At 38.4% G+C, this 61746-nt stretch overlaps 1 protein-coding gene across 1 annotated transcript; it reads left to right on the top strand.

Moving 5' to 3' along the window:
- The first annotated feature begins 1252 nt into the window (after nucleotides 1-1252).
- On the top strand, nucleotides 1253-42211 carry SUCLA2 (succinate-CoA ligase ADP-forming subunit beta). The gene is made up of 11 exons (XM_043478021.1): nucleotides 1253-1401; nucleotides 8856-9036; nucleotides 15687-15786; nucleotides 15969-16131; nucleotides 23590-23718; nucleotides 26293-26431; nucleotides 33827-33988; nucleotides 34075-34217; nucleotides 35715-35835; nucleotides 36331-36419; nucleotides 41277-42211. Exons 1-11 carry the CDS (start codon nucleotides 1312-1314, stop codon nucleotides 41349-41351), a joined length of 1392 nt encoding a protein of 463 aa, XP_043333956.1. The 5' UTR covers nucleotides 1253-1311; the 3' UTR covers nucleotides 41352-42211.
- Nucleotides 42212-61746: the final 19535 nt, after the last annotated feature.

The following is a 61746-nucleotide window of genomic DNA, read 5'->3' as shown; positions in this document are numbered from 1 at the left end:
TATTTTTGGGGGCTCCAAAATCACTGCGGATGGTGACTGCAGCCATGAAATTAAAAGACACTTACTCCTTGGAAGGAAAGTTATGACCAACCTAGATAGCATATTAAAAAGCAGAGACATTACTTTGCCAACAAAGGTCCGTCTGGTCAAGGCTATGGTTTTTCCAGTGGTCATGTATGGATGTGAGAGTTGGACTGTGAAGAAAGCTGAGTGCTGAAAAATTGATCCTTTTGAACTGTGGTGTTGGAGAAGACTCTTGAGAGTCCCTTGGACTGCAAGGAGATCCAACCAGTCCATCCTAAAGGAGATCAGTCCTGGGTATTCATTGGAAGGACTAATGCTGAAGCTGAAACGCCAGTACTTTGGCCACCTCATGAGAAGAGTTGACTCATTGGAAAAGACCCTGATGCTGGGAGGGATTGGGGGCAGGAGGAGAAGGGGACGACAGAGGGTCTGGAACTTCCTGGCTCCTCTTTACCTTTTGGGAGCAGTTCCTCAGAGCTATCTGAGAAGTTATCTCCTGGCTAGGGTCCTCAGTAACTAGTGTTTGATCATCTTCCCTTTGAGGACAGAATCATTCTGTTGTAGGTATTCGGTCAGTTTAGTCGCTCAGCCCTGTTCTACTCTTTGCGACCCCATGGACTGCAGCACGGCCAGGCTCCCAGGTCCATCACCAGCTCCGGAAGTTTACTCAAACTCATGTTCAGCCAGTCGGTGATGCCATCCAACCATCTCATCCTCTGTTATCCCCTTCTCCCACCTTGGATCTTTCCCAGCATCAGGGTCTTTTCCAGTGTCAGTTCTTTGCATCAGGTGGCCAAAGTTTTGGATACTTTGGGATACTGGACAAAGTGTGGGACAACGTATTGGATTTGGGATACTGCTGTATCCCAAAGGCAGTATTTGGCACAAAAACAGGGATGCAAGTTCTTGTTTTCTGAACGAACCCCGTTTTACAGATGAGGCACCTGAGACTCGGAGATGTTAAGATCACACAGGTGGTGGCGTTGGTCATCTCTCCATTACATTTCGCTAGGAAAGCTTCGGGTTTCTGAGCGCCGACCGCAGGTCTGGTGTTCAGGCTGCGGTGTCCAGTTACAAAGGTTAAAGTTTGCTCTCTGTCCGCCTACGCGAGCTTGTCAGCAGTAACGCCTGCTGCCCTAGCCCGGGGCCACCACCGCAGAGTTAATCAGAAGCTCCGCCCCATGGGCGGGGCTAGGGGCGGTGCGCGCGTAGGGAGCCGCCGCGTCTCCGGGCGTCTCGAGGTTCTGCGCCTGCGCGCGGCGCCCGGGGACTTGGTCGGGCTGAGAAATGGCGGCCTCCGTGTTCTACAGCCGGCTCTTGGCTGCCGCCACGCTGAGGAGCCACCGACCCCGGACGGCTCTGCCGGCCGCCGCCCAGGTATTGAGGCCCTGCCCGATCCCGCCTTGAGGGTTGGCAGGAGAAAGGGCGAGGTGGAGGGCTGGCTCCTGTGGGCGAGGTGCGAGGGGGCCCGGGGCCCGGCTCCGGTCACTCCGCAGTCGGTGACATTGGGTGACAGGGGGGGTGCCCCGCCGGAGTGGCGGGCGGCTTGCCCGGGAGTGCTGCCCGCCGGGCCTGCGAACGGGCTCATGTTTGCGCCTTTTTACTGCAGCCTAAAATCTGCGAGGAGCTCCGGCCATCTGGCCAGAGCTGCTCACCTTGTTACTGAGAGGGCGGCGGCGGGGAAGACTCCGAAAGGAGAGGCGGGGGGCAGGACACCTTCTTCTGCTTGCTCCTGTCTCCGGCCCGGTGGGCCGAGGCTTCCGCAGCTCTTTGAGGAGGAGTGCATGCCCTTCAGATACACTTTTGTGTCTCTTGGATGCTTCGCAGAACCAGCACTGCTTGCTGACTGGCCTTTCCTGAGACGAGGCCGGGAAGCTTCCCGTTTACCCCAGGTAGTTGTTTAATAGTGAGAATGAGATGATGTTCACCAACTTATCAATTGGGGAAATAAAATAATCTTTTGGATTACTTTTTTTTTCTCTGCATACACAATAGCATCATAGCCTCAGAGTGTGTGTGTGTGTGTGTGTGTGTGTGTAAGTAAAAGTAACGGAGCAAGGGCTTGTGTGTCCATGGCATAGAAAGCCAAATTCTGACAGGGGTTGTTTGCAGCAAAATAAGGGTTTATTTGCAGGGCGCCAGGCAAGAGAGTGGGAGACAAGTCACAGATCCACTGCAACTTGATCTTTCAGTTAGGAGTTTTTTTTTTTTTTTTTAAAAGAGTTGTATTACAGGGGGAGAACAAAGAAGCTGGGATTAATCATTGGCTTGTGTAATTTCTGTGACATTTCTGATTCTAGTGTCAGGGAGTTGAGTTGTTTATTATTTACGATTCTGTGATAAATCTAAGGCTTGGGGCCTATTAGCTCATCTTGTCATGGAGAAGCAACCTGGGTTTGTTCTTTAATGATGGTATCTGCAGTAGCAGTTTTAGGACATGAATGATGTTATCAACACAGCAGTTTTAGTCATCAGACTCTAGTTGATTAGTGTTCAGATAGCACAGGATTGAGGTAGAGGGGACAAGAATGGGAATAAAGTTTTGGGTAAAGAGATTAATCATAAATTTAGTAAGGGAATTTGGTGGTAGGAGGCATTGGTTTCGTGTTTGTTGAAGCATATGCTGTCTGCCAGGAACTGTGCCAAGGATTTTACATGTAGTCTTTCATTAGGCTTTTGGGCAACACTGTAAGGAAGTCATTAATCTCCATATCACTGATGGAGAAACTCTGGCTAAGAGAACGAGTCATTTGGTCTAGATCACCAAGCAGGTGAGATCAGAACTGGGCCTTCATTCCGGAAGTGTGTAGCTCCAAAGTCTGTGTGTTTGAATCTGCTCTACAGTTTTTTCTAGAGCATGAGAATTAGACAATTCTTCCCAATATATGTTGACATGAACAAACTTGTGGAAGGGTATGATTAGCTTCATAAGTCATTTCCAGAGCTTTTGGTTGTGTTTTGGAAGTAACTTCAGACATGCTGTAAATGAATTTAGACTTTTTTTTTTCTTTTTAAAGCTATTCATTCTTTCAATCTAGTGAATTCTTTGAGTTTGCTTCCTAACAGGAGAAGTGATTTTTTTTTTTTTTTTTTTTTAGCCTTGAACTTCCTTCTTTTGGGTCTTAAAGGGTTTTTAGAAAATGAGACTTTGGTGAACAAATCTGTTTCCCTTCTAATCATCATCTTTATACTTTTGGAAATCCCTTTAAAAGTCTTTATTTCTCCTTATAGAGATGCCTAATATATTGTCTTAAACATCTCTTCCACCCTCACTTTAAGAAATACAGCTTTGGAGTTTGAAATCACCTTAGTCTAACCCCTTGCTTTTATTTTTAATTTAATCTTTAATTTGTATTGGAGTACAGTTGATCAATAATGTTGTGTTTCAGGTACAGTTTAGTGATTCAATTATATATATATTATACTCAATTATATTTATATCTATCAATTATTTACAGAAATATATATGTGTGTGTGGAATACATATATATACATTCATTCTTTTTCAGACTCTTTTTCCCATCTAGATTATTACAGAATATTGAGTAGAGTTTCTTGTGCTATAGAGTAGGTCCTTATTGATTATCTGTTTTATATATAGTAGTGTGTCAGAGAAGGCAGTGGCACCCCACTCCAGTACTCTTGCCTGGAAAATCCCATGGATGGAGGAGCCTGGTAGGCTGCAGTCCATGGGATCGCTAAGAGTTGGACACGACTAAGCGACTTCCCTTTCACTTTTCACTTTCACTCATTGGAGGAGGAAATGGCAACCCACTCCAGTGTTCTTGCCTGGAGAATCCCAGAGACAGGGGAGCCTGGTGGGCTGCCGTCTATGGGGTCACACAGAGTCGGACACGACTGCAGTGACTTAGCAGCAGCAGCAGCAGCAGTGTGTATGTGTTAATCCCAAACTCCTAATTAAGTGTTCCCCACCCTTTCTGGCACCAAGGACCAGTTTTGTGGAAGACAGTTTTTCCACGGGCTGGGGGCGGGGGCGGGGATGGTTTTGGGATTATTCAAGTGTATTATATTTATTGTATACTTTATTTCTATTATTATTACATCAGCTCCACCTCAGATCATCAGGCGTTAGATACTGGAGGTTGGAGACCCTTGTCCTAATTTATCCTTCCTCCCCAAGGTTCCCCTTTGATAACACTGTTTTTGAAGTCTGTGAGTCTGTTTCTGTTTTGTAAATAAGTTCGTTTGTATCTTTTTTTTTTATTCCACATGTAAGTGATATCATATATTTATCTTTCTCTGACTTAGTATGATCTTTAGATCCATCCATGTTCATGCAAATGGCATTATCTCATTCTTTTTATGACTGAGTAGTATTCTGTTGTTTAGATGTCCCACATCTTCTTTATCCAGTCCTCTGACAGTGGACATTTAGGTTGCTTCCATTATCTCGGCTATTGTCAATAATACTATGAAGAATGTTGGGTCTAACCCCTTGCTTTAGTAGATGGGGACATAGAGGTGCAGAGCTTAAGCAGTCTTGTTCAGGGTCACCCATTGAGTGTAGCAGATTCTCTTAAACATTTTGTTTAGTGCTTTGACTCTCTTCTTGTTTCTCTGTATCTTTTGTCCAGTGTATATTTGATAAAAATAGTTCAAGTTATGAGCATATTAAACAATTTTAGATATATTCTTATTTGTTGTGAATCATACTCCCTAGTAACTACACTTCCCCACTTTTGAATAAGTATTACTTAAACTCAGTATGGATTGGAGAGGTGGTGGTGTAGGAGTTTGGCCAGGAGTTGGTGGCTTTTTGGCAGTAGGAATCTTCTAAGTGATACATCAGGAAAGAAAAATGCATCAGTGTGGGGAATCTTTGTGATTATGCAGGGATTTGTATTACCATCATGATTTCTAGCTGATGATATTTCAAGTTACAGCTTCTAGTGGCGCAAGGAAAGGATTATCAAAATATTTCTAATATTTAAAAAAAAACCTTAATGTGGTCTGAAAAGCTATCAGCAACACCTTATGAGTACTACTAATTCTTTTAGACATTTGAAAGAAACCATAGAATTTTGTGTCATAAATTTATCATCAAGCTTTTTTGGAAAAATTTCAAACTGATAGGTATGTTTCAACTATACAGTGAACACCCATATCACCCTCACCTTCATTTAACATTTTGCCACATTTTCTTTATCTTTAAAAATTTACATGTTATTCAGTTTATATAATTTATAATTTATATCATTTAAATATTATATAAATTAAAATATTATGTATAATATATAATTTATGTACATATGCATGTATGTATAGATTACATTCATGTATTTTTGTTGAAGTATTTGAGAATAAGTTTCAGCTATCATGGCACTCCATCCTTAGATATTGCAACATATGTCTCTTAAGAATGAGAGACACAAATAACCACAATATAGTTATCATACTTTAGAAATATAAAATTGTCATAATACTAATATCTAATATATAGGGCAGATTCATATTTCCCCAGTTGTCCCTGAAATGTCCTTTTTAGCTGTTAGATTTTTTTTTTTAAACTGGGATCAAGCCTCTGTAGTATTTTTTCTGGTCTATCTGGATAATTACATTCCACCTGGTGATTATGCCCACTCTTACACGTGTTGCAGCTGTTTATTTACACATCTGTGAACTCTGTGGTTGGGACCAAGTTGATCTCATTCTTTTACTGTTCCTAGTACAGTGTCTGGTATATAGGCATCCAAAAAAATGTTTCAGTGCGTGACTATTTTTACCAAGCTTATGCTAGGTACTCTGCCTTGGCCCCCTTATTTTTTATTATTTTGAGGTATAATTTCTGTACAGCAAAGTACATAATTTATGTACAACTTCAGTTTTTGCTGTTCATTTGCTAAGTTGTATCCGACTCTGTGATCCCATATGGGTAGCTAGATTAATTTGTATGTATGGATCGATCTTTGTAGCTGCTGTTCAAATCGTGTTATATATATGTGTGTTTTTAGCCTTCAGAAGGCACTCTTTATCAGTACTCACCAACAGGTAACCCTCCACTTATTCTGACTTCCATCACTGTATGTTAATTCTGAGTTTGAACTACATTTAAAAAATTGTATAAGTATGTATTGTTGTGTCTGGCTTCTTTCCCTTAAAATTGTACTTGTGAGATGAATCCATTGTTGTGTGAGCAATACGTTTTTCCTTTTTTGCTCTGTACCCTTCTATTGATATAGTACATTTTACCCATTCTTCTATTTTTAAAATGATTTAAATTATTTGTTTTTCTATTTTGGCTGTGCTGGGTCTTCATTGTGGTGCTTAGTTGCCCCAAGGCATGTAGGATCTTATTTCTCCTACCAGAGATTAAAACCATGTTCCTTGCATTGAAGGGTGGATTCTTAACCACTGGACACCAAGGAAGTTCCTACCCCTTCTTCTGTTGATGAGCAGCTGGGTCGTTTCCATTTTTTTGTCTGTTATGAATAAGCCTGCTATATATGCCCTTTGATAGACTAAGCACTCATTTCTCTTGAGGCTTCACCCAAGGGTGGGATTTCACAAGGTAGATGTACACTGAAGTTTAGGAGGTTGTTAGTTTTTAATACTGAAGTGAAACTAAATCAGGGAATTGAGCTAACAAGAGAAATTTTATCCAGCATTTTAGCTTACCAAATGAATCAGAAATAGCTTGCTGTTCTATGTGATTGATTTGTTAGACTATTCGTTCTCAAACTGTAGAGTGCTTAAGAATCAACTGAATAACTTTACAAATGCAGATTTTTTGTGGCACAATTCAGAGATTCTGCTTTTATAGATGAGAGTAGGGCCTTGGAACCTGCATTTTGGAGGCATTCCTAGGGAATCTTGATGCAGGTGGTTCATGAACCCTCTTTAAGAAGCAGACTATTTTCTATGAGATTGTTTTAAATTCATTTCTTATGATACTCTGTGTTTCATGTGAACAATGTTTCAGCATTCTTTGTGGAGATAATAGAAATGTATGGATGGATAACATTTAAATGTGTGATTCCAACAGCACTTAATTTGTTCTGCATATTGCCATATAAAGTTGATAGAACTGAGGAGTCTGGAAAAAGGTTGAGAAGTGTTTCTGTGTGGTGTTAATGATGGTTTAAGACTAGGCTCTAACTTAGGGGGTAGTTTTGGGATCCATAGATGCTCGAGATCTTTCTGATTGCATCCTTCTTTCAGTACTTCTCATTGTTGTGGCCCTGCAACCAGACGCTGACAACTCTCATACTCCTTTGTCTTTCAGCAATGACTTATTTAGTTTGTAGAGGGATATCTTGTTTCTGTTTCCTACTTATTTCTTTTTGAAAAAATAATTCTTAACTCAGCCCCCCCCCCCCCCCCCCGCCCCCGCCCCGGACGGATGTTTTAGTGGAGAAAACTCCTGTAACTGTATAAAATAGCACTTCTTATTTTTTAATTTTCTGTCTTTTTACTCTTATTGCTGTTTGGCATATTTTCTTTCTTTATTGTTTGTGCCTCCCCCAACCCCCAACATACAAATACATACTAAATTGTAAGCTTTAGGTGCAAGGATTTTGTTGGGTTGACCTCTCTATTTCCAGTGTCTAGGTGCTCAGTGAGTTTTTGAGTGAATGAATGTTTTACATAGATTGAAAAAGGGAAGTTGGTGGGCGTTTCTTTCTTAGAAGCTTTCACAGTTTGTTTGTGAAGCACGTACACCTAAAGGGGTTTATAAAAGGAATAGTTCAGAAGGAATGCATTAAAGATGATATTGCAGATTGTGATTTGCCAAGTATTCGATGGAGAGTTTCAGGAAGGAAGTTTATTGAGAAGTGATCTCAGGATCAGTACCTGTGGGAGAGTGAAGGAAGGAGGATTGACTGCAGCTCTAGTGTAGTGCAGTGGGACCTCTGCTCTTCTGTGGGAGGTCTGCAACTAGGATGATCCTGAATTGTCCCAAATTGGGGTGAGGTGCCAGGTATTTGGACTTTCCCGGTGCCTTAGCAATAAAGAACCCATCTGCTAATGCAGGAGACATAAGAGACGTGGATTTGATCCCTAGGTCGGGAAGATCCCCTGGAGAGGGCATGGCAACCCAGTTTTTCCAGTATTCTTGCCTGTAGAATCCCACGGACAGAGGAGCCTGGCGGCCTCAGTTCATAGGGTCACAAAGAGCTGGACACGACTGACTGAGCGACTGAGCATGCACACGCACACCAGGTTTTTACGTCCCTACCCTGACTCTCATTGGTCAGGCATTGGCTACAGAAAGGCTCCAGTGAGGGCACTCAGCTGAGGCCTGTCAGCTGCCAGCCCTCCCAGCAGCTGGGGCTATGAATGCCTTGGTCCTGAGGGGGGATCTGGGCGGCACACCACGCTGTGCAGTGCTGATGAAGTCGGGGTTTGAATTTTGAATGTATGAAAGATTGATGGTACCACATCATACAGGTACCTCATGTCTCGTGTCAGGCAATTTGTTAGGTGCTGGAGGAATGATGGAGAGAAGAAAGATGGGAAGGATTTTTGATTTGGTGGAAATAGGAGATTGGTTTTAGATCTGCAGAATTTGGCTTTGAGGTAGAAATGCTCTGTAGATCATTAGGGATATGGAGGTATAGCTCAAATGAAAGTTAAAGACTAGCGATAATGAGGAAAAAGTTAAAACTATAAGGGTCACTTTTGACGTTTAGCTAGTAGATTAGCTGTTAGTTTTGTGCTGTAATTTACTCTGAATATGATATTTTGATGTTTTACTATGACAATTTTGTTATAGTTTTGAAGAATCAAGTACTCCAAAGTATTTTGAAGTGTTTTTAACAAGAATTTCTGCTAAATCACTCTTTATATAAATATGTCCCCAATTTCTCTAGGTCCTGGGAAGCTCCGGATTGTTTAACAACCATGGAGTCCAAATACAGCATCAACAGCAAAGGAATCTCTCTCTGCATGAATACCTGAGTATGGAATTGTTGCAGGAAGCTGGCGTCTCCATTCCCAAAGGACACGTGGCTAAGTCACCAGATGAAGCTTATGCAATCGCCAAAAAATTAGGTACTAAATTAAGAAATAGGTTCTCAGATAAGATATGAACTTTACTTCTGGCTTAATAACAACTTTTGACTTTTCTTTTATATTTTTTAAAATAAGTTTTATTCATGTAAAAGAGAAGGTAGAACTTAGGATTGTTGACATGCTAAAATTGAGATTTTCTGAGCTCCCATAGTGCCCGTAACTTAAGAATCAAAGTTTCAAGAAGCTGAAGTCCTGTGTTTAGTCTTTTGAGCTGAAGTCCTTTAGGGAAGGAAATCTGGCTCTGTTGATTCTTCAGGGAATGGTGAAAGATGTTAGCTGTTTATGTATTTGTAAAGAGAAGTCTGGGGCTTCCCAGGTGGCATAGTGGTAAAGAATCTGCCTGCCAGTGCAGGAGACCCAAGAGTCTCTGGGTTGAGAAGATCCCCTGGAGTAGGAAAGGCAACCGGCTCCAATATTCTTGCTTGGAAAATTCCCCAGACAGAGGAGCCTGGCGGGCTGCAGTCCATGTGGTCACAGAGAGTCAGATATGACTGAGTGACTGAGAACACAAGGAGAGGTACAGTGTTTCCCCGTCTTTTTTTTGAACATGAAAAATAGAGAATCAGAAGGAGAAAAAAAGAAGTTCAGCATTAGAATGTAAGCTCTATGAGAGTACGGCTTCTTTGTCTTTTATTCACTGATAGACCCCAACCTCTTAGAAGAGGGCTTGACACTTAGGTAATCAATATTAATATAAATGTTAATCTTTTTAAATGAATTAAATAGTTGCCCATGTTTATTAGATTCTTTTACTGATAATAGAAACCTTAATAGCTTTGATTAATTTGAATTTATGTTAATCTCAATTAAAAAATAAATTTGGAGTTTGGAAAGTATGCTTCACTTTATATTTTTAAGGATCTAATAGGAGAACATGTTAATGAGTAATGTACTAGCTATACACTGCATTTTCTTTTTAGCAGTATTTAAAATCACACCAATTTTATGTATTAATAATTATCATAATCTCTCTTGTATGTACATTTGACTAATATGCCTTTAAACGTGCTTTGGTGAAAATTTTGCTTTTATTATTATTTTAGGAAAGATGTGGAACATTTTAAACTGTTGAAAATTGTAAAAGTTTTCGTCTCTATCTGTACTTACTTGTTTCTAGGGTGGGTTTTTGTTTCAAAAGTGAAAGCATGTAGAAGATCAGAAGGTTGTCATATATCATATGATATGTTTTTGAATGGGGGGCACTCTTGATTTCCTTGTCTTGGAAGTATGATTTTTAATTTACAGTTTTGTTTATTCTTAATCAGAAAAACAGTTCTTTTTATTCAGATTACAAGCAAACTTCTTTTTATTCAGTAAAAATCTGATGCAAATTCATACTAATTTTGGTGAAATTTTTGTTAATTAATGGTAACCTGCAGTTTGAACTTGTCCATGGTAAAAGATGTACCTCATTTTAACCTTTAAAACATCATGTATATTAGGGGCTTTTAAGGGTCATGGCTTAAAGAAAACTCATGATTATATTTCTGTAGTATTTCTTGCAAAGGCACTTTTTAATAACTACCTTCTTGAGATTCAGTCTTAGATATATGACCTAAATGTTAATTTCTAAAGACCCAGATAACTAGGAAGCAAAAGGCTTTCTTATTCTACCCTTCTGTACTTAAGGATGAATTTCAGACATTTGACTTTCTTCTTTTAATTTTGTTAGTTTAATCTTTTGAGTGATTAATTTTTTCATTTACTAGTTCTTTCCTTCTTCATAAAGCTGAAGGCATAAAGTGTTTTCCATACACTTTATGTGATAAAAGGGTCAGATTTAATGAAGTCAGTTAAAGCTAGTGTTTCTTTTTCCGCTTCCAAATTATTATAATTGGTTTTCTTAGTTTTCCGTATATTTTCTCATTTAGTCAAATTTCACTGTGTTGTCAAAAAAAAATTATTTGTGTACAAACTTTTGCATAAAACAGGCAGGATTTATTCAGATGCAAGTCTCTTGATTTATTTACTCACTGTAAAAATCTTTAATGATTTCTAGCTGTGAAAGAAAGAATAGTTAATATATAGGATATATTGTAGCTGTGAAATTTCTGACAAGTTCTCTGGATCCAGGACTTGGAAGTAGTAAGGAGCAGATAAGCAGCTCTGATTTTGAGGCCCTTGGAACTGAAGGCATTATGTTTATCTAGAAAGTGTGCTTTTGTCAAAGAAGGCTGCAAAATGATGATTGTCATAGGGAGTGGGATTAGTGACAGATAGGACCTTTAAATCTAAAGGATCAGAAACACTACATTTTAAAAGATGCATTTCATAACTACTTTAAGAATGTTGAAACAATTTTGTTTTTTGTGGTGAGTCATTAATATCAGAAGATACCGATTATGGGATGTAATTGTACAAGTTGTGTTATGAGGTGCCCTAGAAATACACCTGATTCTTTCCATTTAGCTAGCAATTTTCAGTGCTGATTTTGGCTAATTTTCGCTTCTCAGTTACTCCAAAATTCATAGAATGTTAATTCCCATTAAAAACAAAAAGTCTTACCTCACCAACTGATAAACTAGGGCAAAAATGTGTTACAGATGTGACAAAGTATTGCTTCCCTTCAGTCCCGTGGGTGGCAAGAGAAGTTTAGTTAGCATGAGGCCTGGGGCCACTGAGCCCTGTAGCTGGTAACTCCTTCCAAAAGAGCTCTGACCTCTTTCCCCAGTATTCCCTACAAATTCTATTATTTTCTGGCATTATCATTATCATGACATCTGTCCTGATGTGATAAAAGTTTGAAAACACTGCCCTAGGGGCAAGTTTTACCTATTGTGAATAATTGAAGTTAGGGATAGGAGAATGGTTGGAAAGAAAGCTAATTCCGGTATTTTAAGACTCATAGGAGTCACACAATGAAGGGTGACGGAAGAAAATGGCATGGAATGGATTATCAAAGGGTTGTTAAGCACAGAGAAATGAAATAGTTATAATTTGGGGTCAGTTCTAAGAGCAGTTAACTGCTTCAAGAAAACATGGTTTCACTAAGGCATTTGGTAGAATTCTTATGATTTCCCTGTTGATTTTAGAAATACAGTTTGGATTCTAGTATAGTTGAGATAGAATTTCTCTCTGGTTAAATAAACATGCAGAGGGTGCAGATTAGTGAATGTCAGCCTGGAGGCAGATTTCTATTGGCCTCCTTTTCCTTTTTCTGATGTCTTATTAGATGACTGTGTATGAGGAGTGCTTAACTACATTTGTGAATGACTAAAGCTAGGAGGGATGGTGAATATACTTTAAAAATAATCTTGGTACCCACAAATTTTGCTCTTGTCTGACTAGAGAAAGGGCCAAATCCAGTAAGACTGAGCTCTCTGCTCATTGTTGTATCAAGAACTCTAGCATAGTATCTCCTATGTAGATGTAACTGTTGATTGAATTAATGGAATTGAATAAAATCTTTCTTTCAATCATTTGTCCTCAGATTTATCTTCTAATACTCCCTGCTTTGCTAGCTGATGAGATTGTATGTCATTACTTGTGTTTCTTTTTTTGCTCTTCTTTTGTTGTGAAAGACTTTTTTAGAAGGAACTTTTGAAGAATCTTTTGTGCCCTTAAGGAGTTTATTTTCCTAAGAAAAAGAAAATTGACACTGGGGGAAGAGCTTTCTGTTTTGTAAAATGTTTTTGAAGAAATAGAACTTCATTACTCTTACTTAATAGATCAGTATGTTAAGTTCCCAGCTTGATGAATAGGAATGTTTGAATTTAGCCCAGCAAAGCACCAGTTTAACTGTTGTCCATTTTTATGTTACATTTATACTGTTTGGATTACAGATATCCTCTTTGGATTTAAATGAATATTTAAGTACTGGAAAACTGACTCGACAGGTAACCAGAAACAGGTAAAATGACTAGTGGCTGCTGCTTTTGTCAGTAATTTGGGCATGAACTCTAATTTGCCGTAGTCCCTGAGGCTGCCTGTTGTCTTCTCAATAAGGAAATTATTGTCAGTTTTAAGGAAATTTCTAAACTTTCTCTAATCTTTATCTAAAATTAGTTGTTACATTTGAGAATGGTGGGGACTGTGGCAAATTGAAATAATGTCTTGTGTAAACAAAACACTTTTTAGTCATTTCTGGTTGTAGGGCCCAAGATTTCCAATTCAGATTTTTCAAGAGCAGTGGAAAATCTGGATTCATAAGAATTCTCTTGGCTTGTAAATGTTCTTTTATTCATCATTCAGAATATATTGTGTACTAGGAACTCTCCCAGGACCTTGTAAATATCACTGAGCAAGATTCTGCCCTTCTGGAGTCTATATTTAGTGGGGGAGCAAAACAAAAATGATAAACATGAGAAAATTATGTTTGAAGGTGATGACTTCTATAAAAAAAAGAACAGGGTAAGGTGGATTGGTCACGGGTGGGCAGTCGCAGTGTTAAGTAGAGTGATCAGGGTAAACCTCATGGACAATTTAGACTTAAAGAAAAACTGAAAAGGAATGGGTACCTTTCCTAAGATACCTGTATGCAGAGTATTCCAGGGAGAGAGGTTGCTGGGAGCCAGATCCTGAAGGAAGACAGGAACATGCCCAGGACCAGAGAGACCAGAGTAGCTGGTGTGTGAACAGTGAGGAGGACGTGATACAAGGGCAAGGATTCTGGGGGATTACACGGAGCCTTGAGGCCATTGTAGGGACTCTGCCTGTAACTCCCGGGCAAGTGGGCATTCAGTGCAAGGTTTTAGGTAGAGGAGTTTCATGCTCACTTTGGCTGCTGCCAAGAATATCCTCTTGGGGATGAGAGTAATCTAGGTGAGAGGTCCTGGTGGCTGGGATCAGGGCCGAAACTCGAGGTGATGACAAGTTGTCCAGAGACTGGATATATTTTGAAGGTGGAACCAGTATGATTTCCTGACTGAATGTTTGGTGGAGTGTGAGAAAGGACTTTTTTAAAAAACACTGCCTGAACTGACTCGCAGGGTTGTCTTCTGACTTGTGTACATTTCCAGTGTGAACACATGCATATCATTAGTGAAAGTTGCTCTGTCGTGTCTGACTCTTTGCGATCCCATGGACTATATGGACCATGGAATTCTTCGGGCCAGAATACTGGCGTGGGTAGCTGTTCCCTTCTCCGGGGGATCTTCCCAGCCCAGGGATCGAACCCAGGTCTCCCGCATTGCAGGCGGATTCTTTACCAACTGAGCCACCAGGAATGCCCGAGAATACTGGAGTGGATAGCCGTTCCCTTCTCCAGGGGACTTCTTGACCCAGGAATTGAACTGGGGTCTCCCGCATTGCAGGCGGATTCTTTACCAGCTGAGCTAACAGGGAAGTCTAAACATTTTGTAGTAATTGTTCCAGTGTAAACTTTTGATCATTTCTTATTTGATCACACTCTGTATTTGTTACCTCCTTGATTAGGTGAGGGTGCCCTCTCATCTGGCTTGGTATATGCCTGTTAGAGACTGGCCTTTCCTGGTGGTAGAATTCCCATCTTTAGCGTATTCAGATAGACGTTTATGGAGTGGTCGTTACATCCCAGGGACCTCTTTGTGCTGGGGATACAGCAAATAAGATGACAGTGTCCTTAATCCTGACCTCAAAGGTTAATTGTTTTTCATAATGTAATAGTGGTGTTGCGCTGCTGTAACTGTGACTGAGCACACATCTGTGCTCAGTCATGACTGACTTTGAGACCCTGTGGACTGTAGCACACCGGGTTCCTCTGTCCATGGATTTTTCCTGGCAAGAATACTGGAGTGGTTGCCATCTCCTCCTCCAGGGGCTCTTCCCCACCCAGGGACCAAACCCTTGTCTTCTGCAGTGGCAGGTGGATTCTGTAGATTCAGGCGGTAACACTGCACCACCCGAGTATGGGCAAAATACTGTGAGAAGCAAAATGAGGAGGCTCTGAAATTCTGCCTGTCTCGGGAGACAGAATGTTCCTTTAAAAAGTGTTGCTCGGGATCGTGAAGAGTAGTACCTAAGCTAAACAACTAGTTTGATAATTTTCTTCATCATGTTAGAAAAGGAAGGAAGGAAAAGAGATCAGTTTACCTGTTAAAGAAGAAAAATTCAGATTATTTTCTGAAAAAATGTCTTAAAGACTTGGAAGCATAACATTCCGGAATCTTTGGATAAACATACCTTAATTCCTGTCATCCCTCTCACAGCAGTACAGCTGGAGAGTGTAAGTGGGACAGCGTGAACTGGTATCAGGAGTGGAACTTCCCCTGAAAGTCACGGTACATTTCTACTCAAAGCAGCATTTATACCTCAGATTTTCATAGGATAGCAAGTTTACATATCAATAGGGAGGGAGGAAACTGTTAGGAAGGTATTTGACTCTCAATTTTGTAAATCTCGTACCTTGCAGAGTAATTAATATTTAAAGTACCAAATAAAGGTAAACTTATTTTCAGTATGCTTAAGAAATGGTTTAATATGAGTGGCTGATTTTTTTAAGTTTGTGAATCTGTAGGTGGTGAATATTTTAGTGTCCTAATCTAGAAAATCTGTGTACATGGAGTACACCCTCATTTTTCAACATTGTGGGTAAATGGATCTTTAATTTACTACGTTTAGTAAGATTGCTAATTATGTATGTTTAATAGCAAATTATTGTGTGTTGTGTGCTGCTCCATGTGTTGTTTCTAATAGAAGTGCTTTTCTTCTAGGTTCAAAAGATGTTGTGATAAAGGCACAAGTTTTGGCTGGTGGCAGAGGAAAAGGAACATTTGAAAGTGGCCTCAAAGGAGGAGTGAAGATAGTTTTCTCGTAAGTTTTTTTTTTTAAATCATCACTATTAAAGAAATAATGAATATTATAAAAGATGCCCTTGTTGAATTGATAAAAATACTGAGATTTAAGTAGTAGGTGAGATAAGGTTTTGGCTGTCATGTGCTTGTATTTATCTCACTTGGAGGAGAAAAGAGTTTGAGTTCTTTTTCTTATTTTAGTCCAGAAGAAGCAAAAGCTGTTTCCTCACAAATGATTGGGAAAAAGTTGTTTACCAAGCAAACAGGAGAAAAGGGCAGGATATGCAATCAAGTATTGGTTTGTGAACGAAGATATCCCAGGAGAGAATACTACTTTGCAATCACAATGGAAAGGTCATTTCAAGTGAGTAATTGTAGACATGATGCATTTAGGATGATCTTATTACACTCAGTTTCATAAGTTGATTATTATTTCTATTTGTATGGGAAAGATTAAAAAGGTATGGTCCATAATCTATTTGTATATGTCAGGAGAACAATGTTTTTGTTTAAAGAAAACAACATGATTAATGCCGTAAAACTTAATAGAATCTTGTGTAATAAAAACTGTAGGTAAAACCATGCTGAAATAAAACCCACAGAATTTCTGTTAATTTGCTAAGAGCAGCTTAATTCATCTCTGATTCACCTTTAGATTCCATAAACTGAGAAAATAACTTCTAGCACAGTAGAATAGTCTAACCAAAGAGAAAGTTTCTGGATCCACTAAGAGAGTGTGTACCCCTGGCTTCATCTTTGTCTTTTTCAACTTCTTGGAATTTTTATACTTTGAGGTTTGTTTCATAATGACCTGCTACTGGGTAAGTTCAAGGAAGACATTCAGTAGCAAACAATATGCTTCTATGAAACATAACCTTATTCTGCCTTGCTTTCTTTATGGAACTTAATATGCTAGCAGTGAATTTAAGACATCACAGGAAGAGAAATTTCTTTTGTAGACCTTGTGCTTGGAGAGGGTGTTGACAGTCATTTTGTAGTATAATTGTCTGGCTTTTTGAGTGCATTGGTTAAGTTTTATGAGCTGAATCTGTATGCTAACTAGCTTGTCTTTTGAAGCAGACTGGGTTCATATTTGGTAGCCCTGGTCAAGATTTGATGTAAAGCATCACTAAATTATATAATTGGTAATATGACAGAAATTTTAAGAGTCATGAAACTCTTTTCTTATATAAAACATCTTTTAAAAAAATAGCTGTTTTCCATACTGTGTTTTTTTTTTTTTTAACATTTAATTAAGTCTTCTAATAATTTTTGAGTGATATTATAAAATGTCTTTTGTAACTTTTAATTTTTATCAGAAAGTATTTCTTAAGGTATAACACTAGATGGTGGTAAAAACCCACCCAGGATATAAGATAAAAAGCATTGTTTTGTTTGGAAGTGATGTCTTTACCTCTAGGTTTCTTCATGTGACAGAATTTACTTTTGTAAGTTGCTTTAGAAATGCCGTGACAGTAATCTTGTATATTACAAACATTTATAAAAACTATGTTTTTACAAATTCATTTATGTTTTCCTACATTTTCTTTTCCTTTTCAGTGATGTTATATATCAACATCTATCATTCTGTTAGTTATTATGTTTTTACTTTTTGTTATAGCCAGAAACAGGATACATGTGCCTAAACAGTTTGAGATAATGAGTCCTGTTATATTGCACATTCAGAGTAGCTCATTTTGATGGGAATAAATGTAGCAAACTGAATATGTTTTAAAGATACAGCTATAACACTGTGAATGTGTTTTATTAAAGATATGTTAAAGCAATAGAGAAAATGATCAAATTTGAATTCATTTTAAGAACTTGAATTTTCAGAGAACTTAGAGTCTCATTAAGGAAAACTGTTTATTTCATTTGTACAAGTAATATATAGTTGTAGTAATTCGTGCTAAAAGTTCAGTAGTGCTGGTTGAACCACTCAGCTAAAGACATTATAATGTGCTTTGATACTATCGTGTTAGACCAGTGTGGAGTTGGCTGGTGTTACTTTTGGGGGTAAGATGAACTATTTTGGGAATCCCTGTTAAACAACAAACAATAAGTCAGCCATTTAAGTTAAAAAGAAAAGCACATTTTGATTGAATTAAAGTCATCTGCTTCTGAGTCAGTAGGTCTTTAAAAGTTGATTTGGTTGCTTATCTGTTTTCAGGAGATGAATCATAAGCTCTACTGGTCTTTAGTGTGTATCACATAAGGAAGCCTGAGCAGATATGTACTGTAGGGTTGATGTGCCCCCAAAAATTGATTTTAAGTTCCTCTTCAGTATTTTGGCACTTTAAAAAAATCAGCTTTCTTAACATTTGCCTAGTGCCCGTTGGGTACTTTTGGGCTGAGACAAATCTAATTCAACAAATCATATTTGCTACTTAATTTTTCTAGTAAAACACTGCAGGCTGCTGTAAATGAATGGTACATTTAACTCTGTCAGTTTTTTTTTTTGTTTTTTTTTTACTTTCTTGGATTAGATTTAAAATGTGCTGCAAGAATTCCAAATGTTAATTTTCCATACTTTTATTTCTTTAAAAAGAGCTATATAAAGTGGCTTCTTTGTCATATAATTTTAAATTCAGTCCCATTTTAAAGCAAAACCTTTCATAAGACCAACAAGAAAAGAGAAATTTAGGCTAAGAATGTGAAAATAGCATTATTAATTTATTTGAAATTACAATTCTTTGCCAGAACTTACTGTTCTGAAAGTTTATCACTAAAATTTCAGAGTTAAAAAGCAGATTATTTGAATTACCAGTTCATTCAACAGGCATGACCACATGCAAAACTACAGCCATTGTTTTAACAGATCTTTCTTATTTTCCTACGTAAGCTTTCTTCTGAATAGTTGGCTACAGATTTGAGGGTTTCTGTCTAATTAATTAGTCAGGGAATTAGTACAAAGAGCAGTTAACTTTCTGTTGTATATTTAATTTCATATGTATTTTTTTAGATTTTTCTCTAACTTACAGCCAACTCTTAGAGATCTAATCATTACTTTAATGAGAATTTAATGTTAACTATTTTCCCCCAGTAGTGCTGCCTTTTATGTGGCTCTTCACTTCTCTTATTAGTAGATATGAGAAGAAAAGGACAGTAAAACTAAAATAAAATGTTCAAATAAACTCTAAAAAGTTTATTCATTCTACCTCTTCTTTTGAATAAAATCATATTTGGGAGTTATCTGTAGATTAATTCATCTATATTATTCTTCAGTAGCATGACAGTAATAGATAGACTCTTAAATCTGAACTTTTTCCTCTCGCTTTAGATCTTTTAAAAGCTTATAATTATGAATTGCCTTTCTAGGGAGGAAATGAAGAATGCCTTTTCATTTGAAGTTTGTAGAGAAAGTAAAAATTATCCTTTTAATTTCAAACATTTCCCTTTACTTGAGCTTGCTTCTGTTTTCTTCTTTAGTTTCAGAAAGGCGCAGTGAATTTTTTTGTTAAACTGTGTATGTGTGTGTGTGTTGCAGTGAGTTCTGACACCAGGGTACCCAGAGTTGAGCCAGACTTCACAGGTCAAGGGCTCATTCCTCTGCATGACTGACCTCACTTCAGACATCAGTTGCAAATTTAGCTTTCCCAGGTCACCCTCACTTCTGACTAACTGGCAACATATTTAGGGATTCCTAGTATCCCTCATTCTGTCATTTTTGAGATTGCATCCAAGTACTGCATTTCGGACTCTCTTGTTGACCATGATGGCTACTCCATTTCTTCTAAGGGATTCCTGCCCACAGTAGTAGATACAATGGTCATCTGAATTAAATTCACCCATTCCAGTCCGTTTTAGTTCGCTGATTTCTAGAATGTTGACATTCACTCTTGACATCTCCCTTTTGACCACTTCCAATTTGCCTTGATTCATGGACCTAACACTCCAGGTTCCTATCCAATATTGTTCTTTACAGCATCAGACCTTGCTTCTATCACCAGTCACACCACAACTGGGTATTGTTTTTGCTTTGGCTCCATCCCTTCATTCTTTTTGGAGTTATTTCTCCACTGATCTCCAGTAGCATATTGGGCACCTACTGACCTAGGGAGTTCCTCTTTCAGTATCCTATCATTTTGCCTTTTCATACTGTTCATGACCAACAGACTGGTTCCAAACAGGAAAAGGAGTACGTCAAGGCTGTATATTGTCACCCTGCTTATTTAACTTATATGCAGAATACATCATGAGAAACGCTGGGCTGGAAGAAGCACAAGCTGGAATCAAGATTGCAGGGAGAAATATCAATAACCTCAGATATGCAGATGACACCACCCTTCTGGCAGAAAGCCTCTTGATGAAAGTGAAGGAGGAGAGTGAAAAAGTTGGCTTAAAGCTCAGCATTCAGAAAACTAAGATCATGGCATTTGGTCTCATCACTTCATGGGAAATAGATGGGGAAACAGTGGAAGTCGTGTCAGACTTTATTTTCTTGGACTCCAAAATCACTGCAGATGGTGATTGCAGCCATGAAATTAAAAGACGCTTACTCCTTGGAAGAAAAGTTTTGACAAACCTAGATAGCATATTAAAAAGCAGAGACATTACTTTGCCAACAGTGGTCCGTCTAGTCAAGGCTATGGTTTTTCCAGTGGTCATGTATGGATGTGAGAGTTGGACTATAAAGAAAGCTGAGCACCGAAGAATTGATGCTTTTGAACTGTGGTGTTGGAGAAGACTCGAAAGTCCTTTGGACTGCAAGGAGATCCAACCAGTCCATCCTAAAGGAGATCAGTCCTGGGTGTTCATTGGAAGGACTGATGTTGAAGGTGAACCTCCAATACTTTGGCCACCTGATGGGAAGAGTTGACTCATTGGAAAAGACCCTGATGCTGGGAGGGATTGGGGGCAGGAGGAGAAGGGGACGACAGAGGATGAAATGGCTGGATGGCATCACCGACTCAATGGACATGAGTTTGAGTAAACTCCGGGAGTTTGTGACGGACAGGGAGGCCTGGCGTGCTGCGATTCATGGGGTCACAAAGAGTCAGACACGACTGAGCGACTGAACTGGACTGAAGTATCCCTCAGGTTCATAAATTTGCTAGAATGACTCACAGACCTTAGGAAAATACTGGATTTGTGACTACAGTTTTATTATAGCCAAAGGATAAAAGCCAGAACCAGCCAAATGGAGATGCACAGGGCACAGTCTGGGAGAGTCCCACACATAAAGTTTCTATTTGCTTTAGGATTCTGTCACCTTCCTCACATACTTGATATGTGATATGTTGATACGTCACTTGTTGAAATGTGACAACACGCAGAGTATTGTGCAACCTCAGAAGCTCACTGAGCTTGTGGTCTAGAGCTGTCATTTTTTTAAGTTGTGGTCAGAAACATAGAATATGAAATTTACTGTCTTCAGCTGCTTTTATGTGTATCATAACTAAGATCATGGCATCTGGTCCCATCACTTCATGGGAAATAAATGGGGGAAAAATGGAAACAATGACAGACTATTTTCTTGGGCTGCAAAATGCTATGGATGGTGGCTGCAGCCTTGATATGAAGACTCATGCTCTTCGGAAGAAAAGCAATGACAAACCTAGACAGCGTATTAAAAAGCAGAGACATCACTTTTCTGACAAAGGTCCATATTGTCAAAGCTATGGTTTTTCCAGTATTCATGTATGGATGTGAGAGTTGGACTATAAAGAAGGCTGAGCACAGAAGAATTGGTGCTTTTGAATTGTGGTGTTGGAGAAGACTCTTGTGAGTCCCTTGCACAGAAAGGACATCAAACCAGTCAATCATGAAGGGAATCAACCCGGGATATTCATTGGAAGGACTGATGCTGAAGCTGAAGCTCCAGTACTTTGGACACCTGATGCAGAGAACCGACTTATTGGAAAAGACCTTGATGCTGGAAAAGATTGAGGGCATGAGGAGGAGGGGACGACAAGCAATGAGATGGTTGGATGGCATCATCAACTCAGTAGACATGAACTTGATCAACCTCCTGGAGATAGTGAAAACAGGGAAGCCTGGCATGCTGCAGTCCATGGGGTCACAAAGAGTTGGAGACAACTTAGCCACTCAACAGTAACAACAATATTGAAATCTAGTCATGTAATATTACATTTAAAAGGTACAAAGATGTACAGAGAAGTATAAATCTTCCACCCACACAGTTTTTTTTCCTTGAAGACTGATACTTTTTAAAAATCTTTTTTTGCCTAGGTATAATAACTCTCTTTTAAAAAAATAATAAATACTCCCAGCTGTATCTCTTTTGGCTATTGCTGTATTTTGAGGATTTGAAACACTGTATTGTTTTCCAAACAGTAATGAATATTTTGGTTTGGCCAAGAGGTTCATTCAGTTTTTTCTATTAAGACAGCTGTAGTAGTGCTTAGTTGTTTTTAACTTCATTTGAAACACTTTTGTTGTCACAGTCTAACTGCTGTCAGATCAGTGAGCTTTAAAAAAAAAATACATCACAATTGGTGAATTTTTGTATAGCCATTTTAATATTGAAGATGGAAGAAAAAAGCAATGTTTTTGGCATATTATGCTTTATTGTGTCAAGAAAGTAAAAATGCAACTGAAATACACAAAAAAGATTTGTGCAGTGTATGCATAAGGTGCTGTGACTGAGTGAATTTGTCAGAATTGGCTTGTGAAGTTTTGTGCTGGATATTTTTCACTGAACAATGCTGCCCGGTCGAGTAGACCAGTTGAATGAAGTTGATAGAGATCAAATGTGCCTTTTATTTTTACTTAAAAAACCGGACGAAGATTTTGGCCAACCCAATAATATTATTTCTTTACCTTATATCTTGAAATGAATTTGTTACTGAAACATTTAAATGCTGGGGTAGAAAAGTGAAATTAGTCTTTAGGTTTGTTTTTCTTTCCTGAATTAAGAATTGTATATTCACTGTAGAAATTTTCTTTTTTTAGAAAATGTTATTGTTCAGTCGCCAAATAGTGACACAAATAACAAAATAACAGAAGCCTTATTTAATGTTTTATTTCTTATCTTTCTGTTTGTCTGTGAATAGTGGGAGGGTGCACATTTAAGCACACTTTATGTTAAAAAAAATTGAGTATAGAATCTAGGGTTTTGTACCTTTTTTCCCGCAGATAATACTACTGAATCATTTTCCTTTCCAGAAGCATTAAATAATCTTCAGTAGAATGTTTTTACCATTTCCTATCTTTGCAGGTTAAGATTATTTCCAGTTATGTGCATAGTTTGGCAAATCTATTAGATAATTTCGCTTCAAGGTTTTTTCCTTAACTGATCTTAGGAGACTCAAAAGTTAACTTAATTGGTTAGTATTTATGTCTTACCTTATTATATTCTTCATGATAATAGCCAGAGCTCTTCTTTGAAGGTAGATAGCTTTCTTTTTCACTGACCTCCAGTAGCCTAGAGATTATAAATCGGAAGGTTTGTTCATTAGACTTTCCCTTTTAAATATCAGTAAACTGTTTCTATTATTTTTTTAAATGTTGTTTAAACAATACTTTAATGTTCCTTCAGTTCTTGTGAGAAATGTAGAGGTTGTATTTCGCATATACGTGTATGTTTATATTGTTTGGTATACATTTTGTGTATATTTTTAATCCTTTTCCCCTCACAGGTAAGATAGTGTCTTCCTCCTCCTTTTCATTTCTTGTCCATTATTTCAATTGAACGTTTAAAAGAGCACTATAGGAGATGCAAGGATAAATTCTCAAGGGGGTTTAAATATAGTGGGGAGTGACAGATGTATAAGTTCGATAGTATGCATAAATAGATTTTAAGATTTTATTGATGGGTCCAAAATAAAATCTAGCTGTTTTTTGTTTCCCTTCCTGCTAGGGTCCTGTATTAATAGGAAGTTCTCACGGTGGTGTCAATATTGAAGACGTTGCTGCTGAGACTCCCGAGGCCATAGTTAAAGAGCCTATTGATATTGTAGAAGGCATCAAAAAGGAACAAGCTGTCCGGGTATGTTGTGTTTTGAAATATTTCTAGGTTTTATTTGGATAATTGCAACACTTAAAGAGAATTAACTTTATGTAAGTGAAGTGCTTGATAAAACTTCTGAAAACTTTTTTTTTGAGTGTCAGAGTATGTTAAATCTTATTTGAAATGGAAACTTTTTAGAAGTATCTACAGCATTTTACTTCATGTCCTCCGTAAGTATTTTAATATGTATTTTTAAAAGATAAGGATTCTTTCAAAAGAGTCACTATATGTACCATAGCCATACCTAGTAAAATCAGTATCTTCACTTACCCAGTCATTCCAGTTCCCTAGTTGTCTCATGTTTTTTTTTTTCCTTAGAATCTGTTTGAGTTGGGATCCATGTAAGTTCCTTCATTGCAGTTGGTTAATAGGTCTCATAGGTCTTCTGTTAATAGTTTATAGATTTCCTTTTTTTCATTTTCTTCATCCATTTTATTTCATTTGTTGGAGAACCTGGAGTAATAATGCTTTGTTTTTCATACTTTGGATTTTCATCTGCATGGTGGCATTTAATATGTTCCTGTCCCCCCCTTTATACCCTATACACTGTATGGAATGGTAGGGACACTGTCTCATATATCCCTATGATAGATCAGTGATTTTATTTTGGGGATTTTATGGGTGCTTTTAAGAATCTGATTAAAGCTGTGGGCTTTCTCTCAGTGTATTCACATGCACAATAAATTTTGCTTGCAATTTCACTAGTTTTCCATGCCATCCTTCTTGTGTGCCTCTTCCTCTCATTACATTCCCCCTCAAAAAAGAGCTCTCCAAGACAAAAACTTAAGTATGAAGTTAATTATGGTGTGTGAGAGTTGCTTGGTAATGTTTGTAATATTGCTATTAAATTGTTTACTTTATATATAAAAAATAAGTGACCCATCTTAAAAAGAAGTTTGAGTATTAAAGTTTGAATGAAATTAACATCTCTTATCAGGAAACTGTCAGATGAAGCTAATGGTATTGAAGTACAGTAGAGCAGGAATTTTGACTGATACAGAGAACTCCCTGATAAAGCGTGAAGCAAGTCCTTTAGGCAAGTGAGTGGTATAAATGTTTAAAGGGGACAGAGATGTGACTCATTAGATAGTTATATGAGAGTGGTAACTAGAGTCTTGAATTTAGATGAGAGAGAAAACACTTGGTTTACAACAATATTTGAAGGAATAATCTAAGTTTGTAGCTTTCTGAGTGATGGGTGAATGGAAGTACTACTCAGTATAATGTGAGACAAACTGATGTCATACTGTTCTGATCAGAATTTTTTTGCAATTCTCAGATGTTTAAATTTAAAACAGTAGATTGTGACCTCTGAAACTTTTCTAAATGAAATGGTATTTTTAATTTTCTTATTCTTTTATTTTTTTGAAATGTCTTAACCCCAAATGGCATTTCTCAATTAGATCATCCACTTTATTTTATTTGTATTTAATTGTTTGCATTTGACTTCTTGGAAGAATCACATTCACTTTCAAAGAATTTAATATTTTCTATTAAAAGTTAAATGTATTGTAGCTTTAGATAACAATTGGAAAATAGGAGAAAACTCCTCCAGAGGGTTCCTGAGCAGCTGTGGCAGTTAGGATGATTAAAAAAGAGACATGTAACTTCCATATATGTAGCTTCTTCTGTAGCTTCAAAATTGCTTATAAAACTTTAAAAAATTATAGATCTTTGATAGCCTATAGAACTTGTGAACCACAGCCTCTGGGTTGAGACCTTGCTGTATGTATTTTTTAAAAAGCTCTTCAGGTATATTTAGCAAGAAATCTTTGCTCAAGACTGTGAACTCTTCTCCTAGATTAGAAGCTTGAAAGTGAACGTCGCTCAGGCATGTCTGACTCTTTGTGACCCCATGGACTACATAGTCCATGGAATTCTCCAGGCCAGAATACTGGCGTGGGTAATATTTCCCTTCTCCAGGGGATCTTCCCAATCCAGGGATCAAACCCAGGTCTCCCACATTGCAGGCAGATTCTTTATTAGCTGAGCCACCAGGGAAGTTTAAGTACTTTTGAATCTAGCGTTTATTAGGTGCTCAGTAGATTTTGTAATGAGTAGGATAATACTCATTTTACTAGTCATTTTACTGAATGTGTCTTCATTGGTTGGTAGACACTCTTCATAAATTACCTAAAAGGTAAAATAGGGTTAGTATTTTGGCCATTGTTTTCAGACCAGTGGGATTAGTAGTCTACCTTTTATATGTAGTTTTAATAAAATATAAGCCTCTTTTTTCAGTTTAGGTTGGCTGTAAGGCTCAGTGGCAGTATGGAGGCTATGGGATAAACACGAGAACAGGAATTGACGTGAATGGCAAGTCATTTGACCTCTCAGAATCTCTTTCTTTGTAAAATGGGCATACTGCCGGCTTTGTGAGGATTTTGCATAGTTTTGTTTAACTATTTATAGATAGTAGTGATTCATATTTGACCGTAAATGATTTGTGCTTATTATTTAAATGATAAACTACAAGGTTATTTATTTGCAACAATTTAATGTTGATTGGATGTTATGCAGCATTCCTATAATAAAGAGACATATTGCTTTCAGCTTGCACAGAAGATGGGATTTCCAGCCAGTATTGTGGATTCTGCAGCAGAAAACATGATCAAACTTTATGACCTTTTTCTGAAATATGATGCAACCATGGTAGAAATAAATCCAATGGTAGAGGATTCAGATGGAGCTGGTAAAGTATCTTCTTTCATCAAACATTGATTATCTATTTAGCCCCTATCATATGCTTCACTGAGGAAGTGAACTCATTCCTATGTAGAAGCTTGTTTTATAATGAAAACAGTGAATGTGAACATTTGAAAAGAATGAATGTGAACAAAGAGACACATTAAACAAACACTTTATATATTTACACACAGAGGGATTAAAGCTGCGCTGTATGGCAGCTAACAGTCACATGTGGCAGTTAAAATGAAGTGGTATAAGATGGAAATATTTCTCAGTTGCACTGGTTACATTTCAGGTGCTCTTTAGCCTCGTGTGGTTAGTGCATTAGCACATATACAGAACAATTTCATTCTTGCAAAAAGTTCTGCTGGGCAGTGTTGGATTAGAGTATTTAGCGCGGTAGTGGATAAATAGTTGTAGTTTGGGGGAATTAGCCATTTTAATCTCCCCAGGTTTCAGACTTCAGAGACATGATTGTTTTTATACAAAGAGTATATTTTGTTACTGGAGTCCTTTTAATATTAAGGAAAAAAGGTTGGCTTATTACTTTGACAGCTTTCCTTTTATATGTGTTTAAAAGGTAAGTCAGATTTTGAATTATCATCCCTTCCCTGTATAGATATTCTAAAAATATAAGCTGCTTTATTGTAGCCTAAGTTTTTCTTGATATTTCACGTTAATTGCTTCTCTTGCTGTGATTTGTTAGATTTTGTTTCACATTTCTTAGGACATTTCTAATCTTAAGCATTTGTAGAACTCTTTTACTTTTGTACTTCTAATGAGTTCTGTTTATTATTGTAGAAATCAATTTTTAGGTGGTCATTTATATGGTTGCATAAAGACAAAGGAGTAAATTCTCTTGTGATTATAGAGGTAGTTTATAAAACTAAAATTACTTAAATTTTTTAAAGAGTGAGGGCTGATACACATTTTAAAAATGAAATTTTAATAATTTGTGTAGGAGAATTAATCTGTATAAAACTTTTTTTTTTCCTTTTTTTTATTAGGGAGGCAGTTCTTAACCTATTTATTCTTTTAGATTGGCATTACTTAACCTGTTGTGGGTCAAGGACAAATTTTAAGAAATGCAGTGAAAATTGTATGAAAGCAAGTAACAGTCACCAAGGAATCTGAACCAGTGTTCCCATGGGTGTGTGTGCCTACGCACTGTAGAAGTCTAAACTTTCATGCGGTTTAGAAATTCTCAGATCTTTAAAGCCTTTAGTCCTGCATTTGGTACTTGGATGTCAAATTACTAATTCCTATTGCTAGGCAACCTTTAGAATCTTTTTTTCATGTTTCAAAACCAATCATGCTGGAATTTTATTGGAATTGTATCATCCCTATAAATTGTTGGGGAAAATGGACATCTTTCTAGAAGTCAGTTTTTCCAACTAGAAATACAGTTTTTTTCCATTTATATTCTTTTAAAATAAGGCATCTTTTGGAAGGTATTTCTTTTTGGACTTATTTGTAGAAATATATTTTTTGTTGCTATTTTGAATAGGATTTTTTCTGCCATTGTATTTTCTTACTGTTTATTGCTGCTCTGCAGAGACTTTTGATTTTGTTCTTAATTTGTTGATTTTAATTCTGTCATTATATTTGTTTTCCTTAGTCTGTGAAAAATATCTCTACTGTGTTTCAGCTTGTCTCCCATGTTTTGGTTTGTTTTCAGTTTCTTCTTTCATAGTACTTAGTTTTGAATTTTGACCATACAAAAGAGACATTTTAAGTATACTTTCGTTTCCTACAGTAAAGTTTTTTCTTTTTTAAAAAATATTTTCCCTCTATTTAACAAAAACATAGCAAATACTTTGTGCCAGGCACTGTTGTAAGAGCTTTTCAAATATAGACCCTGTAGTTCATTAGATGTTTATAACAGTTCTGTGAGGGTAGGTACTATTACTATCCTTACTTTATAGGGTAGGAGACTGAGTTATCAAGAGGTTTATGTGACTTACCCAGGGACACATGGCTAATGGTAGAGCTGGACTGCGGAATTTGTACTCTTAACATATGACACAGTTGTATGACAGGGATGTTTTGGGTAGAGAGTAGTATATCAGCATTGGAGTAGTAAGGGATTAGTTGTTAGGGTACTCTTTTAGGCTGGGACTTTCCTGGTGGCTCAGTTGTAAAGAATCTGCCTACCAATGCAGGAGATATGTGTGCTGTGTGCTCGGTCCAATTCTTTGTGACCCCATGGACTGTAGCCCACCAGGCTTTCCTATCCATGGGATTTCCCAGGCAAGAATACTGGAGTGGGTTGCCATTTCCTTCTCCAGGGGATCTTCTTGACCAAGGAATTGAACCTGCATCTCCTGAGTCTCCTGCATTGGCAGGCAGATTTTTTACCACTGAGCCACCTGGGAGGCCAGGTTCAATTCCTGGGTCAGAAAGATCCCCTGGAAAAGGAAATGGCAATACACTCCAGTATTCTTGCCTGGGAAATTACATGGACAGAGGAGCCTGACAGGCTGCAATCCCTGGGGTTGCATGACCTATCGACTAAACAGCAGCAGTCTTTTAGGCTAAGAAGCTTAGTAGTAGTCCAAACAGAAGGTAACAGAGGCAGTGGGAGTGGAGAGGAGAAGGGTTTATTTTACAGACGAGTTCAAGCTCAGGCTCTGGTAACACATCTACATTTCTCACAGTACCTTCTTTTATGTATTTTGAATGGAGGGTTTGGATCAGTGTACTCTGGGTAGTTCTAAACATCTACAGATTGATATGTTTTATTTATGAGGTACATATTGAGTTTTGAAAGTAATATTTTAAAAAATAGGAAATACAGATATTTGTCTGCTTTTGTACTAAGTTACCATATGACAAGATAGTATGTACATTTGGGGAAATTATTATAGTATTCCTTAAAATAGTAGTTTAAGGACATTTTGAATAAGACTAAATTTCGAATTATTTCCTTTGTGCACAGTTCTTTTGGAACATGTCTGCTGCATAGAATTGAAGTATACCTGTTAATTGGTACGGGTTTAATTGTTTGAATAATTTTAAGAGGCAAGCTTGTAGACTGTAGACTTACTTTCCTAGTAATGCTCTGAAAACTTAGGGTAATATAAAAATATACATATTTATTTGAATAGAATTGCTTAAATAGCTTGTCATACCATTGCTATCATTGGGGTTTCTGAGAGATCTTCCAGTGACTGCCCGTCTTCCCTGCCTGAGTTCTAATTAAAATGGATCTGACAGCTAAATTACAATTAGACAGACTTAATAACTATTCACATATGAGGCTTTAACAGGGCAGTACTTTCAGGGATAGGCTATGCCTTGGGAATAGCAGTTGGAAATCCTTGTTCCCTGTGGGAAGCTTACTCCCAAAAGGAAGAAAGATTGAGCTAAATTATGCATGTCTGGTTTTATAATATCTAGATTAAGTAGACAGTTAATTTACTTCCTTTCCTCTGGGAAGAAGTAAGTAAAGAGACAGTGATGGGACAGATGTTACACTAAGTGAGCCCTTTGAATGTGAAAGGAAACATCCAGAGTGGGGGATTTGCTCACCTGCTCGCAAACATTCCACGTATTTTCTTTACCCACTGAACTCAGCCATTAAGCCTGTGATCTATCAGGATGGATGTGGAAGTTTTGAGGGACAGCGATTAGCTGTTTGCATAGTCTTGTTCTGATTTTGAGGCTGTCATTCCAGTCCCAGCCATGTTCCTTTGGATGTTATGGGAGCACCTATAGGTAGTTTGAATTTTTACCCCCAGAAATTTCCAAAATGGGTCAAAACAGTATACCAGTATCAGCCGTTTAAGAAAGTGTTAGGCTTAATTCTGAAAATTTACTCTTTTCTGTTTCTGACTCCAGATTATGTCTATTGGAGTATCAGAAGTTCATGGGTAAGATTAGATTCAGTTCAGTTCAGTTCAGTCACTCAGTTGTGTCCAACTCTTTGCAACCCCATGAACCTCAGCACGCCATCACCTATCCCTGTCCATCACCAACTCCCGGAGTTTACCCAAACCCATGTCCGTTGAGTCAGTGATGCCATCCAACCATCTCATCCTCTGTCGTCCCCTTCTCCTCCTGCCCTCAACCCTTCCCAACATCAGGGTCTTTTCAAATGAGTCAGCACTTCGCATCAGGTGGCCAAAGTATTGGAGTTTCAGCTTCAACATTAGTCCTTCCAGTGAATATTCAGGATTGATTTCCTTTAGGATGGACTGGTTGGATCTCCTTGCAGTCCTAGGGACTCTCAAGAGTCTTCTCCAACATCACAGTTCAAAAGCATCAATTCTTTGGCACTCAGCTTTTTTTGTAGTCCAACTCTCACATCCATATATGACCACTGGAGAACCATAGCCTTGACTAGACAGACCTTTATTGACAAAATAATGTCTCTGCTTTTTGATATACTGTCTAGGTTGGTCATAACTTTCCTTCCAAGGAGTAAGCGTCTTTTAATTTCATAGCTGCAGTCACCATCTGCAGTGATTTTGATTGCAGAGATTAGATTATACAGCATTAAAATTCTCTGAAATACTTTAATAGTAAACTGCATAAAGACACACCTGAGACATAAGACACAAATGTGATAAAGTCCAAAGGACGTAGAGAACTGAAGTCCCAAGTCAGATTCTTTTATCTGAGTTAGAAATTCAAAGAAATTAATGTTCTGGCTAATTTCTTGACTATTTTCATTGAACAAGAGGTTGTGAATTCTAGATACAGTTTAAATTCTTTCAGCCAGGGCAGTTTGGATTTTTTTTCATAGGAACAGGTAGAGTTTCTCTGTAGTCTCAGAAGTTGCATTATTTGAATTTCAGATCTCTTATGGGCCTCAATTCTGGTGTACAAAAGGTTAATAATACATGTAAGTTTATCACAGCTTTGACCCTCCATTACCAGATTTGGCGGGGGGAAACCCAAACCCAGGCCATTCCCACTGCCAGGAACAGTGATCTCAGGCACAATTATTTCTCAGAACCATGTACGTCATTTTATGAAGGGTCATGGCAGAAACTCAGGCTTCCCTGTGGCTCAGACAGTAAAGAATCTGCCTGTAATGCAGAGAGACCTGGGTTCAATCCCTGGGTTGGGAAGATTCCCTGAAGGAGGGCATGGCAACCCACTCTGGTATTCATGCCTGGAAAATCCACATGGACAAAGGAACCTGGTTGGCTACAGTCCATGGGGTTGCAGAGAGTGGACACGACTAAGTGACTAAGCACTGCACAGCACATGGCAGAAACTCAGTGAAACCTGAATAAAGGAGAGTGGATTGATTTTAGTCTCACCAGGATGCCAGGTGATTATTTTACCTGTGGACTTTAAATCAGTTAAAAGAAATCTCTGAGCAGAAAATTAATTTTGCCCTAGTGATTTTGGCAATTAATTTGGCATTTGTGATTTCTAGGGGGAAAAACCAAATATGTACATCTCTTAAAAGCTTTCCCTCTCTTGAACACTATGAATTGGGTGTGGGCTCTGTTTACTGGTATTACACATACCCTTGCTTAGTTAGCAGAGTTGTCAGTGGCTGGTTCTACTGACTGTTACAGAGCTCAGGCCTAGGAAATGTGCTTCCTAGGTATTTCACCTCAGGTTGTTTTTATTGGAGAATCACCCTCAGCTGAGTGAACCTGTCTTGATCTTCTTGAGTCTGTATGCCTCGGAGGCCTACTAAGGATTAGTTACTTGGCCATGTCATCCTCATTAAAAAAAAAAAAAGATACACAGTTGATCATTGAAAAACATGCGTTTGAACTGTGAGGGTCCACTTATATGAAGATTTTTTTTCCCAGTAACTAATACAACAGTACTACACAGTCTGTAGTTGGTTGAATCTATGGATGCAAAGCTGTAGATATGGAGGGCTGACTATAAAGTTATACGCAGATTTTTTTGCTGACGTATCTTGAGCACTTTTTGTGTTTACTGAAATATTCTTCTAAAACATTTACTTTGATGTTTTAATCCTGGCATATATAGATATGCCACAATTTGTAAATTTGTAAGTGATTATGAAAATACAAGGGATCTGAATGAAGCATTACAGTCTAAGAAACATACATATTATCATTCGCCAGTGATTTCACATATTGTACTTTTCAGTTTAGATTTTCAGTATGGTTCATTTCATAGTTTTATTTTCTGCTGATATTTTTACCTAGTGCTTTATTATGAACATATTTTCCTTTAGGTCATTTTAAATGTGTTTAAAAATGCTGTTTCACAGTTCTCTGATAATTTAAAATTTGGGTCATCTTGGGTTTTGTTTCTTTTGACTGCTTTTCCTTTTTACCATTGCTTACGTTTTCCTGTTTCTTCAGAGATCTAGCAGTTTTTATACTGGACATTTTGGGAGGCTGAATTCTGTCTTCTTCTGAAAGAATGCTTGGCTTTTGTTGTTAGTTAACTTGGCTGACTCCAAACTTTGTCTCTTGTTTTGGGCAGCAGCTGAAACTGCTTGGTTCTTTTCACCTCTGTCCATTCAGGAGTAAGGAGAATGTTGTAGTTAGATTGGAACAAGGAAGGGATAAAATACTGAAAGATGAAGTCAGACAATTAGCCTTCATAAGGACCATTTTGGTAGAGTGCTGCAGGTAAAAGCCTGACTAGAGTGAATTTAAGAGAGAATGGCAGCAGGAAAACTTGGTACAGTGAGTTAAGCAGAGGTATTGGCAGATAATAACTATTTCAGGCTTTGTGGGCCATGTATAGTCTCAGTTGCTGCTGTTTTTCTCCTTCTTCCTTTACCCTTCCTTTTTATTCTTTTTAACTTTTTATTCATAAAAATGTTAAACCCTTTGTTAGCTCACAGGCCATTAAAAAACCAGCAGAGGCTGAATCTGGCCCATGGACCATAGTTTGCTGACCCCAGGTTTAAACAGACAACTTTTTCTGTGAATAATGCTGTATAGGAAGAGGAGAGTAAGTGGGGAGGTAGCAGGTAAAAGAGTTTCTTCTTTCTATTAGGTGGGGGAAGAGAATGGCTTTTTTTGCAAGCCAGTTTAATTTAGCCCATGGAAAAGTAGAGTGGAATTTATGGTGCTGGAAAAGCAGAATTGCTGTGACAGTGCCCTTGAGTTGGGACCCAGAACCCAAGCAATGGAGTTAGCTAAGAGCATGGACTGTTATTTCTTGGTAATTAAAAAGAACATTAAATGCTTTTGAGGTTTTTCTTTCTTCTTTATCTGTTGCTTAGGACAGATGTAGAAGCAGTAACTTTGATGGGATAGTTTTAAATTCTGACATATTCTTATTCAGGTGATAGTTAGAATCAGTTGTGAACATGAGTTGAAATACTTTCAGTAAGTAACAAAATGTGTTTTTCCCCTAAAGTAAAAAAACATTTGATTATTATATAGTGTTTTTTTTTTTGTCTATCTTGAAATTAAAATCACTTTCTTTTTTTCCTTTAAAGTGCTGTGTATGGATGCAAAGATCAATTTTGATTCTAATTCAGCTTATCGTCAGAAGAAAATCTTTGACCTGCAGGACTGGACCCAGGAGGATGAAAGGGACAAAGATGCAGCTAAGGCAGATCTCAACTACATTGGCCTTGATGGAAATATAGGCTGTCTAGGTACCATGTGTTCTTATGTTAGAGTTGGATTGGTTAATCTTATTTTCTTTATGTTGCTTATACACATCATTTTCCTCTCTTGATAGTGAACGGTGCTGGTTTGGCTATGGCTACAATGGATATAATAAAACTTCATGGAGGGACTCCAGCCAACTTTCTTGATGTTGGTGGTGGTGCCACAGTCCATCAAGTAACAGAAGCGTTTAAACTTATCACTTCAGATAAAAAGGTAAGGGCAGAACCTATGTTTTAGATTTGAATGGTAAGAAGTAACTTGATTAATTAGTAGAGTACATAGTTTTACTTGTTGAGCATACATAGGTCATTAATAAATGTTTGTTATTGATAGGGCTGTGTATTTTTTCTTGGTGTTAGATTCTAGAATTGTTTAATAAAATTGTTTTTTTTTTTATTGCTCTTTCCCTTTGAGTCTATGGACTTATTTGCCATATTCAACTTTATAAAGAGCATTAAACTAAAATGAGATACAAAATGTGCTTTGTTTCTTTAGTTTTATAATTATTTTTAAAAAAATAAATTTTATTAGAACTATATTCCTATAGCTTCCTTTGGCAAAAACTCTAAAAGCAGAGCATTATCTAATTACCTAACTGTTGACTACTTCTCTGAGCCACCAGGGAATCCCAATAATGTGAACTAGAATTCTAATTATATTTCTAAGCATGGCTTTTTAGGCCTGTGTACAAGAATGGAGAAAAGCATATGAAGAGTTCCTGTGCTGGGGCATTGGAGTTGGAAGCAGGCCAGGAGCCCAGGGTGACAATGTGGATAGCACTGAAGTAGCTGTATACATATGTCCCTTTGTATTGGACACTGTGCTTGGATTTAGGAACACATGGTTTTTTCCTTTAAGGCCTTTTATAGTGTGATGAGGCTGATGAATTGAATGTAGTGCTATAAAAGAACAGAAGACAGAGCTGATAAACTGGGAGAATCAGAGTGGCCTGACTATCCGTGTGATAATGAAAGAATGCTGACCCAAATAAGCCCTGAGGTTTGAATGTGACATGTATTCAGGAGTGGCCACACTTTTTGAGTGCTTTGGAGGACCTGGTGTTTGTAAAAAGTTGGTAGAGTTGATGGGGAAAAATGAAGAGATGATAATGAGGACTAAGTTGGAGATCTTGCATATAATGTTGTCTTACCACATGGCCTGGGCTAGTCATGTTGCTAATGGCTATGCTTAATAGGAAACAAGTAGATGGAATCAGGAGGTCTTGTTAATGTGGAGCAGGGGAGAAGAAACTATGGACTAGGTGTTGAAATTACCCAAGGAGGGGAAGGAAGTTTTGGTGGGTGGTGGACTGCCAGACTTCAGTGATGAGAGCTGCATGCAGAGAGTATGGCTCTTTGGTCTGAAAATGTTTCCGTGGAGTTAACTTCTATAAGGCACAGATAGGGCTTCCCCAGTGGCTCAGCGGTAAAGGATCTGCCTGCGATGCAGAAGACACAGGAGACGCGGGTCCGATCTCTGGGTTGGGAAGATCCCCTGGAGAAGGAAATGGCAACCCAGTCCAGTATTCATGTCTGGAGAATCCCATGGACAGAGGAGCCTGTGGGCTGTAGTCCCAGGGCCTCAAAGAATCAGACATGACTGAAGTGACTGAGCACACGCATAAGGCACAGATATGAGTGTGTTCTTGAGAAGGAAGGAAAAATAGTCATTCCTTTAAAATTTTAACCTCCCCAAACATTTTATTGACAGGTACTGTCTATTTTGGTCAACATTTTTGGAGGAATCATGCGGTGTGACGTTATTGCACAGGGTATAGTCATGGCAGTAAAGGATTTGGAAATTAAAATACCTATTGTGGTGCGGTTACAAGGTGAGTGTAAAAGGCATCTTGTAATTGTTTCACTAACTCTAGAAGTTAAAAGTTCATAATTAAACTTCTATTTAAACTTTTAAAAGTTCGTTATTAAAAGTTCATAATTCCAAGTTTAGTTCATTTAAATTTTAGTTTTAAATAGCTGTATTTTTAAAATGAGAGTGTATAATAGAGAATTTTTTAAATGTGAGTTTAAAAAAATCTAACATTGGGACAAAATTGTTGATAGTTTTGTTTGGTATAAGTTGATACATTATTTGCTATGCATTGTCTTGAGTTCTGACTTGTCTGAATTACCATTAATGTGATAAGGCAAAGTATTTTATAAGATAGCTCCAGACTTTTTACACTATTTTCTTTGGTTTAGAAGCATTTGTATTAAATGACAGAAGTTGGTTGAAATTTTATATTTTTAGTATATTGTGACAAACATTTTAAATGATTTTGTATATGTTTTTAAAGCATCTTTATATTTGTGTAAATCATTTCCAGGTACACGAGTCGATGATGCTAAGGCACTGATAGCAGACAGTGGACTTAAAATTCTTGCTTGTGATGACTTGGACGAAGCTGCTAAAATGGTAAATGGGTTATGTTGATCTAAGGAAAAATTTGCAGTGTCTGAAAGGTTTATAAGCATTGAGATTCTAAAGTGAACAGCTAATACTGCTAATAATTAGTTTTTCACTTAAATTTTGGGAGTATTGAATCCCATATACCTATCATATCCCATATCCCAACATCCTAAACAGTTACCAACTCATGCCCAACCTTGTCTCATCTAATTTTTACCTACTTCCTTCCTTGCCCATGATTTTTTTGAAGCAAATCTCAGACACTGTATCATTTCATACATACCATCATGTACCTATAAAAGACAAAAGTATTGATGATATAAAGTAATTATTGTTATTTATTTCAGATGGGGTAGTGGTATTATGTTTATATTTTATAAAAAAGAATCAAGTCAGTGTTGAAACGTTTCTGATTTTCTTAAATATATTTTGCCTACGTTTTTTGTTAGATTTAGGATCAAAATAAATCTATGCTTGCAATTGGTTAATATATCACTAAATTTCTCCTTATAGATTCTCCCTTGCCCCCCCCCGCCCTTTTTTGAAGTTTATTTGTTGAAGAAAAACAGGCTGATGGGCTAGTCGTGTTTCCTATAGTCTGGATCTTAATGATTGTGTCTATGGGGTGTCACTTAACAGTTTTTTGACCAGAGGTGTGTTAATACATTGTTACCTGAGCATTATTTGCTGGAATGTTTCAGTATTAACGTACCTAACATATTGCTGGCCACAGGCATTAGTTTCTGCAAAAAATCCCCTGGTCAGTAATGCGTTAACACGTTTCTCTGCTCCTATACTTCCTATAAACTGGTAGTTCAGTCTATAGGCTTGATCGTATATGTATTTGATTTTGAGGAGCGGGGAGCAAGAATATTTTATTGGTGATTTTGTATAATTCCATAAAGAGGTATATAAATGTCAAGTAACTTATCAGATAATACTAGCAGTCCTTGACACTCAGATGCAGCATTTTGTGCAAAAGTGGTGATTTTCTAATTCTGTGATTATTTGTTATATAGAATACATATAAAAAGTGAAACTTTCTTGTATCAGTTATTTTATTGTCATGGTGCACATTTTGCCTAGAAAAAGCTGGATACTTACTTGATTCTTTGCTTTTATTGATAAGTAAATTTTAAATGATTTTGCGTAGATATTTAAAACATCTTTGAATTTGCATAAATCGTTTGAGGTATATGAGTTGATGATGCTAAGGCACTGATAGTATCAGTGCCTCCATTATGGCCTGTGAAAGTGAGCCAGGCTTTTTTGTTTCTTAGTTTTTGTTTTTAGGTGTGTGTTGTGTATTACATGGCATGCATGCATACACATCCTGTTTTGAACTCATGGATTTAAATACATTTGACGTGGTTCAGTGCATTTTAGTTATTTTTACTGATTCTTAGATTATCCCATCTGTGGTCAGTGAGAACCTCTTCACGTTGACTTCTGAGTCCTCACGTGTCCTATGATGTGCTTTCCGGTGTAATGAGATGTTTCAGGCTCATCTTTACATTTCTTCCTGCTGACCTGAAATCAGCCAAATGGTGTTTATTAGACATCACAATTTAAACCTTAAGGGTACTTATAACTTTTGGGTTGTTCATGGTTTCTAGATTTTTTTAAGTTACAAGTCTAGAAAAATATGTGTTTTTTAAAGAGAGAAATACATGAGTACATACTGATATTTCCAAATCCAGGAGTACAGTTTTTTTTTTTTTCTTATCTAATATGTTTCTTTTTTTTTTTTCCATTCCATGCTAACAAATATTTATTGCTTTGTCCCTCAATACAAACAAAACAGTTTTAGAATAATAATACAAACAATATATCTACTGAAAGTAGAGTAGTAGATTTGTATCTACAGTTCTTTTTGTCCTTTGAAGTATTTCCCAAAATTTGCTGGATTCTAAAATTCCTGTGAAATAGTTCTTTGTTTTATCCCACTCTGAAGCAGTTTCATTTCTTTATTTTAAAGTAATTGCTTAATTTTTTTTGTTAAAAATATTTGCATGGTTCCAAAATCAAACTATAAAACAAGATATATTCAGAGAAGCTAGCCTTTATACCTATTACTGTTTCTTCCTTCCCCATAGGTAATCAGTTTTTTTTTTTAATTAGAATTTCTTAGTTCATCTTTTCACTTTCTTTAAAAACACAAATACGGTATGTATGTATGTTTATGCATATATCTCTCCACTTTCCCACATTACATCATGGTAACATGTATTTTACCTCATTTCTTTGATTTAACACTATATCTTTCTTGGTGAATACTCTGCAGTAGAAACAGAGATGTTTCTAAATGAGAACTTTTGATTCTTTATCTGAAGTTCACAGACAGTTCATTGTGCACTTATACACAATCCTGAGTTTAAATTAAGATTTTGAGTAAGGGTCTGGTAGGGAGAAGGTGTTTCAGAAAGCCTGTTTTGACATTGAGATGTGAAATCAATTGCTGAAGGAAAGAGTGAGGGATAGTAGGAGTCTGGCTAGTTCAGTAATTAGATATGAGGTGAGGTGAAGGGAATGAATAGGTTAGAACTTTTCTCTGAAAATATGCTTGTTTGCAGTGAGAGCCTGAATTAGGAAAAGCTTTTTGGACATGGAGAGGAAGGATAAGTATCAGTAGGAGCTTGATCAAATAGACTGTGAAAGATCAAAGTGAACAGTTGATTTAAGTTGTGTCTGTAGTGTTTTTCTAGTGAGTAGGAGGTTATGGACGTCATGACAGTATTAATAATATGATAATGTCAGCAATCGCTACCTTTTATAATTTATTATGCATGCAATGCTAGGCCTTTTTTCCCCCTTCCCCTATTACCTGACTTAAGTTTGGTGATACAATATCCACTTTTATAGATAAAGAAACAAAAGCTCGATACATTAATCTTATTTAGGATCACATGTTGTAAACATCAGAGTGGGATCTGAACTCAAGGTGTTTAACTTTAAAACCTTCTCTTAACTATTCTGCTGGAGAGGAGAGAAGCTAAATTTGTTGTTTGGTTTTAGATATGTTTAATTTGTACATTTTGTATGGTACCAGCTGAATATTCTCAGATAGATTTATATAGAGAACATTGGAATTCAGGTTGATAATTGTTAACTTACTGACAGAAAGTAAAATAGTAACTTCCAGATTCAAGCTCCTATCCCAACATTCTAGGATTATATACATATTTTTTAAATAAGCTTTTATTTATTTATTTATGGCCATGCTATGTGGCTTGCAGGATCTTAGTTCTCTGACCAGGGATTGAACTTGGGCCCTGGCAGTGAAAGTCCTAACCACTGAACCACCAGGAAATTCCCCAAACTTTTATTTAAATGTGCTTTGCATTGTGTAGTATCCAGCTAAGACAGTCACTATTTCTATTGTCAAAGATAGTTAAGGGCAGCAGATGGAAATAGACATTTCTCCAAAGAAGATATACAGATTGATGGCTAACATGCACATGAATAATTGCACATTGCTAATTATTAGAGAAATGCAAAACTACAATGAGGTGTTACCTCACACCAGTCAGAATGGCCATCACTAAAAAGTCTATAAATAACAAATGCTGAAGAAGGTGTGGAGAGAAGGGAAACGTCCCACAGTTTTTCGGTGGGAATGTAAATTGGTGAAATCACTATGGAAAACAGTATGGAGGTTCCTAAAAAAACTAAAAATAGAACTACCATATGATCCAGCAGTCCTACTCTTGGATATATCTGCAGAAAACTGTAATTGGAAGAGATAAATGCACCTCTGTGTTCATAGCAGCAAATTTACAATAGCCAAGACATGGAAGCAACCTAAATGTCCATCAACACATGAATGGATAAAGAAGATGTAGTATATATATATATATATACACATACATTCAATTGAATACTACTCAGCCATAAAAAAGAATGAAATAATGCCATTTGCAGCAACATGGATGGACCTAGAGATCATCATACTAAGTGAAGTAAGTCAGAAAGAGAAAGACAAATACCATATGATATCACTTGTATGTGGAGTTTAAAATATGACACAAATGAACTTATTTACAAAAGAGAAACAGACACAGATATAGAAAACAAGCTTAGGGTTACCGAAGGTGAGAGGGAGGGGGAGAGGAATAAATTAAGAGTTTGGGATTAACATATATCCACTATTATATATAAAATAGATAATCAGCAAGGACCTGCTGTATCACACAGGGAACTATATTCAATATCTATAAGGGAAAAGAAACTGGGAAAGAATCTATGTATGAATAACTGAATCACTTTGCTGTATACCTGAAACTAATACAACTAAACTTCAATTTAAAAAGAGGAAAAAATTAAGATAGATATAATTTGGGCAGTGAGAAAGAGGTAGATACATATATCAGATATGTATCTATTTAATACCTTCTGATTTTATATACGTGAATAAAATCTAGTGTGGGTTATAATATGCAGGTTATGAAGTGTTAGATTTGACTATCCTCCTAGGAGTGGGCTTCCCATGTGGCACTAGTGGTAAAGAACCCGCCTGTCAGCGCAGGAGAGGTAAGAGATCCCTGGGTTGGGAAGATCCCCTGGAAGAGGGCACAGCAGCCCACTCCAGTATTCTTGCTTGGAGAATCCCACAGATGGGGGAGCCTGGCGGGGTGCAGTCCATAGGGTCGCAAAGCGTTGGACATGACAGAAGCAACCTAGCATGGATGCATGCCAGCGTGGCAAATGCTTCTGAGACTGTGACGTGGTTTATAACAATGTCAGAATAGCCCAGATGTTTTAAATGAAAAGGATTGAAGATGCTGTTAATTTCGCATTGACCGATTGTCCTGATTCTGTGTTTTTGTGAAAATAGAGACAAAGATTGTTTTCTTTTCCTTTCAGGTTGTGAAGCTCTCTGAGATAGTGACCTTAGCCAAGCAAGCCCAGGTGGACGTGAAATTTCAGTTGCCAATCTGATCTGAGAATCCAGTGGTTGACTGAGGATGTTAAATGTGTTATAATTGTTAAAAATACTGTGTTCTGTATTACTATTGTTCCTTTTCTCTTCAGCGTGTGAAGCTTTGTAATTACCACCTAGGCATAAAAACTAAAAGCGTTTGGTCTGTGTTTATTTCTGTTCTAAAGGGGCTGTTTGTATAAAGAATGTGTAAGGCAGTTATCTAGTTTGTTCTGTTGCAGCTTTTCTTTTTCACTTTTACAGAATATGCCAGTTTATTATTGCAGTATGCCAGTTTATTATTGTTGGGTACAACATTCTTCATTGATAAGAGTCTTATGAATAAAATAAATATGAAGATAAAGCTTTATTCTTTAGTGTTAGAAATGTATTATATCTGATAAACTAGTTTCATCAGTAGAGCAATGTATTAAAACAATGTTTTATATAAGAAGTGTTTATCTTCAGCACCAAATACTTAACTAAGTATATCAGTCACTATTTATAAGCAGATCTTTCAAGCACTCCCCAGAATATTTTAAGTATTTCGGTGAAGTAACTTGTGCATTATTTGAACATTATTTTAATCATTACAATACTCTTGATAACTTCTAGTCATCATGATGATCCTGTTATTGAGAGCCTGTAAATTTGTATGAAATAAGGGTATGTTTACTAAGGACTTGGCAGACAAAATTAATAATGTCAATTTAAATTAATAAAGATCTCCCAATGTGATTTGGATTAATTTTTTTTTCCTTTTTAAGTAAACACAGTAAAAAGTGATGTGTTTATCATTGCACTAAATACCTCTGAGGAACTGATTTGTAGATTGTGTACTAGGCATGATATTTGCATATAATAAAGCGATCTAAAGATATTTCACTTGAATTCCACTGTTTATGTGTGTGCCATCTGGTACTCTTCTTCAGAAAAGCCTACACTGTCCTTTGTGTCCCAATTCATATATGTGTGTGTGTGTAGATGTCCATCTTCATTGCATAGAACAGTTGATAATTTAACTATTAACAGGTTAAGTGCCATGGGAGGAAATATCAGCCATGGAGTAGACTATGTATGTAAACATACTGGTGAATTTGAGAACTTCTGCCTGTTTCTTGAAATGTGATCACACACACACACTCCGAGGGGCAGCATAGCAGAATGATTATGAGCACAGAATTTGAAAGTAGCCTGTCTGGTTTGAATCTTGCTTCCACTCCTTACTAGCTATATAAGCTGATCAAGTTTCTAAATTTCAGTGTACCTCAGTTTCCTTAGCCCCTTTCTCATCCTCGCTAAAATTACTTAGTGGGAAGAGGGAGATAGAGGCAGAGAGAGGGAGGGAAGGCAATTATATAGACAGAACACATGAAATATTCACACATTTAAACCACCTATATCATATGATCTGTCTTCCCAGCCTATACATTAAAAAGACTAAATCAGAGCCATTAAACCATTTAGAATTGTGATAAAGTTATAATTAAAAGTCCAAAGCCTTTAGCTTTTAATTAAAAAAAAGAAATTTCAAAGAGTGCCAGCCAGTGATTAGCTCAGAAAATACTGGCGTTTGTTTTGGTTGGGTCTAGTCAGGAATTAAAGACTGCTCATATTTCAGAGAGGATGTAAAACAGGCTCTGTTTTTTCTTATCTATTCTTGCATAATAGATCATCCCCAAACTAGTGATTTTCAAATAACAAAATTGTAACCTCACAGTTTGTATGTGTCAGAAATTTGGAAGTAGTTTATCTGGGTGGTGGTCCTGGTGATACACTTGCAGGTTTGAGGACTGCTTCCACGATGGCCTCCATGCATGGCTGCTGGCCTCCACTTCTCCCCGTGTGGCCTGTCCTCGGGGCTGCTTAAGGGTTCTTGTGACAGGGCAGCTGGCCGCCTCCAGAGCATGTGATCCAAGGGAACAAGAAGGAAGTCGCACTGCTTCTTGTGTCCTCACCTCAGATATTTGTGTTCTGATCTCATTGTCCCTTCTGTGACACACTATTAGAAACGAATCAGTAAGTCCAGGGACTTCGCTCGTGGTCCAGTGGCTAAGACTCCGAGCTCCCAACACAGGGGCCCCAGGTTCCATCCCTGGTCAGGGAACTAGATCCCATGCACAATTAAGTTCTCATGCTGCACGCAACTAAAGATCTCGCATGTTGCAACAAAGATTAAAAGATTCTGGATGCCGCAACTAACACCCAGCACAGCTAAATAAATAAATTTTTTTTTTTTTTTAAAGACCTTAAGAAAAAAAGAATCACTAAGTTCAGTCTACAAGAAGGGAATTCATCTCCATTCTTGAAGAGGGAAGTATCAAGGAGTTTGTTGACATATTTTAAAACCATCACAATATGTGCTGGGTACTGAAAGCAAACCGTGCATGCTGAGTTCAGAGATCCGTAGCTGCTCAGACTGAGATGTAATGAGCATCTAGGATCGTTTTTTTTTTTTTTTTTTTTTTTTTGTTAGAAGTGGATTTATTCAGAGAGAAACACTCCACAGACAGTGTGGGCCATCACAGAAGGTGAGTGCGGCCAGCATCTAGGATCTTGGAAGAGTTCTGAGGCTTGGAGCACTGAGAGGAGAGTGTCTTGGCTGCTAATGTTCAAACCCTGCTTGAATGGTGGACCCTGATAGTATCAGTTACAGCTGAGAAGTCAGGTAACAGGACAAAAACTAGTGGAACTGAAGCAGCAGGCTATAACTAATCTTGGTAAGAATGATTATAATGTAATGGTGGGGGAGGAGGTCAGTTCTGTGGAGAAGAGAGAGTGGAAATAACTGACTGGTGCCTACTTACACACCCTCCTTCCTCATCCCCCAAGCACACATGTAGGCACACCTTGGAGATAATGTGGGTTTGGTTCTAGAATACTGCAATAAAGCCAAAATCCAATAAAGGGAGTCATACCAATTTTTTGTTTTCCCAAGATATCTTTATACTGTGGTTTGTTAGGTGTGCAATAACATTATGTCTGAAAACCAACGTACATACCTTCATTTAAAAAACTTTTATTGCAGGGACTTCCCTGGCGGTCCAGCAGTTAAGACTTCACCTTCCATTTCAGGGGGTGTGGGTTTGATCTGAAACTCCAATACTTTGGCCACCTAATGCGAAGAGCTGACTCATTTGGAAAGACCCTGATGCTGGGAAAGATTGAGGGCAGGAGGAGAAGGGGGTGACAGAGGATGAGATGGTTGGATGGCATCACCGACTCAATGGACATGGGTTTGGGTGGACTCTGGGAGTTGGTGATGGACAAGGAGGCTTGGCGTGCTGTGGTTCATGGGGTTGCAAAGAGTTGGACACGACTGAGTGACTGAACTGAACTGGGGAGCTAAGATTCCACATGACTCGTGGCCAAAAAGCCAAAACATAAAACAGAAGCAATATTGCAACAAATTCAATAAGGACTTTAAAAAGGGTCCACATCAAAAGATTAATAAAAATAACAAATTTTTATTGCTAAAAATACCATTATCTGAGTCCTCCGTGAGTCATACTAGTGACTTCAAAGATCACTGATCACAGATCATAAAGACAAATATAATAAAAATGAAAGAGTTTGAAATATTGCAAAATTCCATAATGTGACACAGATTCTAAGGGAGCAAATGCTGTTGGAAAAATGGCACCCATAGGCACGGATGCCACAAACCTTAAACTTGTAAAAATCATGGAATCTGCAAAACACAATGAAGTCAAGTATAGTTAAGTGTGGTGCGCTTGTGAAACTCATGAATGTTCTCTGCTCAGTCTTGAGAGACTTCCTTCCCTACAGCCCTACTTGCTTCATGTGGAAAGAAAACCTACCTTAATATTTGAATTCTCTAAGTTACAATTGAGTAGATCCATTTAAACTTCTCCAGTTTCTACATAGAATATAGCCAATTTTGACTATTATATCAACTTTATAGCTACAGAACCTGGGGCAGTAGGCTTGATAGATACTGGTGCTTTGTAGCAGATGGGATTTTAAAAACCCACACATGTTAATGGAGAAAGCAAGCAAAAACCAAAAAGAAGCGACACTCACAACTCCAGCAGGACATTGAAGCTATTCACATTTTAGTGAGTTGTTTAGTGAGTCCTTTGCCTGGCAGAGAATTCTATTTAAAGAAAAGTTAAAAATCATGGGCGTAAATGTTAGCAGGCTGTGGGTCAGGTGTGCAGGGCTGTAATTAGAATCATGCTCTTTGGTCATGTTGAAACGTAAAGGGTGAGAGAAGACCTTTGGAAAAATCAATTTTCAGGTGTATGTAATTTATCGTGTGGTGATAACCTGAAATGAGATTTAGAGGTTTGCAATATAAAATGAGGAAGGATGAAAGGTTGGGAAATCAATTTTTGTTTCACGTTTGATTTAAAGTGAAGTGGTGAACGTGAAGGGATAAAATAATGATGTAAAAGTTGGTGTCTGAGTCACAGCCTGGAGAGGAGAGAACTGGTCTGTGAAGGCTTTTCTGCAGTGATGTAGGAGACACGAGAGAAAGCTGAGTGTCCTTGGGCACCAGGATTTGACCTGTCTGAATGTTCTCGCAATCAAGGTTGTGGCGGTCTTTGTTCTCCTTCTCAAGCAGCCAGCTCCGACAGCATCTTTTTCTGCTCTGAAGTCTTTGGAGGACTTTCTTACTCAGAACTTTGCCTCATAAGGAGGTAAGATCATGGAAAACTCTTTGTTTCCTCACACATAACCAGCTTCTTTCCATTTTCCACTTCTCTCAGTTGTGTGTGTACATTGCTGTGTTCCTGCGTCTTGCCTGCCCTTCAGGTAGTCAGGGGGAGCCACCCCCATTTGCCTTCCTTCACTCAACGGTTCCACTGCTGGTGCAGCGGCAGCAAACTGCTCAGTAAGCAGCGATCTTGGAAACACAAGACTGCTAGCGTCCACCTTGTCAGGATCCGGTCAGTCAGCGTCCTGTAGGAGTTTGATGTGTCCTCCACAGTCACCTCCACTGTTGGTCATTCCTTCATTAGAGTTTATTCCTTTCACTTTAGCCTTTCGGTTCTCTGCTTGAAGAACAAATATGTGAGGTCTCTTGGACTTCACCTTGCCCTGTCTATGTCAGCAGAAGAATAGCCCCTCGCAGATGTCCACATCCTAATCCCGCTAACCTGTGTCTATATTACATTACAAAAGGACTTTGCAGATGAGATTAAGGCTGTGGCTTTTAAAGAGGAAGATTATCCAGGATTATCCCTGTGGGCCTCTTTTAGTCCATTTAGGCTTCTATAATGAAATGCCATGGGCCAGGTGGCTTATAAACAACAGAAAAGTGTTTCTCACAGCTCTAGAGGCTGGGAGGTCTAAGATCAAGGCACCAGTAAATTCAGTGTCTGGTGAGAGCCTGTTTCCTGGTTCATAGTTGATACCTTCTCCCCATGTCCTCACATGTTGGAAGGGGTGAGGGAGCTCCGTGGGGTTCCTTTTATAAGAGCACTAATCCCTTAGTTCCTGGGGGCTCTCTACTGATGACCTGAGCACTTCCTAAAGACCCCACTTCCTAAGACTATCACATTGAGCATTAAGTTTCAGTATGCGAATTTTGGGGGAAACAGATAGTCTGTAGCAAGGCCCAGTCAGTCAAGCCCTTAAAAGCAGAGAATGGCCTCCAACTGGAAGCAAGAGAGATGCATTCAAAGGGGAAGCTGAGAGATTCTAGGCATGAGAATAATTCAGGGCACAAGGACCAGAGAGGAGCCTTTAACTGAAGATGGCCCTGAGCTGACAATCAGTGAGGAAAGGAACTGGATTTTGCTAATAGTTGGATGCATTCCTAATGAAAGTGTACATAGCTGGCTGGCACCTTAATTTTGGTTTTGTGAGGCTGAGCAGAGAAACCAGAAAAGCCCGTAGAACTGGGAGATAATAAATTTGTATTGTTTTAAGCTGCTAAAATTGGTGGTCATTTGTTATGGCAGCAATGGGAAACAATATGCTAATATATTCAGATTGCTGGAAATGAGTTTCACCCCTGAAACTGAGGTGAAGGAGCTTTCTTTAAAAATTAGAAATTTATAACTTTCAAATCTATCATGGACTGATTCTTTTATAACACACTATTAATAATAAAAACTATTACTGAAGAAATAAAATTTTAAAAGCATACAAAATATAAGCCCTGATTCTTTTACTTGCTTATTTTTTATTCAACAGCATAAAATTGCTCTTTCAAATCGCTGTAAGTGTTTCTCAATGCTTACTCTATAATATCTGCTTCTGTCTTTGAGGTTTGTGAACTGTTCATGGATCAGCATTAGTTCACACAGGTCACATTTTCAGTAGGACCGAGAAAAGCTCCATCACATCCAGTTTGTGAGGATGTAAACACACGAACTGAAAGTAGGATGTTAAGAAACATCTAGGGTTGAGAGGCTTAACACTGAATAGTTTCTAGTGAACATTATGATACTCACAGCTTTGAAAATCTCTGAAGCAATTGCAGTTCATCAAAAAAGCCATGTGACTTCTTTATGCCCTAGAATCTAGTTGACTTTTATGTAGAAATTGGTCTGTTTAGTGAATTAGAGGGGAATGCAATGAAAGGGCCAGGAGTATCCTGAGTTTCATGATGCTAACTGAGCCCTGACATTATCAACATCTTTGGTAGGAATTACTTGACCAGCTGAGATTGTGCGTGTTCAGGCAACATGCTCCGGGTTGATGGGGTGGACATTTCATAAGAAGGAACCTGGAGACAAACCTTGAATACTGCATGATTTCTCTGATGAACTCCAAAAGCAGAAAGCATCCTTTCATTCTGTTTTTGATATTATGTGCTTGATGAAACTAGCATTTTCTTAACAAAAAGAGACCTTTGGTTTAGTGAAAATGATGCACACTCATTGTAAAAACAAAAACCCCCAACAATACAGAAAGTACAAGACAAGTAAAAACTTAATGACAAATCCAGATCCCAGAGACGACTTGTTAACAGTTTGGCAAACATACCTCTGGTCTTCTCTACATATGAACATTTGTGCGCGCACACACACACACACACACACTTTTACATAAATGGGATCAAATTATATATAATGTTCTACAATTCGCTTTTCTTCAGTAAAACACTTGGGCCGCTTTCCCTGGTGCCCGATATAGGTCTGCATCACTTTCAATGGCTACACACACAAAAGAATGCACATACTATCGTTTTACATAACCTAGTCTTGTATTATTGACATTTACTTTCTACATTTAAAAAACAGTTTTATTTATTTACTTGTGACTCTGCTGCACAAGCTTTGCTCTAGCTGTGGTGTGTGGGCTTCTCTTTGCGGTAGCTTCTCTTGTTTCAGAGCATGGACCCTAGGGTGCTCGGGCTTAGTTGCAGTTCCCAGGCTCTAGAGTTCTGGCTCAGTAGTTGTGACACGTGGGCTTAGTTGCTCCACAGCACATGAGATCTTCCCATACCAGGAATGGAACCTGTGTTTCCTGCATTGGCAGGTGGATTCTTTACCCCTGAGCCACCAGGGAAGTCCAGTTTTTGCATTTTTAACATTATAAATAACAGAGGCGAATGCTCTGGTGCATATGTTCATCACGTGGCTAATTCCGATAAAAACCTGTAGGTGGAATAGCTGTGTAAAAGCATAACTGGTGGTGGTTTCGTGGCTCAGTCGTGTCCAACTCTTGCAACCCTTTGGACTGTAGCCCACCAGGCTCCTCTGTCCATGGGATTCTCCAGGCAAGAATACTGGAGTGGGTTGCCATTTCCTTCTCTAGGGATCTTCCCAATCCAGGGATCAAGCCCGGACCTGCTGCACTGGAGACAGCTCCTTTACTGACTGAGTCACCAAGGGAGCCCCAAAGCATAACTATATGTAATATTTTCATGGCAGTTACTGAGCTGCTTTGCAGAAAATCTGTACTGGTTACTCTCCCATTTGCAGTGCATATGGTTTTTCCAAGGTTTTGACAACAGTGCATCCCTAATTCCAAATGGGCAAAAAACAGATTCTTCCTGTTTAATATTGACTGGACTTTCGTCTGTTTACTAGTCCTTTGTGGAGAAGCTTGTATATGTGACTTCCACTTCATGCTCCTTGACTATTTTTCCAATGATTGTTCATTCTTACTGATATTTAAAAACTTTTTACGTATTTGAGATTAACCATTTGTTATATACTGCATATGTTTCACCATATGTAGTTTTTTAAATTGTGGTGAGAACACAATAGGAAATCGACCCTCTCAACAAGATTTTAAGTACATAGACAGTATTCTTAACTGTGGGTACCGTGTTGTTCAGCAAATCTCTAGAACTTGTTCATCTTGTGTAACTGAAGCTTGACACCTGTTGAACTCCTCATTTCCCCTCTCCTCATTTCTCCTCATTTCCCCTCTCCCAGCCCCTGGAAAACCACCATTCTACTCTGTTCCTGTGAGTTTAACTATTTTAGATACCTCATATAAGTGAAATCATACAGTATTTTTCTCATATGTACTTTTTAATATACTCAAATGTACAGTCTTTGTGGTTTCTGATTTTCATGACATATTTTGAAAGACTTAATTTATAATATAACTTCATTTATTTGGTATAAGGTCTGAACTTGAGTTATGAATGCAGATATTTATTCCCCCTAAATTGTTGGCCAACTTTGCAAACACAATTTGTTTACTATTTCATCCATTTCCCACCAATTTTGGAATGTTGTCTTTATAACATACCAACTTCCTATGTGTTCTTGTGTGTATATGAAGTGAAAGTTGCTCAGTCATGTCCAACTCTTTGTAACCCCGTGGACTGTATAGTCATTGGAATTCTCCAGGCCAGAACACTGGAGTGGGTAGCCTTTCCCTTCTCCAGGGGATCTTCCCAACCCAGGTTGAACCCAGGTCTCCTGCTTTGCAGGTAGATTCTTTACTGGCTGAGCCACACAGGGGAAGCCCAAGAATACTGGAGTGGGTAGCCTATCCCTTCTCCAGTGGCTCTTCCCAACCCAGGAATCAAACCGGGGTCTCCTGCGTTGCAGGCTGATTCTTTACCAACTGAGCTATGATGGCCTCAGCATATATATATATATATATATGTATATCTATATACATGTATGCATATGTGTGTATATATACATATACATACATATATGTATGTGTATATGAAACTAGCATTTGAAGACATGCTCTTTATTTAATTTTTATTTGGGGTAGGAAACCATGGCACAGGGTGTCACAGGCAAAGGAGTTTCCCTTCAGTCATTTACTGTCAAAGTCATCACTGTTTATTTGTGAAAATTTTGACTTTCCTCTTTCTGATGATTCAGATTCTACTAGAGGAAAAAAACTGTTAATATTTGACACCAAATGTATAAGACTGTGTGGGCTGACAAGAAGAAATGGAAATACTGGTTTGAGTGATGAGTTACTTTGTGTCTGATCGGCCAAGACTCTTGTGCAGGGGGAAGACATAGATCTGAATCTTTTTTTATCTAATCCTTTTCTTCCAAGAAGACGACATAAGGAGCCACATATGACGCCTTCGTCTGACCCAACATTCCTAACATTCGATGCCTGTTATGGTTCCTTTCCCTCTTCCCTGGTGGCTCAGTGGTAAAGAATCCACCTGCCAATGCAGGAGAGGCAGGTTCAATCCCTGGTTCGGGAAGATCCCCTGGAGAAGAAATGGCAATCCACTCCAGTATTCTTGCCTGGGAAATCTCATGAACAGAGAGCCTGGGAGGCTATGGTCCATGGGGTCAAGAGGAGAAGAGGGCGGCAGAGGATATGATGGTTGGATAGGATCACTGACTCAATGGACATGAACTTAGGCAAACTCCAGGAGATAATGAGGGACAGGGAGGCCTGGTGTGCTGCAGTCCATGGGGTCACAGAGTCAGACACGACTTAGCGACTGAACACCACCAACAAACCCTTGATATTACTATTGCATCTTTGCATGGTCAGGTCAATGTGAACTGAACCCAACCTTCTGGCTTCAAACTCCATGTTTTTCCAAACTATATTTCCACACACTTCCTCCATATGTTGCTAGTTTTAAAGTGAAGGTGATGTTAGGCTGTAGCATATTCTGTCATTTGATAGGAGTTGCTGGAAGAAGTCAATTCATATTCCCTTTCTGAATAGGAGAATTCATACAGGGGCCGTTCCTGGTGGGACTCTATGTCTCACCAGCCTTGTGCTGTTTCAGCTCTTCCTTTTCCCCTCTTCCCTTCTGCTTGCCCATCTCTCCTCTCTGTCTTTTCTTTTTGCTCTTCCCTTCTGCTGATGCCCAGGCATACATCTCAGACTGGAATGGTTGATGTTGTTGTTCTTCTTGAGTCGCTCAGTCGTAGTCAACTCTTTGTGCCCCATGGAGTGTAGCTGGCCAGGCTAGGCTCCTCTGTTCGTGGGATTTCCCAGGCAAGAATACTGGAGTGAGGTGCTGTTTCCTCCTCTAGGGCATCTTCCTGACCCAGGGCTCAAACTCAAAGTCTCCTGCATTGGCGGGCAGATTGTTTACCACTGAGCCACCAGGGGAATTCTGGAAAGGTCGATGACCTCACAGCTAATAGCATTCTATCATTGGCAGGAGGAGGGGTCAGACTCTAAGAACCCCTGAAACTGCACACTCTGGGGTGCAAAGATTAACATACTCCGTAAGTCACCAAATTGAAATGTATCAATATTTGGACTAGATTTTATGCCCCAAGTTAAGACACTGAGAATCACTTGCCCAAAGGAAAATAGGCTACTTGGTAAACTATAGCAAAGGTAGAGTGGGCCTTAGTTAAGAACACAGATAGCAAATGTATAAGGGGGTGGTACCTTTATAATCACATTCAAAAAAGCTGTTAATGCTGTGTAGGAATAGGAAGAACACCAGACCTCGTGAAAAGGAGTGAGATATGAACTCCTTAGAGGTGACAAAATCAAATGAACATTTCACTCCTTAATTTGCAAGGATAAGAAATCTTTTCTGTGTCTGACTAAAGGCAACTCAAATAGCTTGGGCTTTCCAGGTGGCTCAGTGGTAGAGAATCCTCCTTCCAATGCAGGAGACACAGGAGATGTGGGTTCAGTCCCTGGGTCGGGAAGATCCCATGGAGAAGGAAATGGCTACCCACTCCAGTATTCTTGCCTGGAGAATCCCATGGACAGAGAACCTGGCAGGCTATAGGCCATGGGGTTGCAAAGAGTTGGACATAACTTAGTGACTAAACAACAACCAAAACACAACTCAAGTAGCTCATTACTCTGGTAATGAAACAAAGAACACAAGCAAAGAATACAAGTTTGGGCAGTATATAACTTATAGGGAATGTGATTTGTTCCTTACATTGACTTTAATGTTCCTATAAGCCGTCACCTTAGGTCAACACAGCTCAATATATTACTTTTCCCATTTCTAGGCAAGACAGTGCTGTAATTAAGCAGTGAATAATTAGCTGCTTTTTCTCACATGAAAATCCCAGTCACCCTGAGAGATGGCATTAGAAGTTTATTTTCCACAAGTCCAACCAGCCAGTTCATTATCAGATAAAGTCCCTGCATTTTTTTCACTACTATGACACCTACGATTTACAAAAGGGAATTTCTAAGAGGGACTGTTCCTTTTCCTGAGAAGGAGAGCTACTTCTTTCTACCCACAAAATTTCATATTTCCGATTTATTTATTCTCTTCATTCCACAAAAGAACTTGGGTGTCTTATAACAAAAGACATGCAATTCAGTTGAGTTGAACAAACGTTTGTCAAATGCTGGACTCTTCAGCAGGCACAGGGAATACAAATTTGACTAAGGTAACTGTGTTTCTTTATGGGTCTCTGAGCTTCCTAGCAACCTGTAAAGTCCAGGGTTCAAAGGATGTTTATTAATGTCTCTCTTTTTTTAAATTGAAGTATAGTTGGTTTAAGATATTATATTAGTTTCAAGTGTACAGCTTAGTGATTCAATATTCTTATACTCCATTTAAGTTATTACAAAATAATGGCTATATTCCCTGTTGCTGTACAATATTTCTTTGTTGCTTATCTATTTTATACATTAATAGTTTGTATCTCTTAATCCCATACCCCTGTCTGCTCCTCTTCCCTTCCCTCTCCCCACTGGTAACCACTTGGACTCACAAATATAAATATAGAAAGCGAACTAGTGGATATGAATGGTTCTTGAATGCCAGCACGATGAAAAGTCCCTTCTACTTTACACCTATGAAGGCTAACTTATTTAAACTTTTTTTTAATACTTCCTTTTATTTATTTATCTGGCTGCTCCAAGTTTTCATTGTGTCATGCAGAATCTAGTTCCCTGACCAGTGATTGAACTCAGGCCGTCTGCGTTAGGAGCGCAGAATCTTAGCCACTGCACCACCGGGGAAGTTCCTTAAAAAAATGTTTGTAACTTAATATCTCTTGGAAATTGCTTCAGTTCATAGGGAGATTCCTCTTTCTTCTTTACATGGCACTCCCTTGGATGTACATACCATAACGTATGCAACCAATTCCCTTGTTTCAGGCATTTAGGAAGTTTCCAATATTTTGCAGGTACAAGTAATGCTGTCATGAATAATCATGTGCACGTATATGTTGGTATTATTGTAGGTGTATCTTTAGGATAAATTCCCACAAATGGGATTACTGGTTTGATGTAGTTTTTTAAAGATATTTCCAAATTTCCCTCCTTGGGGACTATTTCACTTTGCTTTTCCTTCAACAATGTATGGGAGTGCCTGTTTTCCCCACAGTCTTGTCCAGTGAGGGCACTGCAACATTTTTATTTTATAATTTTTTTCAAACTGATAGGTGATAAATGCTACCTCAGTAAAGTTTTAAAGTTTTGCATTTCACTTATTGTAAGTGAACATTTTTTCATTTATTCAAAGTCTATTTTAAAATCCTTTTATGAATTGTCTGTTCATGTCTTTTGCCCATTTTACTTATTTTTGGACATTTCCCCTCAATTAAAAAAGTTAAAAAGATAAATTGGGGATATTAGCTTTGATATATATTACACACATTTATTCCCAATCTGTCATTTGTCTTTTGACTGCTTACAGTATTTTTGATCATGCAAAAGTTTTTATTCTTTTCTTTATGTAGTCAAATTTATCAATCTTTTCTTTTATTGCCTCTGAATTTTGAGTCATGATTAGAAAACCTTTCTCTGTTCCAAAGTTAGAGAGAAAACTCATGTTTTCTTCTCATACTTGTGTAGTTTCACTTTTTTGGGTCTCTGATCCTTTTGAAATGTGTTCTTTTCTCTAGTATAAGCATTAAATCTGATTTTTTTCCAAATGGCTATCCAATTGTCCCAATCTCATTTATTAAAACTGACTATCATTGCTTTAGTGATCTGAGATCCTGTCTTTATCATATACTTGATTTTTATATGTAGTTGAATCTGTTTGGGAGCTTTTCATTCCATTTCTTGGATTTGTTTTCTACTCATGTACCAATACTACACTGATTGAACTATAGAGGCTTTGTAGTTTGTTTTAATATCTGATCAGGCTAGTCCTCCCTACAACTCTTCCTTGTCAGTGTTTTCTTAGCCTTTATTTTCCCATGTGCCTTTTAGGATCATCTTTTATGAGACATTTAATTCTCGATTTTCTTTATTCCTGAAGGTGTTCTGGGACTCTGTTGGAAACTGTCTATCCTAGGAATATCCCTCCCTCTGCCCTAAAGTAACTGCAGTCATGAGAAACTTTTACTGATGCTTACATCACAGCTTGTGGGTAAGTTAAAGCCTTTGTACAATAATTCTTAACCTTGGCTCACATTAGAATCACCCAAAAAGCTTTTAAGAATTACGGTGTCAGGGCCTTCCATTAAATTAGAATCTCTGAGGTTGAAGCCTTGGTACTTGAATTATAAGAAAGCATCCCAGGTGATTCTAATGTGCAGGTGGGCCTGAAATCCATCACTTCAGAGATGTAACTGGGAATATCTTTGTTTAACACTTAAGGTACACAAGAGAACAGAAATGGTATGTAATAAGCTGTGATACAGGCATTCAACCAGAAGATTAGTCCTATAGCAGACAGGAGGTGATTTTGAGCTAGTGGAAAGTGATCAAATGGTGATATTTGGGAGGGAAAATAATAGGAAAAAGAAGAGTGGCCCAAGAACTCTCAGAATAGATATAGACCATAAACTTCATGCTTAATACCTACATCAAATAGTGTGCTTTACAATTACACTTATTGAAGTCAGTCAGGTACAAATGTTCTTCTTAAGCTTCAAATAATCCATGGAATGCTAAAAAAGTGGTTTTGGGTACCTGTGGGGAGAGGGCAAAGGTATTTACCCAAATAATAATTACAGGGAGTTCACATGAAGTTATACTAAAGGGAAGCTCCTCTGTTAATGTAAGAAACTTATCTTTATTTCTGAAGGGTGTGGCTGTGGTTAGAGTACTTACCTCATGGTTCTCTTCTGGAACATTTTCATAGCACACTTGGTTATCATGCCTTAACTCAGGCTGCTATGACAAAAATAACATAGACTGGCAACTTAAATAACAAACATTTCTTTCTCACAGTTCTGGAGGCTGGGAAGCCCAGGATCAAGATGCTGGCAGATTCATTGTCTGGTGAGGACCTTGCTAAGGGTATCTTGTTCTTGGTTCTTTGTGTCTTCCCAAGGACACAGAGCAAACTCTCCAGGGTGTGTAATCCCATTTATGTTGGCTCCACCCTCCCCCAAAGCCCAAAGCCCCCGCCTCCAAATGCCATCATGTTGGGGGTTAGGATTTCAACATATGAATTTTGAGAGGACACAAACATCCAGTCAGGGCTTCACAGGTGACTCAGGGGTAAAGAATCCACCTGCTAATGCAGGAGAGCCAGAAGACTCGGGTTCTATCCCTGAGATGGGAAGGTCCTCTGGAGGAGGAAATGGCAACCCACTCCAGTATTCTTGCCTGGAAAATTCCATGAACAGAGGAGCGTAGCAGGCTATATAGTCCATAGGGTCCCAAAGAGTCAGACACTACTGAGTATACACAGAAGGTCCAGTCAACATCATCGTCAGAAAGTACATAGCTTCTGACCCTTGCTTAACAATAATCATTCTCATTTTCATGCCACGTGCTCATGTTTTATAAACTACCCTTCTTTAAACAGTAATTGTCCTGCTTCAACCTACAGTTTTAACAACTATAGTTGAGATATTTTCAAGGAGAGAGAAAAGAGAAATGAGAATGTTTTAAATTTTAAAAAAAAATTGGAGCCCTCGTCCCAGGAACATGCTTCTCACTATAAATCTTTTGCAGGATTATTGTCAGGCACATTGTCCACTAGTTGACTTAAAAAACCCATCTCTCTAACTATATCTTCCCCTGAAGAAAATCCTCTGGGGTAGCCAGTGATTGAGCTGTCCCTCTTAAATCAGGGGGTTGGCATCAAAAATGGTGTTGCTTTTCCTTCTCTTTTATTTTATCCAGTCTTTGCACAGTGTGTCACTTAATTAAAGTGAGTGTAATTTTATATGACTTTCCCTCTTTTCATGGCTCATTGTTTTTCCTCCAGTTTAGGAAGTTGATGTACACATCATTTCTCATTCTTTCTCTGTCTCATAGAAGATGACCAATTTGAAAGACAATTTTAGTTTACTTCTATGCAAGACATCTAGTGACCTTTCTTCTTGCCAACAAAAGAACCATTTCCTGTCCAGCATTAGCAATTAACATCTTACAATTGATTTTGTTTAAGGTCAAAACAGAGACATCACTTTGCCAACAAAGGTCTGGATAGTTCAAGCTATGGTTTTTCCAACGGTCATGTATGTATATGATGTACTCTGTACATCATGTACATCATGAGAATGAAAAAGTTGGCTTGAAGCTCAACATTCAGAAAACTAAGATCATGGCATCCAGTCCCATCACTTACTGGCAAGTAGATGGGGAAACAGTGGCTGACTTTATTTTTGGGGGCCTCCAAAATCACTGCAGATGGTGACTGCAGCCATGAAATTAAAAGGCACTTACTTCTTGGAAGGAAATTTATGACCAAACTGGACAGCATATTAAAAATATGTTGACAGCATATTACTTTGTCAACAAAGATCCATCTAGTCAAGGCTATAGTTTTTCCAGTGGTCATGTATGGATGTGAGAGTTGGACTACAAAGAAAGCTGAGTGCCGAAGAATTGATGCCTTTGAACTGTGGTGTTGGAGAAGACTCTTGAGAGTCCCTTGGACTGCAAGGAGATCCAACCAGTCCATCCTAAAAGAGATCAGTCCTGGGTGTTAATTGGAAGGACTGATGTTGAAGATGAAACTCCAATACTTTGGCCACCTGATGTGAAGAGCTGACTCATTTGAAAAGACCCTGATGCTGAGAAAGATTGAAGGCAGGAAGAGAAGGTAGCGACAGTGAATGAGATGGTTGGATGGCATCACTGACTCACTGGACATGAGTTTGAGCAAGCTCTGGGAGACAGTGAAGGATGGAAGCTGTTGTTCTGCAGTCCATGGGGTTGCAAAGAGTCGCACGTGACTTAGCAACTAAACAACAACAACAAGGTCAGTGGTAGCCTATAATATCACTACTTCAGTAAATGTAGCTTTACAGAAAATGGAGCTCATGTGTGAGATTGTAAGTGAAATCTCACATCTCAGAGTAAAGCAGTTCATTTTCTGACATTTCTAAAGCGGTTGCTGATGGTGTGGTATGATCTCCAAAAAAAAGATCACACCACCTTGGAAGCCACTGGCCACATACCATGACCAGGAAGTTCTTCTGTATCTTTTTCTGGGTTATTCAGTTCGGTTCCTAATGTGAAGATTCAAGAGAGATGCTCACAAGACTTCCCTGGTGATCCAGTGGTGAAGACTCTACACTCCCAATGCAGGGGGCATGGGTTTGATCCCTGACCAGGGAACTGAGATCCCACATGTCAACTCGTCAAAAAAGAAAAAAAGAGAGAGAGAGAGAGAGAGAGATGCTGACAAACTAGAAGATGTTCCAGATGTTCAGGGGGCTGGAAAAAATCTCTGAGAGTGCTGGAAAAATTTAGCTGGGTATAGAAAAGATAGGGTGGACCTGATGACCACTGTCATGTCTTTGAAAGGGTATTTTGTTATGTGAGGTAGTCATTTTTTAAAAATTGAAGACCAGTTCCCAGGAATATGCTTTTCACTATAAATCTTTTGCAGGATTATGTCAGCCACATTATCTGTAAATTGATTACAAAACGAATCTCCCTAACTGTGTCTTTCCTTGAAACAAATCCTCTGGGTAAGCTGGTGGCTGAATTATATTTCTCTTTTAAATCTGAGGGTTAGCATCAGAAATGGTTCTTTTGGCTTCAGAACCATAAAAAGTGTCAAGGGGTATAAATATAAGTATGGCAAACAATAGTAAGGATACCTGTAAATTAGTGAGCAGCTCCCTGTCATTTCAAAGCATTAAGTGAGAACCTAGGTGACCATTTGCAGGATTTTTGTAAAGGGTTTTCCTGTGCTGGGTGGATGTCCGTGATTCTCATGTGAGCACACTGTGTTTTTCATGATGCTAAAGAGGAAATATTGGGCTTCCCTGTGGCTCAGCAGTAAAGAATCTGTCTGCCAATGCAGGAGATGCAGGTTCAATCCCTGGATCAGGAGGACACCCTGGAGAAGAAAATGTCAACCCACTCTAGTATTCTTGCCTGGAAAATCCTGTGGACATAGGAGCCTGGAGAGCTACAGTCCTTAGGGTCACAAAGAGTTGGACATGACTAAGCAACTAAACAACAAAAAAAGAGGAAATTCTCACCTTTTCAGTTTAAAATGGTTAACTTAGAGAAGACTTAAATCCTTTCACATCATAAAATATGGGCTAGAATTTTCGTTTGTGGATACATTCCTCATTTACCCAAGGAAAAACTATTCAATATAAAATGTTAATATGTGTGGGTTGTATATAAGCTTTTATAAAGAAAATGCTACTCTAAATTGAAATATCACAGATGTACATGTACCTGTTTCCAGCAAACTCTATAGATGGAGTGGCCTCAGATGGCATTCAGTTCAGTCAATTCAGTCACTCAGTTGTATCTGACTCTTTCTGACTTCCATGGACTGCAGCACGCCAGGCTTCCCTGTCCATTGCCAACTCCTGGAGTTTACTCAAACTCATGTCCATTGAATCGGTGATGCCATCCAGCCATCTCATCCTCTGTTGTCTCTTTCTCCTCCTGCTTTCAGTCTTTCCCAGCATCAGGGTCTTTTCCAATGAGTCAGCTCTTCACGTCAGGTGGCCACAGTATTGGAGTTTCAACTTCAGCATCAGTCCTTCCAATGACTATTCAGGACTTATGTCCTTTAGGATGGACTGGTTGGATCTCCTTGCAGTCCAACGGACTCTCAAGAGTCTTCTCCAACACCACAATTCAAAAGCATCAATTCTTTGGTGCTCAGCTTTCTTTATAGTCCAACTCTCACATCCATACATGACTACTGGAAAAACCATAAGTTTGACTAGATGGACCTTTGTTGGCAAAGTAATGCCTCTGCTTTTTAGTATGCTGTCTAGGTTGGTCATAACTTTTCTTCCAAGGAGCAAGTATCTTTTAATTTCATGGCTGCAGTCACCATCTGCAGTGATTTTGGAGCCCTCCAAAATAAAGTCAGCCACTGTTTCCACTGTTTCCCCATCTACTTGCCAGTAAGTGATGGGACTGGATGCCATGATCTTAGTTTTCTGAATGTTGAGATTTAAACCAGCTTTTCCCCTCTCCTCTTTCACTTTCATCAAGAGACTCTTTATTTCTTCTTCACTTTCTGCCAGAAGGGTAGTGTCATCTGCATATCTGAGGTTATTGATATTTCTCCCGGCAATCTTGACTCCAGCTTGTGCTTCATCCCGTCCAGCATTTCTCATGATGTACTCTGCATATAAGTTAAATAAGCAGGATGACAATATACAGCCTTGACATACTCCTTTTCCTATTTGGAACCAGTCTGTTGTTCCATGTCCAATTCTAACTGTTGTCCTGACCTGCATACAGATTTCTCAGGAGGCAGGTCAGGTGGTCTGGTATCCCCATCTCTTTAAGAACTTTCCAGAGTTTGTTGTGGCTTTGGCATAGTCAGTAAAGCAGAAATACATGTTTTTCTGGAACTCTCTTGCTTTTTCGATGATCCAACAGATGTTGGCAAGTTGATCTCTGGTTCCTCTGCCTTTTTACTGACTCAATGGACATGTGAGTTTGAGCAAACTCTGGGAGATGGTGAACGACAGGGAAGTTGGCATGCTGCTGTCCATGGGGTCACAAAGAGTCGGACACAACTGAGCAACTAAAAAACTGTAGATGGAATGATTTCTCTGACCTTCTTATTCTCTCTTAGAAAATGGGAATTATTGCAGATCCTGATGTGAGCAAGAAGTTGGTTACTGACTGTGCTGGGAATTCTAAGCCACGACATGTCAAACTGATAAACTTTAAGTAACTGGCCTTTTCTCTTAATAAGACACTTTCTTAAAGCCCTGACATGTTGTGTTCAATGTCAATTATCTGCTGTCTTTGTTTTCTGAAAATACCACCTTAATATTGATAACATGAAGCCAATGCATTCAAGGTGTTAAATCAGCCCCAGAAGGAAATTGTTCAGGATTTCTAAAGTAAGAAATGGTTCCCTTTGCTCTATGAAAAGCGAAAAAGAAAGGAATATTTCCCACCCGCCTCTCCTGACAACCAGAAAGTCTCTACATAGTCTGATAAGCTTTTTGGTCTCTTCAGAACTTTCTTACTTATAGCTTATCACTGATAACTGTCCGCACTTATCATTCAACAAATCCAAACAGCCTAAGGATGAAGTTTGCTGCTATCTGCTTTGTAGGAGGGGTTAGCTTGGGTACCTGCAGCATGTTACACTCTCGGCCTCTTCTTTGCAATAAGCACTAAAGTATCCTACATGTTATTTTTTCGAAAACAAGTTTTTGATAGCATGAGATGCCCCAGTGAAATGCCATTAATTTAGCAGGCTGCATAGCACATGAAAACCTCCACTTCAGCAAAACAACTCAGTGTATGCAAGGTACTCTTAGTCCTCTTTGATGGCTTTGATTTCAAAATAAGATTAGACCTATTCTGCTCTTAAGCATGTCAGGTGTTATACTAAGTACTTTATATAGTCCTTCTTGCTTCATCTTCTCAAAAATCCATGCATGAGTGCTCAGTGATGTCCGACTCTTTGTGGCCCCGTGGACTATAAACTCCAGGCTCCTCTGTCCATGGGATTTCCCAGGCAAGAATGCTGGCATGGATTGTCATTTCCTTCTCCAGGGGATCTTCCTGACCCAGGGATTGAACCCAGGTCTCCTGCGTCTCCTGCATTGGCAGGCTGATTCTTTACCACTGTGCCACCTGGGAAGCCCCAGTACATGAGGTAGGTATTATTATCCACACTGTGCAGATGAGTGAACAGGTGTGGGAAAGTAGAATTGCTAAGTTATGGGATTAGCTTCAGTAGAT

This window comes from Cervus canadensis, chromosome 9 (assembly GCF_019320065.1).
Source record: "Cervus canadensis isolate Bull #8, Minnesota chromosome 9, ASM1932006v1, whole genome shotgun sequence".
Classification (NCBI taxonomy): domain Eukaryota; kingdom Metazoa; phylum Chordata; class Mammalia; order Artiodactyla; family Cervidae; genus Cervus; species Cervus canadensis.
This window is presented reverse-complemented; position numbering and strand designations above follow the sequence as displayed.

Bases quoted from the DNA above. Each gene is read 5' to 3' on its own strand.
- SUCLA2 (XM_043478021.1), top strand. From the start codon at position 1,312: ATGGCGGCCTCCGTGTTCTACAGCCGGCTCTTGGCTGCCGCCACGCTG. The intron at 16,132-23,589 runs GTGAGTAATTGT...CCTTCCTGCTAG, and splicing joins CAATGGAAAGGTCATTTCAA to GGTCCTGTATTAATAGGAAG. The intron at 34,218-35,714 runs GTAAGGGCAGAA...TTTTATTGACAG, and splicing joins TTATCACTTCAGATAAAAAG to GTACTGTCTATTTTGGTCAA.